Here is a 72089-nt window from a genome sequence, read left to right as displayed (position 1 = left end):
AAAAGTCAGTCAGCAAAGGCGCGATAGATGATGCTTAATACAAAAATTAAAGTAAGATAAATAAGTTCGTTTACAGACAAATGGTTACAAACAAATCAATCGAGTCGTTAATCAAACGATTAAACGCATAAACAAAACAATAAATATGAATTTGTACATTCTGATACATATCTACTTAGAGGTGGCAGTTTTTTTATTTTTTTATTAGCCATGCCGCTGCGCTCGTTGCGGCTGCCCTCACCGCGCCGCTGCGGCTGCACTTGTTGCGCTCGCATGCTCACTGCACCGATCAAATTTTAGTAAAGTACACGGATGGTAAGCCAGAGACAACTGAGGTGATGGCACCAAGCAAGAATGACACAGCGCTAAACACTGCTGTTCCCTATTACCCTGCATATACCAAACAAACTTGCGATTAGTTTATGCACAGCTATTCATAATCATTTTATCATGAAATAAGGATACCTGAACAAATGTCTCGCTCGACCAATAGTTTCCCTTGACGCATTATGCAAGGTTCGCTCGGTCCAACAACTCAAGCAAATGTTTTCTATGTTTTTTAGGGGGAAGATGGGTGCTTCTCTCCACAGGGCATACAAGACACAGGTTATTGGCGGAAGCCCGCCAAATTTAACATATAAAGTTTTTTTATATGTTAAATATGGCGGGTTGCCGCCAATAACCTGTGTTTTGTATGCCCTGGGAGAGAAGCACACATGTTCCCCCTAAAATGCAAAGAAAACATTTGCTTGAGTTGTTGGACCGAGCGAACCTTGCACAGGCTCAGTTTTTGCATCACAGCCTCAAACACTTTCAGTTCAGATAGATTACACAGGCTCAGTTTTTGCATCACAGCCTCAAAACACTTTTACTTCAAACAGATTAAGAACACAAGCTCAGCTTATGCATCATAGACTCAACACTTTTAGTTCAGACAGATTAAGAACACAAGCTCAGCTTTCGCATCACAGCCTCAAACACTTTCAGTTCAGACAGATTAAGAACACAAAATCCGGAGTACACAACAAGAGTAATTTGCCACTAAACTTAAACAACCTTTAAAGCATGATGTACACGTGTTTTAAGCACAAGAAACAAATATGTAACCTGACAGACTCAGCTTATGCATCATAGCCTCAAACACTTTCAGTTCAGACATATTAAGAACACAAGCTCCGTTAGTTCTCGCAAAGTCAACCATCATAAAAAGAAATCAAGTATTAGTAAAGATTTGATATTAGTTATAACCAGTACACTATTAACTTAAAATAAATTTAATATAAATCACATTTTGTCAAGTTGCAAATATAAAAACCTTTATTCTAATGAAGCAGCGTTCAGCGTCACTAAAGCCGATTCCGAGACTCTCCAAGCAGATACACTTTCTCCGGCTGCCAGAAGATCGGAGTGAGCTTGTTCTGTAATAATAGTGATCGTGACAGTCGTTAACCAAAGGTATAACTAATTAAATTCAGTTCAGGAAAAAGCAACACTTTAATTTTGTGTGAAAGACAGCTTGCTTGCTGCAGTCTCTATAATATATCAACACTCTTCCATACACTGTTTGAAAGACACCATGCTTGAAAGACAGCATGCTTGCTTCAGTCTCTATAAATAATTCAGAGATATCTACACTCTACTCACACTTTACAAACTCTCAACTACACTCAACTGAAAGACTCAGACATGTAATTGAGAGATGAACACAACTACGGGTAAAGCCATGGCTGCAACACACGGTTGCAAAGTGAGAACTATGCAACCTGGATATTGCCCCGCCAAGATGCTACTCGGATCTTCTATGTACCCTCAAAATACAATCATCATCACAGTCTATTGTGTTATGTAACCCCGCTTTAAAGCATGATGTACAAGAGTAATTTTCCACTAAACTTAAACAACCTTTAAAGCATGATGTACAAGTGTTTTAAGCACAAGAAACACATATGTAACCTCACAGGCTCAGCTTATGCATCATAGCCTTAACAGTTTCAGTTCAGACATATTAAGAACAAAGCTCAGCTTATGCATCATAGAGTCGACAGGCTCAGCTTATGCATCATAGCCTCACAGGCTCAGCTTATGCATCATAGCCTCACAGGCTCAGCTTATGCATCATAGAACACTTGGGAAATGAAAAAGTATATCAAAACATCCCACAGAACAAACTAAAATCAAAAGTACATAACAATCTATCTTTTCACTATTCCATATCTAAAATTGACCTAACTATCATAATTTTCATTGAACTACAACACTTATCATCCCCAAAAATGACCTAAATATCATAATTATCACAAAACCATGACACTTATCAGTTCCAAAATTAAAGGAAAAGATCAAAATATAACAGAACAAAGTAAAATCAAAACTACAAAAACAATTTATCCTTTCACTATGTCATATCTGAAATTAACCTAACTATCATCACCAAAAATACAAATTCAAATATCACAAAACTTTCAACCTAATTTGAAATAACCGCATCTACTAACAAATCCACATCAAGATTAAAGATAAATCAACATTTAGAACCTAACCTGAGTCGATTCATCACAAAACACATGCGAAAATCCTTCGTAAACCTCAGCTTTCGTCCTTCGAACATCCGTCAAACATATGTGAAGGACAAGATGGTAATTGAACAAGGTGTTGAAAAAACACTTAATGCACAATGTACAACTGTTAAGGCACAAGAAAACACAAACCCTTTTACCCTTTACAAGGGTATACATCTGTCGTCCAAATGTTTTACTTTCTCACACGGATAAATTGAGAGATGAACACAACTACGGGTAAAGCCATGGCTGCAACACACGGTTGCAAAGTGAGAACTATGCAACCTGGATATTGCCCCGCCAAGATGCTACTCGGATCTTCTATGTACCCTCAACATACAATCATCATCACAGTCTATTATGTTATGTAACCCCGCTTTAAAGCATGATGTACAAGAGTAATTTTCCACTAAACTTAAACAACCTTTAAAGCATGATGTACATCATGCTTTAAAGGTTGTTTAACTTTCTCACACGGATCAACATCGGGACCGTCCATTTGACTTCACACGGATCACCATATGCTTTGTCTCTCAATGCTCACACATCTCACAAAACAACATCAGATCTTCTCTATTGATCATCATCACAGTGAGGAAGAGCTTGACGGATGTTCAATTACCATCTTGTCCTGGATCATCATCACAGTCTATTATGCATCATAGCCTCACAGGCTCAGCTTATGCATCATAGAACACTTGGGAAACATCCAAGTGATATATCGTATAGTACTTTATAGAGACTGCAGCAAGCAAGCTGTCTTTCAGACATGTACTTTTAGATCTGTGAATCTGTGATAATACTTTTACAACTGGAAGACTCAGACATGTAATTGAGAGATGAACACAACTACGGGTAAAGCCATGGCTGCAACACACGGTTGCAAAGTGAGAACTATGCAACCTGGATATTGCCCCGCCAAGATGCTACTCGGATCTTCTATGTACCCTCAAAATACAATCATCATCACAGTCTATTGTGTTATGTAACCCCGCTTTAAAGCATGATGTACAAGAGTAATTTTCCACTAAACTTAAACAACCTTTAAAGCATGATGTACAAGTGTTTTAAGCACAAGAAACACATATGTAACCTCACAGGCTCAGCTTATGCATCATAGCCTTAAAGATAAATCAACATTTAGAACCTAACCTGAGTCGATTCATCACAAAACACATGCGAAAATCCTTCGTAAACCTCAGATTTTCACAAAACCATGACACTTATCAGTCCCAAAAATGAAGGAAAAGATCAAAATATAACAGAATAAAGTAAAATCAAAACTACAAAAACAATTTATCCTTTCACTATGTCATATCTGAAATTAACCTAACTATCATCACCAAAAATACAAATTCAAATATCACAAAACTTTCAACCTAATTTGAAATAACCGCATCTACTAACAAATCCACATCAAGATTAAAGATAAATCAACATCTGTCTTTCAGACATGTACTTTTAGATCTGTGAATCTGTGATAATACTTTTACAACTGGAAGACTCAGACATGTAATTGAGAGATGAACACAACTACGGGTAAAGCCATGGCTGCAACACACGGTTGCAAAGTGAGAACTATGCAACCTGGATATTGCCCCGCCAAGATGCTACTCGGATCTTCTATGTACCCTCAAAATACAATCATCATCACAGTCTATTGTGTTATGTAACCCCGCTTTAAAGCATGATGTACAAGAGTAATTTTCCACTAAACTTAAACAACCTTTAAAGCATGATGTACAAGTGTTTTAAGCACAAGAAACACATATGTAACCTCACAGGCTCAGCTTATGCATCATAGCCTTAACAGTTTCAGTTCAGACATATTAAGAACACAAGCTCAGCTTATGCATCATAGAGTCGACAGGCTCAGCTTATGCATCATAGCCTCATAGGCTCAGCTTATGCATCATACCCTCACAGGCTCAGCTTATCCAAGCCATCTAGGTCGTATAACTTAGGACCTTAGTCCGACAACCATCAAACTCTGCCATCTGTCCGGCCCTTAGAAACACCTTTGTCTTACTAATCTGCATGTGACATATAAACAAACAAGTAAACATAAAAAAAAATTAAAAAGGTAAATCCTAACTAAAACATCGGATGTAGGAAATAACCGCATCTACTAACAAATCCACATCAAACGGATCCCTTGTTCAAATCTGTGGATCCCTTGCCAGATAAAGCTCGTGATACATCTCATGAAACCCTAGATCTGCTCATCGAGCATCCCACAGAACAAACTAAAATCAAAAATACATAACAATCTATCTTTTCACTATTCCATATCTAAAATTGACCTAACTATCATAATTATCACACAACCATGACACTTATCAGTCCCAAAAATGAAGGAAAAGATCAAAATATAACAGAATAAAGTAAAATCAAAACTACAAAAACAATTTATCCTTTCACTATGTCATATCTGAAATTAACCTAACTATCATCACCAAAAATACAAATTCAAATATCACAAAACTTTCAACATAATTTGAAATAACCGCATCTATCTACTAACAAATCCACATCAAGATTAAAGATAAATCAACATTTAGAACCTAACCTGAGTCGATTCATCACAAAACACATGCGAAAATCCTTCGTAAACCTCAGATTTTCACAAAACCATGACACATATCAGTCCCAAAAATGAAGGAAAAGATCAAAATATAACAGAACAAAGTAAAATCAAAACTACAAAAACAATTTATCCTTTCACTATGTCATATCTGAAATTAACCTAACTATCATCACCAAAAATACAAATTCAAATATCACAAAACTTTCAACCTAATTTGAAATAACCGCATCTACTAACAAATCCACATCAAGATTAAAGATAAACCTAACCTGAGTCGATTCATCACAAAACACATGCGAAAATCCTTCGTAAACCTCAGATTTCGTCGTTCGAACATCCGTCAACCGCTTCACCAGAAAAGTAAGAATCACAAAAGAACATGGTAAGATATATAACACTCATTGCAACAACATCAGAACATCAAACGGATCCCTTGCCAGATAAAGCTTGTGATAGATCTCATGAAACCCTAGATCTGCTCATGAAACGGATCTGGTGATAGATTCAAACGGATCTGGTGATAGATCTCATGAAACCCTAGATCGCCGAGAAGAGAGAGAGAAGAAGATCTGATGTTGTTTTGTGAGATGTGTGAGCATTGAGAGAGAAAGCATATGGTGATCCGTGTGAAGTCAAATGGACGGTCCCGATGTTGATCCGTGTGAGAAAGTAAAACATTTGGACGGCAGATGTATACCCTTGTAAAGGGTAAAAGGGTTTGTGTTTTCTTGTGCCTTAACAGTTGTACATTGTGCATTAAGTGTTTTTTCAACACCTTGTTCAATTACCATCTTGTCCTTCACATATCCTTATTAAAGTAGTATAGATATATATATATATATATATATGGGACCGCTAAAATGAAAACCACCTCCAGTTGTAAGAACCATGAGAACTATACCGTACGGGGCGAGTTGGACCAAATTTTTTTTCATAAACGTAGATGCGTGTATTATAAACACATTTGTAAAAAAAATTCAAAAAAAAAAGTCGTGTGTGTAGTTTTGAGCACCACAAGTTTGTGTTTACGGGTACCGTAAATTTTAAATAAATTTTACGGTACCCGTAAAAACAAACTTGTGGTGCTCAAAACTACACTCACGACATTTTTTTTAATTTTTTTTTACAAATGTGTTTATAATACACGCATCTACGTTTATGAAAAAAAAAATTTGGTCCAACTCGCCCCAGATCAAAAAGTTCTTATGGTTCTTACAACTGGAGGTGGTTTTCATTTTAGCGGTCCCCTATATATATATATATATATATATATATATATATATATAGAATTGCGCTAAAATAAGAACAACCTCGAGTTGTAAGAACCGCGAGAACCACACCATCCGGGTCGCCGTTTACCATGATTTTTTTACAACTAGATGTGTGTATTATAAACATAGCCGTAAAAAAAAAATTTTAAACGCCGCGGCCGAGGGGATAGTTTTTTACACCACAAGTTTGGTGTAAAAAAAAAGAAAAAAGAAAAAAAAATAAAAACACCAAACTTGTGGTGTAAAAAACTACCCCCTCGGTCGCGGCGTTTAAAATTTTTTTTTTACGGCTATGTTTATAATACACACATCTAGTTGTAAAAAAAAATCATGGTAAACGGCGACCCGGATGGTGTGGTTCTCGCGGTTTTTACAACTCCGGGTGGTTCTCATTCTAGCAGCCCTATATATATATATATATATATATATATATATATATATATATATATAGCGTAAGGTTCATTGGGGAACACTAAAAAAGTGAGAAACAGTGGGGAACCGACTCAAACGAACTCCGATTGGACTCATTCCAGCGGCGTTGGAACCGGCTCGTCAAACCCTAACTAGGATCTTTTAACCCTAAACCCTAAATCATAACCCCTAAACCCTAAATATATTAGGGTTTGGCTTTTAGGGTTTAGCCTTAGGGTTTAGTTTTAGGGTTTAGCTTTAGCGTTTAGCTTTAGGGTTTAAGGTTTAGCTTTTGGCTTTAGAGTTTAGCTTTAGGGTTTAGCTTTAGGTTTAGCCTTTAGGGTTTATAGTTTAGATTTTACGGTTTAGCTTAGGTTTTAGCCTTATTTTTTAGCTTTAGGGTTTAGAGTTTAGGAGTTAGGATTTAGGGTTTAGGGTTAAGAGATCTTAGTTAGGGTTCGACGAGCCGGCTCCAACGCCGCTGGAATGATCCAATCGGAGTTCGTTTGAGTCGGTTCCCTGCTGTTCCCTATTTTAGTGTTCCCCAATGAACCTTCCCCTATATATATATATATATATATATATATATATATATATCGTTGTGCATAAATCTCAAGTTTTACTCAAGCTTCTGCCTTCCCATTCAGGAGCCATTTTCTTATTACCCACTGTAAGAAATTTTTATTACCCCCCTTATTTATTTTTTACTGTTATATTTTTACTTTTTACTGTTCTTTCTTTTAAAATGTTTCTTATATATTTCTGTTATTTCTGTTTATATTTAGTTTTACATATTTCTTAAATTTATGTTTGATAATTGATAAATTTAAAAAATTTAAAAAAAATTAGTATATACCCTCTGATATGGTATCAGAGCAAAGGCTTTCCTAAAATCTAAAAGACTGAGACAAGCTCCATATTTTTACTGGCTATGAATGCCCAAAACTTTTTGTGGGGAACTCTCTCAGGTGAAGATTATGGGAAATGTTTATTGCTCTGGTAACAAATTAGATGAGGTTCTGTAGTTTTGTATAATAGAGTTAGATTCATAATAATCTTAAAAAAAACAGGAATATAAGAATATCTAAGAAGAAACTAAGGGTAGGAATTAAAGCTAAGGAGACGGAATTTATTAAACCATAGAGAACTCTCAATCATCTTCGCCATTCAAAAAATTTGAATTCTTGAATCTAGAGTTTACTGAAAAACCCAGCCTTAAAAACATTAATACAGAAAATTATAGTTTTATTTGTAGAATTAAAGATAATTGTAAACATAGTCTACATACAGATAACCCACATTTAAACGCTTTAACAGATCTAGTAATAAATCTCGGTTATAATCTACAGAAGGATTCCATAATTAATAAACAGTTACTTGAAAAGATTTCGGTATATACAGAAGAATTTAAAAAATATTCTCAAAATTTAGATTATATAAAAGATCAAAATAACCAAATACTTAAAGAACTAAAGAGAAGTTGTTTAGAAAAACAAACAGAAAATATACATAATAATAATATACAAATAGAAGTAGATAAAATCACAGACGCTATAAACAAGCTTAACATTGAAGATATAAAAATTATTAAAAAACCAACACCATATAAACATTGGCAACCTCGAAAATGAACAACCAAATTTCAAGAAGAAGTAGATCTATACAAGAAGCTAGAAATTCAACAAGTAGTATACAAGATATAATTACATCTGAAACATTTTTAAATCGGATACTTAGACGAGGATCAGGGTCTAATAGTAATAAACAGATAATACAAATAGAAGAAGAAATAGATGTAGACAGAAATATGGATTTGTACAATCAACACCAATTAGACATATTAAACCCAAAAATATTATATCAAACAGGTATATTTAATGTAAATACAACGTTAATAAGAAGTACTAGAGAAGAAAGTCTCAGAGTTCTAGATAAAACAGTAACGATAGATTTATTATCACTTGAAACTATACAAAGAATTAAACACTCTGGTAAACACTTTGTACATACAGGGTTAATCGTCATAGGCATTAAAGCTTTAGGACGAAAGAATTTAGGAACTAAACTATTGGCATTAATATTAGATAAAAGTTGGAAAACAGAAATGAAAAAAGCCATAATATCAGGAATGGAAGTTGACTTAAGCCAAAATACAGCCTTATTCTATTGCACACCAGGAATATTAAAAGACATAAGAGATTTGCAAAATATAAAAATAGCTTTACAAACGAAAGGATATGAAAATTACGATGGAAACAATATAGTTATAAGTGTAGGAGTACTAGGAAAGGCTAGTAACAGTTCAGGAATGAAATACAAGGTAAACATAGATGGGATAGTTAAGGCAGTAGCATCAAAATCTATACAAATGATAGAACCGATTAAAATAGATCCCGAACAATTAACAGGTTTAGAATGGAATATAAACGATCTTCAAGAAAATGAAAAAACAGTTTTAATTCCAAAAAGGAGTTTTATATATGAAGGATCAGATGGTAAACAAAGTCTAAGATTTACAGATTTTAAAGAAACTACAAATGAGGAAAATAATGAAAATACTATGGAATATAGTTTTATGAATATAGTTTTATGAATATACAACAACTAGAAGAAGATGAAATAAACCCAATATATGATACAGAAAATGAAGACGAAATAAACACAGATTTTTTAAAATTTAGAGAGGAATATATGGATTACACTCTAATAGATTATGAAGACGAGGAGTTAACAGGTTTTAAAACAGAAGAAACTAACAAAACAATAGAACAAATAATAGATAGAAAATTTACAGAATTAAATATACAAGAAGAAGTAGATAATATGATAATAGAATGTATAACAGACCTAGGCATGACCTATGAAGAAAGCTATAAAAAATTACAAGAATTCTATAATTTACCATTAGTGGAAAGCATTTTACAGGGAAAAACAATGTTAACAGAATTTTATAAACATGAACAAGCCTATATGGCTGTAAAAGAAGAAGTACAAGGAAAAAGACCTAGAATGGAATGGAGTGGAGATTCTAGTAATAGAACTTCACATGAAACCCTAGGAAGAGAACCCTGGACACAACCATCAATAGATTACAGTCAAGAATCAATTAAGAGGAAGAGGAAGCATGTTACCAATAGGACAAACATACAGTGGGAATATGTTGTTATTAGAACGGCAAAAACCCCAACTATGGATAGATGAAGTGTTAACATGGGAACAAACAGTAGTTAGAATGTGGGAAACAAATAAAAAAGATAGTATGGACATGTTTTCCTATCTAGAAACTACACTAGGACCAATAGCCCTAGGAATCTGGCAAAGTAAAAAAGCACAAGATTCGACAGAAATTAACAACTTAAAAGCTTTAGGAGATAATCCCTATAATTTCACATCACAAATCAGAACACTAATATTAGGAGTTGATCCAGCAAAAAATAATAGCCTAATACAAGATACAGCTATTAGAAATCTAGAACAATTAAGTATAGCTGACATGAAATACATAAATGAATTTACACTAGATTTTACAAGATTGTTATCACAAACAGGAAAAGCAATGGATGATGATCTATGTGATAAATATTTTATAAAACTACCAGGAGATTTAGGAAAAAATATACATGAGTCATGGAAGACAATATATGGAGAACATCACAATCTTGGAATAGGACCTAGAATAACTTATACATTTGGAATACTAGAAGATAAATGCAAAGAAGTAGCTTTACAAGAACAATTAAAAAGAAATGCATATGCATTTTGTAAAACAGCAATCTACACACCCCAAGCCTATGGGTTTTATGATAAAAAGAAAAATATAAGAAAAAGCACTACTTATAACAAAAATTACAGAACGAATTATAACAAAAACAAATATGTTAGAAAACCTCAAACAAGAAGATATAAATGTTTTATATGTGGAGAAGAGCAACATTTAGCTAACAAATGTCCTAATAAAAATAAAAACATAGAAAGGGCTAGCTTAGTAGAACAACTACACGATTATGAAATAGAAGCTATTAAAACAGACGAATCAGATAATGAGTCAGTCTATAGTATATACAGTGAAGACGAAAAGCCAATAACTAAGGTCACTTACACATACATGAATATAGAGGAATGTCAACATGACTGGGTACATCAAAGAGGTAATAATTATATAAAATGCTCTAATTGTGGATATTATCCTAGCATAGAGAAAAGGTCACAATGTAATATATGCTTTCAAGAAATATGTTGCATTTGTATAAAGAAATTACACAATATAGATGTATGTACTACATCAAAAACTATAGATACGAGTACCAACATGATTATAGAAAGGATAAATAAGTTAGAATTAGCAACTGAATTATACAGTTTAAAATTAAGAGATATAGACAATAGAATTATAGAACTAGAAAGGAAGATAGGGGCTAACATAGTAGAAGAATTAAGCCAAATGTCGACAGAAGTACCTGAAGAACAAGTGTTTATACAGACTCAAGGATCTATAAATATGATCAATATACAATGCCGTTTATGGCTTGATAATAATAAATTTTTAGACTTAACAGCATTAGTTGATACAGGAGCATCAAAAAGTCTAATATCACATAGTCTAGTACCAGAACAATACCATAAAGAATTAAAATATAAAGTTGAAAGCAGAACAATTGAAAACAGATTAGTTAGAATAACACACTACTTAGAGCCGGTAGGAATACAGTTTTTAGATTTTTCAAACAATTATAGCATAAAGTACGATATACCACAGGTAAATATAAACTCAGCATATATAAAGTCAAAAGACTTTGTTCTAGGATTAAATTTTATATTTGCTTTAAATGGTTCTATTACAGCAAATAGAAACTTTATTACACTCAGTAAACAAATCTATACAGTCCCAACAACAAGGTATATTAATATGTCAAAGATTGCACAGAAACGTGGTGGTCAAGGAAGTTTAGAATTTTTAAGGCAACAAAAAAGAAATAATCCAATAGAAAATGAAACTATAAAACTGTTAACAGACTTTCTAAGTCATGAAGTAGAAAAAGGAAAAGATATTACAAAAAGTATAAATCACCCTATGATTTTACATTTAGAAAAACTTGGTCTTATAGGAGAGGATATTACAAAATCACATATAGAATACATATGCAAATTTAAACTAAAAAATCCAGATATTACTATAAGAACTGCTAATGTAGAATACAGTCCTTTAGACAAAGAAGAATTTAAAAAACAGATCCCTGAAATGATTAGCCAAGGATTAATTAAAAAATCAGAAAGTCCTCATAGATCAGCAGCCTTTATAGTAAGAAACCATAGTGAAATAAAAAGAGGTAAAGCAAGAATAGTATACAATTACAAAAGACTAAACGATAACACAGTAGATGATGGATACAATATTCCTAATAAAGACACTTTATTAAATCTTATACAGAAAAAGAAGGTTTTTTCAAAATTTGATTTAAAATCAGGATATAATCAGTTAAAACTTGAAGAAAGTTTTAAGCCATGGACAGCTTTTACATGCTCAGAAGGACAGTTTGAATGGAATGTCCTTAGCTTTGGGCTAAAGAACGCTCCTTCAATTTTTCAAAGATTTATGGACAGTATTTTCTTAAAATACGACTTTTGTTTAGTATATATTGATGATATACTTGTAGCAAGCCAAACAGTACAGGAACATGAAAAACATTTACAACAGGTGTTTGAAGAAATAAAAAAGAATGGAATAGTAATTTCCAAACGAAAAATGGAACTATTTAAAAGAAAAATATCTTTCTTAGGATTAGAAATAGGAAATGGAAAAATAGAATTACAGTCACATATCTCTACAAAGATACTTGATTTCCCAGAGAAATTTGAAAACTTAAAACAAATACAAGCCTTTCTGGGACTGGTCAATTATGCCAGAAAATTTGTTCCAAATTTATCAAAGTTAGTAGGGCCTTTATACAGTAAAACAACAAAAAATGGCCAAAGGTACTTTAATTCAGAAGACATAAAACTAGTTAAAGAAATTAAAATGGCAATTAAAAATATTAAACCACTAGAATTACCACTTGTTACAGATTACATAATTATTGAGACAGATGGATGCAAAGAAGGATGGGGAGCAGTTCTCCTCTGCAAACCAAGTAAATATAGTCCTAAGCAAGAAGAGAAAATTTGTGCTTATGCAAGCGGTAATTTTCAAAACAAAACAAGTTGGACTAGTATCGATTTTGAAATACAGGCATTGATATATGCATTAGAAAAATTCAAACTATTTCTTCACAAAGAATTTACAGTAAGAACTGATTGTGAAGCTATTGTAAAATTTATAAAAAACGATCAAAGTAAAAAGATAAACAGGACCCGATGGGTTAATTTACAAAACATTATCCAAGGAAGTGGATATCAAATAAATTTTGAACATATTAAAGGGAAAAATAATGGGATAGCCGATATGTTATCTCGTAATATTAACAGATTGTTGCTTTTAGATGGACAGGAAAAAAGATAAAGGAAAGGCAATACTTATACATCCTACAAAGCCTACAAAATCCTCTCCAATGAATACATCATCTGAAGAGGAGAAAACAGAGAAACTCATGAGCCAATCAATACAAGCAGCAAAAACACAGAATTTTAGACAACTGCCTGCAACACTAACAGATCTCAACAATATTACACAGTTTTACAACCCGAGTCAATCAAAGGCTACAAATGTTCGTCCGCCAAAAAACAGGCATTTTACACAAAGGGCAAGCTCTCAATCACAGAATACACAAAATGCGGTTATTACCTTTGGTAATTATGCATTACAAAGATGTGATGATCCTAATACAACGTTTCGTCCAATTATTGGGATGCAGTTAACAGAAAAACAACAGTGTTTACTAGATAACCTGTGGCATATTCAAACTATGCCTCAAGCCTCAACCTTTAAAGTCCAGGTGTTAAATGCATTAAGCATTTATTTTTATGAACAAAGCAGTAAAACACCTGAGAAACCACAGAGGCCTAAGTTTACCCATTATGTCATATTTCGAGGCACAAAAATTGGTATTTTTAATAAATGGGAAACTGTGGCTAAACATATCCAATGCCCCAATCCAATTTACAAAGGCTTTACAGATTTCCAAAAAGCTATAGAAACAGCAAGAGAACATTTTGGGGTAAGTGGCTTTTACATAGAACCTGAAGAGGTTCAAACATTTGCAGACATGGCAAAAATTAAGCCAGAACAAATAATTAAAAATCAAGAAGAGCTGATCACTGAGTTACAAGATCAGCTTGTACAACAAGGAAAAAATACACACTCTATACAGGAAAAGATTGAAAATAGTCTGTTAAAACAAAAAATAAGTTTATTGGAAGCAAAAAATACACAGTTATTACAAAAGCTTGAGAAAAAAGATAAAGACAAAACAGATTTACACAGGACGTTTGAGTGTTTCAGGACCAGGATTCTTGATACACCTTGGCAGCAAAGCCTAAAACCAATTATAGAAAGATTCCCAGAATTTGAGAATCTTGTTTCACAGAAAGTTTGTGCAGAATTTCCTTTAATTTTGTACAATTTGCAACAACAGCTGATAGACATGGCATTCAAATTTGATAGCGAACAGCAAGGGTTCAAAGTGGTAGAAAGAACAGATGAAAAAGGAGATGGAACTGGTCTTCTATTACTTCAAATATATCATCCTACAAAATTGACAAATGAGCTATTATTTTAATTTTATCATCATGGTATGATCGATTATCTGGAAATAAAGTTAGACAGAAAAACAGAAGATCTTCTCAACCAGCTTGGAGAAAAGTTCATTCTAATTGCAGGAAATATGGCAATTAGATCAACGACTTCGATCATTGGTTGCAAAATAATTTCCTCATTCCCTTATACAGATGCATACACATATAGGCCAGCAAGAAAAAGGATTTTCATTGAACATAAAAGTAGAATCGGCCTTCAAAATCATCTACAGACATCAATGACAACAACTAATATAGAGTTTTCAACTCTACCTTGGTTAAGTCATTCAGATGAAAAAAGTCCAAATAATTTTACACAATTTATCAAAAAATATCAGGAAACCCCAGAACTTCCTGATTATTATCCATGGAGAAATTATCACTTGGTAGGTGAAGGACATTATATACAAATCTATACAAAGCCAGTCTGGAGAATGCTTCTACCCTTTGCAGGGGAAGGAGACACCCTGTAGTTACAACACATTATCAATTTAGAAGACGAAGAGGGCAATGACTTGGAAGACTGTTCTAGTCCACAATCCATAGACTCAACACACAGAGATTTCTAAAAAGACATGATGAAAACATTGACCTAAAGAGACAACATTTCTAGACAGATTGTTGCCCAGCACATGCATCTGAAAAAGAATCCATTATTGTAGATAGTGCTTATTGTCTTTTTCTTTCTTTTATTTGTATCCGTTTATTTTTCTGACACTAGAGCAATATGTACAGTATTTTGTTTCTAGGATAGCTTTTCTTTTTGCCTATATAAGGCATAGAATGCAGTTGTAAAAATCATCCCAGAATTCAATAGAAATTTCTTGCATTCTCATTCACCCTTATGGCACACTAAAATCCTCTCCGTCACTCCTTAGCCTAACCTCCTAGCCCCTTAGTTTCGTTCATTGTTCTTCATATTATATTCCAAAAAAAAAAAGAGTCTTTTTTACCTTTTGTTACCCCTTGTTCACTCCGCTGTGCATAAATCTCAAGTTTTACTCAAGCTTCTGCCTTCCCATTCAGGAGCCATTTTCTTATTACCCACTGTAAGAAATTTTTATTACCCCCCTTATTTACTTTTTACTGTTATATTTTTACTTTTTACTGTTCTTTCTTTTAAAATATTTCTTATATATCTCTGTTATTTCTGTTTATATTTAGTTTTACATATTTCTTAAATTTATGTTTGATAATTGATAAATTTAAAAAATTTAAAAAAAATTAGTATATACCCTCTGAATATATATATATATATATCATCTTCCTCATATTGTGCAGTCTTTCATGATTTTTTGCAAATTTTCTTTTAAAACAGTCTATTCTTAGTTTGTTTATCCAATACGATCAAAATCAAAACAAGGAGAAAACAAAACAAAAGGCAAAATCAAAAATAAAAAAGAGAAGAGAAAACGTTTCAGAATAAGAATAATTGTGATTTAGGTGAGACTTGCCCGTCATCATCACCGCTCTTTTGTTTATCTAAGATGATTTTCCATCATCGTCATCGACTTCGCAACCAAAAAAGACCTCAAATGAACCAACGCCATCATCGCCGGCTTGGCAACAGTTATTCGACATGAAAACAATGAAACAACCAAAACAATTAAGGCTAAAGAACAACCACCATCATCGAACAGATTTAAGATCGGCTCGGACAACAGTAATTCAAAGCTATAGCACCGAACCAACCTAAAAAATCAGGCCGAACAACCATCATCATCAAACCAACATAAACCAACGGTCACACGAAGGCTACCGCTTAGGGTTTGCAACCAAGAACATCTGTTGTAGCTCATATGATATGCAACCATGAATAGAGCTTTACACAAAAGATAGAGAGACAGAGGGTCGCACAGGTCCGCTGTAGCTAGAAAGCCGCTAGAAATAGCGGGACAACACCCCTCTCTCTGTTCCCTCTCTAGAAACCCTCATCTGTCTATAAAATAAGACCATAGAGGATACACAAATGGTCGGTAGTCAGCAAAAAGGAACCAATAAATCATTGACCGTCACCAGAAAATAGAAACCATTAGAGAAAGAAATAAGGAAGAAGAGAGGAAGATCAAAAAAATCTCTTAAATTAGCCGTTAAACCACAACACCGAGCCGACGAGTTTACAAAACAAGCTCCATTATGGGGTTTATTTAATGGGCTAATGGAGGAATGAAGATTGGTGGTGGGACCCATGAATGTTCCAACCAATCACATGCCACCTTTCATTTATTATTATTATTATTATTATTATTAAATTTTTTTTTTTTTTTTTTTAGTTATTGGTATTTGATGTTTACTTCATACACAACACATTGTTAACAAATATTTAGTTAATAGTCAAGTTCTTATGGACCAGTGACATGACATGACGGTGATGTAGCAATATATTTAGTTAACCCACACAGCTTTATGCAAACGACAGCCAAAGGTCTTAAAAGTTAATACCCCAAAGAAACACATGTCATATAATACATAGCTTATAACAAAACCAATTGTTTTAAGGTACAAATGTTGAAGCCAAATATACAACCCTAATGCATAACTAATGTTGTTATTAATGCTTATAAGGTTGCAGCCATATCAAACTATATACACACCAATTGATCCAAGAAACGGAATCAAACAAAAATGAAACCAAAGACTGCAGTACATAGAGATCAAGATGACAATTATTTAAAAATATGCTCCCAAAATTGATAATTGTTTCATTAAACTCACAAGAGGCCAGTTTAACCACAAAATGGTTTCAAGACGCCTCCTTTCATCTTGGGTTTCAAAACTCAACTTGCAGATCTTGTGCGATTATTTTCAAAATAAAGAGCGAAAGCCGATCAACTTACTAGTTCCTGTAGCCTCTTCTCAGCCGCTTTGGCAGCCTTGTTCTGGGGTTCTAGTACAAGCGCACGCTTAAAATCTGCACGTGTTAGAAGAAAACCGACACAATCAAACACTAACCATGTCAAAATCAATCAAACGCTGTTCCTAGCTTAAAAAAATGCAAGGCATACCAAGGTATAGGGTCTACGGAGGGCGACACAAGAGGCGCACACATGACATAAGGTATTTATATAATTACATATGAATGAGTATATTTGTAAAGCTGGCAAGTTTTTCCTCCATTCATAGCAAATCAAAAACATAATATATTTTTTTATTAAAATGTGAGATTATCTGTTACAAATGAAGGTTATATTTGTTAAGTAGTTAGCTTTTATCTTCTTTGTTGTAAAATCTGCAATAAGATGAAGGATACGCACCATGAAGAGCCTCCTTATAACGGTGGACTGATTCCCGAGCAGTTCCTCGTCTCAAGTATGCCTTAACATTCTGCATAAAGGAAAAAACTACTTGTGATACGACCCACATCCATTTAAGAAATATATGAGCGGCAATGCTATAACACGAGTAACAAGTTCTTAGGTATTTTTATACGTTTCGCCTAGAGGTGGTGCAACGGGCAGAAAGGGTACAGGTCAAACAGATACAGTTGAAATGGGTCCAAATTTATAAACTACTAATGTGTTGAATATAAATCCCTTTATAAGGTTATACACATTAAGATACACATGAGACAACTTTTCAACCAGTTCAGCCCATATAACCCGTTTCAATTAGGCCAAATATTGGTATTATACCTATATGACCTGATAGGGATAGAACTTAACTGAACCAATTACAAGTAAAGGATCAAAGTTGCCGCCTAAGTCACAATAATATCAAATTCAAGTTGAATAAAACACATCACGATGGTACAATGACAATGGAATAGGCATAATTTGCCTGATTGCTGACCTTTTTATCGAGTGAGATGGCTTTGGTGCAGTCCTCCTCAGCTTCTTGAAAGCTGGGATATAACCATATTAGTGTCAGTATATATCTGATATACACATAGTTTTCAGAACCAAACTGGATTTCAACTTTTTTATTATTTTCCTTCCAAAGTCTCATTACTGATTCATTTACTACTTCATGCTCCATATTTTGTCTATTTAAGGCTTCATACTTTATTAACATTGCAAATCTACATCAAAAATAATATTATTTCCAAAATTTTGTTTTAAAACAGTTATATACATAGTTACATCCACACACCCACACACATATACACACACACACACACTATATTATAATACATTTAAGGACAAAAAGGTAATTTAACATGATTTTAAGCATAGTTATTAAAGGCACTAGGCGCACTCAAGGCGCATAGGCCTCGCCTGGGGCCTAGGCGCAAAGCGCAAAAAAAACGAGGGCCTGAGGAAAAAAAAGCACACAATGAAAAAGATTTAAAAAAAATATTATGTATTAGAAAAGTAATACTATTCTTCAAATAAAATAAACAAAAGCTGTTATATAACATTTAATATCATCTATTTAGTACCAAAAGTTTTAAAATATTAGCGTATTCGTGTAGAAAAGTAGTTTTCCTTAGATAAAAGTAGAAATATAGCTGAAATCTTGCCGGAATTAGAGAATTTGACTAGAAACTCTCCGAAATCTAAGAATCTCGCCGGAATGTGCGCAACCATCACCTGGAGAATTAAAGCGCAATTTACTGGACTTAAAATGCAATTGCCTCGCCTCGCTTGGAAAATGAGCCTAGGCGCAAGAGGCGATGACTTTTAATAACTTTGATTTTAAGACTTTAACAACAAGTATTTTTTTTTAGATTTAAAAGAAAATTAAAATGTTATGCGACCGATGTCTGTGTTGATGCAGCATGAGGGGCACTCCTCTAGTATATGTATATGTGTGTGTGTGAGTGTGTGTGTGTGTGTGTGTTGATTTTGAAGTTATTTATTTTGCCATCTGGTTTTTTCAAACTGGTCACACCAATGACCCGGTAAGGCAGCCTGTTCAATGACCAATCCGGTTATGAAAAAAATAGATATACAAAACCATTTATTGTAAAAAAAAATTGGGGTCTGAAAGCATACGATCCTAATTCCAAATATGCGGCGGCTCTGTTGCAGTAGAAAGTAGCATTGATTTCATCCAACTTAACGGCTTCGGTATAATAGTTTATAGCTTTCTGCCATTGTTTTCCCTTGTATGCAGCATTTCCCTGGAAACAGAACGGACAAACTATAAAATTGATTTTTAAGAACGTGAAATGAACAGAGTTCAAAGTAGCAACAGCTAAAACTAACAAACAGTACATCGCACAGCAACGCAGGAAAGAGAATGACTAAAAGTGGCCTCAGAAATAGAAGTGTGAACAAGCTGAGCTGCTTGTGAGCAAATCAATATCAGCTCACTAGAAGCTCATCAAACCGAGCTCGAGCCTTGCATACTAAGCTTGACTAGGCTCATGAGGCTATATATATATATATATATATATAGGAGGGTTATCTTGAGAACGATAAATATTGTGAGAACCGTGAGAACGAATGAAAAAACCAATCGAAACCACTTTTTTTAATACAAACCTCATTGTAATAAAATTACAACATCAAATAATTCATTTCTTCTCTCGAAATCACTCTTATTAGAATTTTTACACGTGTAAATATAACAAATTTACACATGTATAAATTTTCTTTATATACGAATTCACATAAATTTTAACGTGTAAATTAAATTTCTAACATTGTATTCGAATAATAACGATAAGTGTAAAAAATTGAATTTAAATTGTTTTTGACCAAGTTCTCACGGTTTTTTCATTTGAGAATTCTCACAATATTTAGCGTTTTCATTTGAACTTTCCCATATATAATATGTATATAGAGGCCGGTTGACGTACAATGTTTCTTATCGTGCGGTGCGTACGCAACTATCACAACCGCACATAAGTTCCGAATTACTTGAGTTCCGAATTACCCAAGTTGTCGATTATTCAAGTATTCAGGATATCACCATATAGTTCCGAATTCCGCACATTAGATATATAATCACGCATGTTATGCATAATTTCACATAAGTTCCGAATTACTTGAGTTCCGAATTACCCAAGTTACGGAGTATCAAGTATTCCGGATTTCACCATATAGTTCTGAATTCCGCACATTATATACATAATCAGGCACGTTATTTGCATAATTACGCACGTTATAATACATAATCACACACGTAGCGATAGTTGTTAATAGCGAATAGCGGACGATAGCAACAAGCTGCCTATACGCTACGTAGCGATAGCGATGAAATAGCGGGTGCTATTTTATGTCTAGCTATACTCTAGAAGATAATTTAGAAATATGTTATACATGTATTTTATCAAAACACACCGTTTTCATATATATATATTTAAAAAAAAAAAAGTGTTGTTTTATAGGCATACATGATTGCTATCTATATTAAAACAAAAATAAACTATAATCCCGCTAATTTTATGCTATGGAGGTGCCAAAATCAGACTGCGACCTATAATCGCATCGCCACGCTAAACGCTATAGCAAGCATTATGCTCGCTATTAACAGCACTGCATAAAGCACAGAATGAAAGAGTAGAACCTTCTCCTTCCACAACTTAGAAGCTTCCATGTTTCCATTCGAGTCTAACGATGGTGGCAAACTGGTAACAGCATTAACTTGCACTTGTAGAGATTCGTACATGTCCAAGACAGTATCTAGAAGAAACTTATCAGATCCATAATTTGCAATAAACGAAACACCAATCGGACAATCTTCATGCTTTCCCAAAGGAACGGTAATCTAGACATGATTTGTATGATGATTTTATCAAGTAGGATTACCCAATTAAACAAAAGGTTAATGTAGATATAGAAGTACCTGACAGCAGCCGGACATACTAGCAATGCTTAATAGAGGAAATGCCCGATCGTGAAATTCTGATAACAGAGCTTTGTTTGAGTTAAGTTTTAGTGGAGTATCGGCAACGGTAGGAACAGCTATAACTCCATCGTCCTGCACACCAGGTCGTGTATCAAATGGCATCATGTAAACGCTTGGAAACATAATATATAAAAAAGAAACCTTGCTCATACAATTATATGAAAAGAATACATGATGTGATTTTCAAACAACATATATTCAGTGCATGTGTATTGTGTAATGAGCAAAGCGGTTGGATCGTATCGTAGGTAAAAGTTTGTACTTTCTTATGCAGTTCAAGACGGATCAGATAGGGTTGGGTTGACCAACCAACACTTCTTTAATTTAATTAATAATTAATGTATAAGATATGATTCCAAAACCTATTCAACAACAATCTTTTTTTCAGATTAAACAGTTTAAAAAGATTGTAAGCGTTTGAACACTTTAGGTACCTTTAAGAGACTGCGAAGAGCTGCGCGCATTTCAGTTCTGACCATGTAGTAAGCTTCAATATTTTCATGTGTGGCTGTAATTGCTGCATGAACGCTATCAGACACATCAGATCCTAGCCTGGGCTTGACTGTATTAATCCATTCTTCGTGATTGGTTTTGAACTCATATCTGGAAAATCATAGTGGGATGCCATAAATTGTCATAAAAGAGGGCGTGATGACACATCCATATATTGAAAAAAGTAGGCACATGAGAGTGTCTATGCTATCCCTATCCTATGTAATGAACGGCGGGACTTAAATGAATATTAATTATATATACGATACGTGACATACCTGACACTCATAATACTAACAAAGTAAACCAGTGTAGATGCAGAAAAGGTCAAACCTCTGTAGTGATAACATTGCTGAAGAAAGAGCTTTCAAAGAATTTGCTCCATTTTGTAGGAAATATTTAAGGCTTGGTACGTTTGACAAAATATATTGACCAATGTTCATATGCTTCGGTGAGTGGTCTGCAGAAAGATTGAACAAAAAGGAGTAAAGGACAACATGCAATTAGTATTAATAGTCACCCTCTCTGGGACACAAAAATCCTATGAAAGAACTTACAACCGGATAACTTTTCAGTTACTTTGCTAATAATATATACAGTCTTCTGTTGAGGAACTTTAGATAGCTGAAATAAATCATCTGCCACAATTATGTGTCTTGTCCTTCTAGGTTCCACTTGGTTAAGCTGAAGAAGAACATGTCCAACCCGATTCAATAAGAAAGGATCACGAGCAAATATTCCTGAGGTTTTTCAATTAAAAATAAACTTAGGATAGCTATCAGTTAAAGTGGTAAATAAATATCAGAACCATGATGTAAAAATATTCATTACGGGTCTGTCGATTTCACACAAACTAAGAGCCTCAATACTCCAATAAGTTGTGGTTTATGCCAAACATGTAAGAAATTAAAAGGTTAAACAGAACAATATAGAAGATAACGAAATTACACACCAACAGTGTCTAAACTCTGTGAATTTGGGAGAACCCCAATAGTGGATACAGACCCATGTGAAGGCCGGAAACCGAGGACACCACAAAATGAGGCTGGAATTCTCACTCCCCCAACTGTATCGGTACCTGATTAGTCAAGAAAAAACATATGTCAAATACAATTTATTAAATTAAAAGTCATGAAAGAAATTGCCGCATGGAACAACAGCAATTGTTACTTTTGTACACATCATTAACAGCAAAAGTGAAAGAACAATACCAATAGCAAAGTCAACAAGCTTTGCAGCAACAGCAACGGCTGACCCACTGCACGATCCACCGGGAATGCAAGATGGCATTGCTGGGTTTGTGGGGGTTCCATAATGTAAATTTTCTCCAGTTATACTGTCATAGTTCAGCACTTTCGTTCAAAATCCACAGTGGAATTTTATCATTCAAACTTCAAGAAAATAAACAAGCAATAACAGAAAACAATATAAACGGAATCCCAAAATTTTTATCTTTGGATTAACACAATAGAAAACAGTGTTTAATACTTGAAAAAATCTTGTGTGACTTCTTTTCTTAACAGAAAATTAGAAGTTAGATAATTTTAAACTCTTAATATAGAAAAAAAAAAGATAAAAGGAGAAAAGATACCCAAATGATAACTCATCCATGACAGCATTGCCAACACAAGTAGCCCCATTCTTCAACAAGGTAGTTACGGCGACAGCGGTCCTCCCAGCTTCCTCATGTGTTTGTTTCCAATCTGGATTCCCGAAGCCACTCACATACTCTTTCACATCAAAGCTACACAATAACAGCAGAATTCACACAGTTACTCTTTTTAGTTATAACACGTTGCTTGCTTCATGTGCAAAACTGATATGAATAATGCTGCCAAATTAGACAGAGCAAAAGGTTAAATGTCCCATTTGTATTGCTTGCTTGATGCAGATAACATAAACATAAAATCCATATTTTAAGTAAAATAATACTTCATATCTCCATCCCATAAAAAGGTTGTCAAGCTACAAAAAAATGCATTTCTTACTTCTTTTAGAAACATTTCTATCCAGATTTACTTATCTGAGAACTTGTTACCAGATAACTCATGGGACCAGCCAATACCATGCTAATTAGCATTAAATCGCATATTGCGTTGGGTAAGTGGCCTTCAAGAGGTTATGGTAGGAAACTAGTCCAAGAAAGATTTGAACCTATTGACCTCTGCTAGAGCACGTGCATACCTCCACTTGAAGGTTTTATTAGTCAAGTTAACAATCATTAAACAGCCAAACTTTCTCTATTTTTGTTAGAACACGTCACTTTCTCTGATAATTATATGGATTGTATACATTGCAGAAAGGATTGTCCGGCTACAAAATTGCATTTTTTACTTCTTTTTTGAACTATTTTTACACACAGTTACTTATTCGTCAAGTTAACAGTCATCAAACAGCCAAACCATGGTTGCAATAGCGCTCGTAGCACCTGCTATAACGAATAGCGTAGTGTATAGGTGAAGGGTCGCTACAGACCCTGTAGCTACAAATAGCTGATTTTGTAATTCTTTCTTAATCTTTTTATATTTTAGATGATTAGTGATAGCGCATTTTTAGCACTTTTATACATAATTGGTGTGTCAAATATAGTTATTATTTTTTATAGTAGGCGCTTATTTCGTAGCTATCGCTACATAACATACAGGTAACCTATCGCTATGGTCCGTCCGCCATTCGCTATTGACAACTGAGCCAAACTTTGTACCCTTTACTTCCTCTGAAGACTATATGTGTTGTATACGTTGCAAAAAGATGTTGATTCGAGTGCATAACAGCATCCAGACACATAACAACAACATAGCTATTTCTGTCTTAGATAACTTCCATTAACTAATAACTAAACATCATGAATTCATCATCCAGTGATCAAAAGCACTAATCCATAAACACATACAGATCATTCACATACATAACAAAAGCAACAAACTCACACATCATTAATGGCAAAAGTGAGACCAGAAAGAGGCTGTTTCGCTGCAGGAGGAGGCGGTTGAGGAAACGGAAGCAACTGAAACCGCTCGATAAACGCACCGTAATCTTCTCTCACTATACACCGACCTTTCAACCGACGCCTCCGCGTCTCCGCCGTGAGAATCAATACACCGGCGACGGTTACGCCGATCACGATCCATATTTTTGGATTTGAGACGCTGAGTTTCATATTAGCGTTCAATGACATCGAATGATTGATCGATCCAGAGGTGATTATTGGAATGAATGATTGCCGGAGGCGGAGATTCGACGAATTTGAGCTCCGGTAGGGTTTAATGGCGGAGGAAGGGTTTTAGACAGAGGGAATATTATGTGACGTGATCATGGGGTCACGTAGAAGACGGGAAACGTGGAAAGAATGAGATGAATTATGGGGCTATTGTCTGATGGTTCGAATATTACGAGCCGTGTGTTATGAAAACCTGGTTGTTTGCTCTCCATGTTTAAACGTTTTACTAGTTTAACATTTAGTGGTTTAAACTTTTGTTTTACAAGTGTCTGAATGGTGAATAGTTCAGACATTTGTCTTTAAATGGTTAAATATTATATTAAGTCTGAATGGTTAAGAACTTTAATCGGAATTGGTTAGACATTTGCCTCTGAACGGTTAGGTATTATACTAGCTCTTAATATTTCAGACATCTCACTGGCTTAGCACTTAATGATTCAGATTTCTTACTGATTCAGCATTTTACCATTTAGAACTTGTTAAACAATCACTAAACCGATTCGATTGCGACCGCACAGCCTGATAGCCATGGGTCTGGTTTATAGTTTTTGGAATACTCAGATGGTTCGGTTTTGATTAGACATACAATAACAAATCAATAATATAACAAGGGGTCAAGTTATTCTATAAAGGCTCCTAATTGTAAAAAGTGTAAGAAAGATTTTTAGAGTGACAAGTGTCCAATAACCTAAAACTAGTTGTAACACCCGTGTGAACACACGGGTATGTTTAATAACGATCGAAAACAATTACTAAAAAACAGATTATAATATATGATTTAAATTCTTTGCATTTAGTTACATATCTTTATAAAACAATGTTAATGAAATTATGTGTTAGTGAATATGGTTGATATACAAATAAGCTAAGTACTTGATAATATGTTATCTAAAATGAAAACATGAACTGATTTTATGTTGTCTAATCGCTTATTATATATGACTTTAATTTTTTTTGACACAATATTAGTGTACAATTTAGCAAAGAACCATTGTTAAATAATCAAAAGGGCATACATTTGATCCAATCTGTACTCAAAATGGGTCGCGTGTGTTCAAGCCCATTAGAACACTTCTTTGAAATATAGAACATAGCCCTAAAACCTTGAGTCTCGGATGTTTACAGGTAATCTACAGGTAATCTATATTGCGAGGAAGATAGTTCTAAAACCTTGAGTCTCTAAGTGAAATTGCGAGGAAGAAAAGACCGAATTTCTTCAAGCTCTTTGCGACATCATCTACAGGTAATCTATATGTGTTTCCAACAGTTTCTTCTTCTAGTAACTTATTATACGATTAATGTATGTTTTTGTTGTTTGATCAATCATTCCTCTGTGTTCCGTTCTTGTGTTTTTGTTCCATGTATAATACTTTTGATTTCATATGTAACTTTGTATAGATGATCGATTGAGATTTATACTTTTGCTATTTGTCTAATTATTTTATATCATTTCGTTTAGGGCAAAGTTAAAAACGACAGTTGACCGATTGAAGTTAAAAACAATTATTTATGATACTTTATATAAAGAATTTGTAAGATTATGATGTTTAGTATAGTTTCACTTGGTGTTCTTAACATTGACAAAGATTAGATAGATAATTTTAGTCTTCAACAGATTGAGTTATAATATTTTTGGTGTTTGCTTAGTTATATATGTTGATATTTTGATTAGTTATGTTACAATAATTATTGATCAATTTTGTCTTTCATATTCTTGTTGATAACATTGAGTGTTATTGCAACCGACTTAACAAATTATTATAAATTCGGATGTGAAAGTATTTGTTATAAATATAATTGGTCAGTCAACAGTGGATTGGGTTATATGTTGGAACAATAGATTGAATAATTGGTTAGCAACATGGCATTAGTCAACAGTAGATTAAATGTGGCTTAGCAACAGTTGATTGGGTTAGCAACAGGTGTTTGGGTTGATAATTGAATCAATGAACTCACTGAGCCTTAATACAAGTTGAGCATTTTTAATGAATCTCGATTTCATTCAAATTCAAATCATATCAAGTGTATCGTGGTAGAGATGATATAGAATAACTTTTTAACATTTTATTCTTTTATTTATTAATGATATTCGTTATATTTTATCTAATAGTTGTATGTTAGAAGGATGTATGGGTTTGCTTGTTACATGGATGACAACAAAAGGAAGTGTCTGGTTAGTATTTTAAACTCGGTTTTGGCGAATTTAGTTTTCTTTATAATATCATATTAGACAGTTTCTGATTTTAATTTATTTATACATAGGTTCTGCCCCAAAAATATAAACAATGGATTAAAGACTTTAACTATCCAATGGGCTTTTGTCAAAGTCCGGACAACTAATGGTCAGGTGTTTGAAGTCAAGGTATATCAATTAGGAAACTCCTGTTATTTCTACAATGGGTGGTATTCTGTAGTTGAAACTTTGAAACTACAATCAGGATCATGGCTTGTATTTCAGTATGAAGAGGCCTTACAAAGTTTCCGGATATTTTATTTTTATGACAATATTGCGTTTGCTCCATTTGATTATTTTACTACAGACCCAATGGTGATTTTGATAAGCCTGATGCTATGGTATGTCGTTCACAATCTGGGTTCATTATATTTATTATGGTTTCTTATTTATTGGTTATTAGTATATGAAATTACTAATATTTATTTTTTCATTGTTATAGCATATCAATCGTTTATTCGTACATCACAAGATGGACAATACCATTCCGAACTATCCAGTTGTTATTAGAGGTCCTGGGAAGCATAAAATGTTTGTTCGAATGGATGTGATTGACAATCAGCTTTACATAACAACTGGATGGGATCGGATGAAGAAGAAGTTGTCAATAACTGATGAGCACTTGCTTGTGTTTGAAATGATTGATCTTCATACTTTTGATATGTCTGTTTTCAATTGTTCCAAGTATGCTGATTTAGTTTTGCCGCCAGAATTATATGCTGGTATTAAGGAAGAAGTTGTAGAAGAAGTTATCAGTATTTCCTCTGATGAAGACGTGGATAATGTAACTAAGGGCAATGAAGCTGATATTTTCCCTGTAACCACAAACGAAGAAACTATTCCAGTAGTTTTCCGTGTGGACAATCATTTTGTAAGTTTTTGTAACCATAAACTACTAACAGGACCTTAGGATGTATTAACCATATTATAATGCTATATTTGTTAACATAATTTGTTGTTTGTTACAGCGCATTAAAAGAGCTCTTGCTGAAAAAATTGGTTTGCATAGGAAGAGGAGTTTAAAGATTGTAGATGCTGTTGGTAATGTTTGGAATGTTCAAGTTGGTATCGAGTATTCTGATGGTCGGTCTTACATCAAAGACATGAAACAGTTTGTGAAGGATAAAAAGATGGTTCCTCATGAAGAATTTACCCTTAACTTCGTCATGGGTAAAGGTATTTTCTTGTTTGATGACTGAATGGTTGTACGGCTTCTGCGGATAATGATATGATGTATGGAAACAATATTTTTTGTTTGTGGTTGTTGGTTTGTTGAAAAGTCTTTTGTAATAGTTGATAGTGTGGTTTTAACCCTATGGTAAGACGGATGTATGTACCTATAAGTTTTTGGTTACATATCTTACTGAAACACTACAAACTATGTGTTTTATGTTTATGTCGATCTTATTTTCATTAGTTATTCCTTGTGTTTTATATATATGTCGGTCTTATTTGCCTTTAATTATTTTATAATTGTTAAAGATATTAATCTTGAAACATGTATACTATTTTCTAAAAAAATATACTAAAATAATATCCATCATTATTAGATAAAAGAAACATGTTCATAGAATGTTCAAAAGATCATACCACATTACTTCATACATAAAAAGAGTTTTGTCAAAAATACTATTTCTACGACGACTATAGGTTTTGAAGAACTTCTTTGTAGACCATGTTAGTTGTGGTTTTACACACTTGTTTTTTGCCGTCACATATCAAGATTTTCAAACCATTCCTACTCTTTACTCGAGAAACAGCAACATATAGTTGTCCGTGACTAAAAACCGGACGTGGAAGATATAGGCCAACACGTTCAAGTGATTGTCCCTGGCTCTTGTTGATGGTCATTGCAAAGCATAGAGATAGTGGGAACTGTCTTCGTGCAATTTTCACCGGTAATCTTTTATCGGATGGTGTCATTTTCAATCTTGAAATTAAAGTATGATGACCTGTATTATTTCCGGTAATAATCTTTGCTTCGATTACACGTTTTCCAAGTTTTGTTACTTGAAGTCGTGTACCATTACACAAACCATTTGTTTGATCAATGTTTCTAAGTAACATTACTGGAGCTCCAACTTTTAGAACCAATTTATGGTTAGGTAATCCTGACAAATGCAATTTGTTTAACACATCCGGAGGAAACAATGCCATGTTAAGGTCGGTTTGTTGCTCAAACTCACTTAAACTATCCGAACTGAGATATATCTTCTCTTCACCAGCCATACTATTTAACAATTATGTATTTATTGAATCAACAACTTCATTTGTGGGAGCAAGAATGGCTCTTTGTTGGAAGTAATTTGAATCCCACAAAAACTTTTGCATATCCGGATATGTGAATGAGATCAATGAAGATATAGGATTGACTTGATCGAGTATAAGTAGATCATCTGGAATTTCAATTTCCACCTCTCCATCATTTGGACCACCAAGTAGACCATCACCAAGCTGTAAAATCCATTCAGTAAATTCCTTGATCTCGTGAAGATTACTTGGTTTTTTACCAACTTTTAACCTCATGTTTTCAGTTAGCTTGAGTAATTGACAATCCTGCCATATATAAGAAGAATTCAATGAAGAATTTACAATCATGCTTCTGGTACCTTTTGGAATGACAGGAAGGATTTGTCTAAAATCACCGCCAAAAAGAACTATCTTTCCACCAAAAGGCTTGCTTTGCAAGGATGGATTATTGGAACGTGCTATATCTCTCATTGTTCTATCCAGAGCTTCAAAACAATGCTTATGTGTCATTGGTGCTTCATCCCAAATTATCATCTTAGTTTCTTTTATTAATCCTCCTAGCTCACTGTTCGGTTCTATAGAACATATCGAATCCTCGTTAACGTTTATCGAAATTACAAACCTGGAATGAGCCGTTCTACCGCCATCTAATAGAAGTGATGCAATACCACTGGATGCAACATTTAAGACAACTTCACCTTTGGAACGTAAGGCAGCTACTGCAAATGTTTTCCAGAGAAATGTTTTACCAGTTCCACCGTAACCATATACAAAGAAAACACCTCCATTTCCTTTATCAATTGCATTCATGACGGTTTCATACACTTTAAGCTGTTCATCAGTTAAAGATTTTAAGTAAGATGCAAGTTCCTTTTGTAAGGTAGCCCGATCATACGAAAGTTCTTTCATTATCATTTGGTTGTTCGATGCTGAAATGTAGTTGTCAGGAACATTTGGCATGTCAGAAAAGTTGCCTAACGTACTTCCATAAGCAAGTAACCAATTTTCAATATGTGGTAAGCAAATGTTTTCAATCTCTTCCTCTGGAAGAACCAGACTAAAAAATAAAAGAAATATTTAGTAATTAGATTTCATAAATATTTCATTAGAGTAAGTTGGAATCTGAGTATTTATTCAAGGTTTGAAAATTACCAGGAATACCAGTAATTCTCCGTTGCTGATATAATATGTCTTCACACAATAGAGATTTTGTTTGTGTCCAGAAATGACCGGGCCTAGAAATGGTGTTTGACATCAATAACATTACAAAAAATGTACGCAAGAAACCAGAAGTGGACCATGCGCTTGCTTCCGTGACGGCAACTATATACTCTTTATCATCGTCCAACAGACCGCGAGCGAAACATGCATCTTTAAAGGTATCGTAAATTTTTCCATCAACTGTTCTTATATCATCAAAACTCACTTGTCCTATAACGTGATTCAATAAAATTCTCAAGAAATAACAATCACCAAGGGATGGAGGTACATAATGTATCCTACCAACTGCACCAAAAGGTTGTTTTCTACGCATCCACTTTCGTTCTTTGCGTATCCATACAAAGTATCTGGGAAACTCTATATACTGCAATGTTCTAGCAAATGGATCCATTTTGTTACATTTCATCCATTCTGTGAACATAGTCATTTTCACAGTTGGGTTACTGACCACGTCACACAAGTTTGAATTATCATCATGAACAATAGCCTGACCATCTTCGCAATGAAAAGGCAATATTTCAACAGATGGAACTCGATAGTGTATGTCAAACTTGAAGATTCTCCAAGCAGCTTCACACGCTGAAATATATCTACAATCAAGATATGCTTTAACTTCATCAACTTCTTTTTTGTTTGACAGCTTTTGTTTATTTGTCATTTCCTCATTTTCCTTGTTCACGTTACCAGTTGTGGTAGTTTGGTAAACAGAAGCTGTGACTCTATCCGGACCCTTATTAATGTGTTTGAACAAATATTTGATGGATCCTGTTTGGTTACACCACTCAACATTTATGTGGCACTGATACTTTTTGAGTAGCATAGGATTGTACGGAACTACAAACCTATTGTCAAGCAACACACCATTTTTTTCTACAGTGTTACGTGTTTGACGTCAACGGTAGATAGGATATCCTTCAGAATCAACACAAGTCTCATCTACATACTTTTTCGGAAACTTCTTTGAACATTTGTTCTTAACCATGCATGGACAATAAGGATTGTCTGTACCACAAGGACCGTGGATCATAAACTATTTGACAAGTTCATACAATTTAGCATCCGTCTCTTTGTCAGGTATTTCAGCACTAATAACCAAATCAATTTCTTTAGCAGTTGGAAACTTGCTATCGGCACTTAAGAACAAACATATATGAGCATGAGGTAGACCACGTTTCTGAAATTCGATTGTATAAATAACTGAAATATTAAGTGAAAAAACTGTTAGTAAGGGTATTATTTGACAAATTAATTAAAAAAAATTATAATCACTTACTTGCTTGTATCTCACCAAAGAATTTATGTTTCTTGAAATCTTGAATTAGATGATTGATTTTAATTTTGAATAACCGTGAGATAATATCCAGTCTATCTTGAGGGTTCAGCCGTTTGTCTTTTAAACACCTATAAATCTCAGGCCAAATGGGATTACAAGTGACTGTTATGAAGAGATCTGGATATCCTACAACTTTGCAGATTGCCATAGCATCTAGGTACTTTTGCATCATATATCTAGATCCGCCAGTAAATAATGAAGGCAACAAAATTCGTTTCCCACAATTTGACGCATCGCTTTCTCCACTTTCAACACTTTGATTTAAATTTTTAAAGGTTTAAGTTCTAAGTTTGGGTTGTTGTGACTTTATGTAAGCTAACCATGCAGATTCTATCATTGTATACGCATCAACCAGAAATTGTTGGAATAGCTTTTGGGCATTGAGTAACAACGAAAATTGGTTGGGCCGGTCTTGTATTGTGTAACTAAAAAATTCTCTCATTGTGGTGCTGGTTCTAAGTATATCACAATCAACTGAAACACCTCGATGTTTAATACCAAGTCTAAATCCATCTTCTGCATACGGGAATATAAGAGGATATTGCAATGCAAGATAAGAGGGATGAAGCTCACTAATTCTCTGAAGACCGGCTGATTTGCTTTGAACTATGATATCCCTTTTATCAAATGCTCCATCAAAATCACCAATTATTAATGCAGTAATTTCTTCAGCCGTGGGCAAGTTAAAAATTCTACCATCCTTATCCTTTGTTCCAATGAGTTTGAGTCTTACATCTTGCCAATCATTTTCTTTAAAACAATCTCGTACCATTCTATATGACTTCACAAGTGGATTAATCGAATCCAACATTTTTTAAAGACTGGATATGATGTGAAGATCAAGGTCTTGTTTAGTCGTTTTTTTGGAACCTTCCTCGATACTGTGTAGAAAATTACATTATTATATATAGAAGATATATGTAAAACAGATAATACAACCAGTATTTAGTAAATGCTTAATTTACCTTACAGCCTTTTGACGATTAAATTCCTCGTTTTGGGAATCATAAATATAAAGTTGTGAAAATTTGGGCTCTTCACCTTCGTTTGGTAGTAGACTACCAATGCGATGGTAATTTTGTCCTTGTAATGCGAAAACATAAGGACCTTTGCCTTTTTGAAAACTTTTAGAAACCTTGCCACCAAGGGATGTGAAGGGAAACATCATGTTATATGCTCGTATATTATTCATGAAATTGCGGCTTTCAGGAGTCAGTCTTTTATAAAACATTTCGAGCAACGGAGGAGGAGCAGGTGAGGGAGGCAATTCAATGTCTCTGTTCGAACAACAAAGAGAAAAAGCAGATTTCTTAGAATCCAAATTACCCCTAAGCATTTCATCTTTCCAAAGCATTGCATGACAGTAAGAACATACAAAAGTAGCATCTCCATGATCAACGTATTCTACAAAATTAAGACGGCGCATAAAAAAGATGATTATATAAGAGAAATATTAGGAGAATAAATTGTTATCTGGGAAAATACTTTAATATATTAAAGGAGGGTATGTACCTCTTGCAATTCCGGAAATCTTTTTTAAGATAGAAGATGGTAAACAATTAGAGGAATTGGAATCATCAAAGTTAGACATTTGACCAGGATAGGAGTTTTCTTTTCCTGCAATTTCATTTTAGAAATAACCCTTAACATCAGTTCCAACAGGTAGGAGGATATGCTATACATTACTCGAATGGTTTGATGAATCGGAAACCTATATTTAGTTTTGCATTAAAATTAGACAACATACCATTAATGACTACTTCGGAACAGTTTGGCAACCGTCGAGAAGTTCTAATATCAATATTCGGAGTAGTTGGAATATGACTTCGGCGGGACCTTACTGTAACGCGATCCACTTGTAAGACAAAATTTACAAATGTTATAAAACTTCGAGCAACAAACAATCAATGACTAACAGTAATAACAAAGCTCTATAGAGCATACAGTTTGTAATATTCATTAGAGGTTGGCTCTCAATGTGATGATTCAATGATGCAACCGGTGTGACCATTGAAGATGTCTTCCTTTCATCAGCTACAATAGATAAATCAAATTTACTTATATCCCTTGTTTTGAATCTTTGTTTCCTCTTTTTAGAGTCATGGACACCATAATTAACATTTTCGGATTGTCCTAAAAATTGAAGCAAATTGACAAAGTCAAACCTGATATCATACATTAAAAAAATACGATTTATAAACTTACCAAAACTGGATGAAGTCAGGGGAATCACACTAACATATGTTCGATCTAAGTTGGCGGGCGTGTGACATGCTGTACATGACAAGATTTGGTTAATTCCAGCTACAAACACTTACAAATTTGACATTTTTTACAATCAGTAAGTAAGATTATTTGTAGAGTAGCAGTACAGTTGTTTACCCGTATTTGTAGCAGTACAGTTGTTTACCCGTATTTGTAGGCTCCTAATTGTAAAAAGTGTAAAAAGGATTTTTAGAGTGACAAGTGTCCAATAACCTAAAATTAAACCCACTATATCACCACCCAAAACCTAAACACCCACCCCCACCGCACCACCACCCAAAAACCTAAACCCCCACCCACCCCCCCCCCCCAGCAAAAAAAAAAAAAAAAAAAAAAAAGAAACTATACCTCACCAAAAAAACCCCCAAAAAACCTAACCCCCACCCCCATCCCCCCTCAAAAAAAAAAAAAAAACTAAACACCCACCCCCACCCCCCACCACCAGTCAAAAACCTAAACCCCTACCCCCTCGGCAAAAAAAAAATTAATAATAATAATAATATTTTTTGGGGGGTGGGTGATGGGGGAGAGGGTGGGGGGTTTAGGTTTTTGGATGGTGGTGGATGTTTAAGGGGTTTTTTTTTTTTTTTTGTAGTGTTTTTTTAGAAACCTTTGTATTTGATCGTAATCCATATAACTAAGATTTGTTTTATATATCGATTTGTGGGGGTTCAAGATTAAACCAAACCACTCCGTACCTCTGTATATTGTTAATATCCATTGATGAGTACATAATAAGATTTATGTGATCAAATAATATATCATAAAAATAAAAGAATTAAGAAAATTGCAAGAATTTATCCTTATCGTCAATTTTAGTAAAATTTCCGCTTTAAGTGAATATAATTAAAAAAATAAAGTAAGTTATCTAAATTTAAGAATAGCGAAAGCAAAAACTTCAAAGAAATGAATGGATCAGGATTTTATGATCTTACATAAATCGAATCTAAATTACATACGCAAATTGATAATCAGACAAATTTCCAAAGTCCCTCTACTTCTAGCCTAGTGGTAGAAGGCTTGTGTTTTCCAATGGAGGCTCAAATTCAATTATCATTTGTGTTATATTTTTAATGGATATAGCCATATAGGCAATGAAAGATTTGGATTAGGTCTTGTGTGAGGTTGTCAGTTCGATTCCAAAGCCAAGCCGGGTTTTCGTCCCACTGTGTGTTACGGCAGAGAGTTCTGCTCTTGTGGTAGCACAACGACTGTCAAGTGGCAGTGACAGTATGGTGCCCGGTTAAAACAACATAGCCTGACCAAAGTGGGACAATACGAGACTCTCTAATTTAGAGAGCGTGATAACCTTATACATAAAATTCACTGGTTAAAAAAAAGACAAATTTCCAAACTTATTCCTAAGTAGTTAGGGCCCATTGTTGGTGTGCACTAGTGTAATTAAAACCTTATTAATAACCAACAACTTTATGCATATAGTAGTTGTAAAATTGGTTTTGGGAGTTTTTCAAAAAAGAATTGGATTTTTCATTTCTAACCCTAAAGTTTTAAGCTTTGGCAAGTTAAGTTTAAAGTTTTAATCTTTGTTTCCCTTTTAACCCTAAAGTTTTAATCTTTGACAATTTGAGTTTAAAGTTTTAACCTTTGTTAATTTAACCCCTTTGATTAATTTGATTTATCACTTCTAATTTAAAAGTTTCCATCTTATACAATTTAACCTCTTTCATTAACTTGATTTTTCATTTCTAATTCAAAAGTTTCCATCTTTTGCGATTTAACCACTTTGATTTTTTTACTTATTTGTTGTAATCTTGGCGTTGGGGGGTTTTCCAAAGAAAAAATGGTTATGCATATGGTTGTTGTAACCTTTGCTTTGGGGTTTTACAAAAAAAAAAAACCTTGATTTTTTTACTATTCACCTAAAAGTATTTCATAAATTACTTTTAACCCAAAATTATTTGTTTTTTTACTTTTAACACAACTTTTTATCTTTTACAAATCTACCCTCACAACTTTTTTTACTTTCAACTTTGGTCCTTTATAATTTTCATTTTCTACAAAATTTTCGCTTTATGCTTCGTTCTAAATTTTGTGACTTAACACATCGCAACGTGCGTCTTTGGTTTAACGTTTTTACGTTTCGTTCTAAATTTTGCAAGTTAACACGACGCAACGTGCGTGTGTGTGTGAACGTTTTTTACATCGTCTATTTTTTCCCGTTTGACAGGTTCAACATAACGTGTGCGTCCTAAATCGACTTAGTTATAACTAAAGAATCCCCGCCGCATTGCGGCGGGTCGTAATTCTAGTTAATATTAATATTTAGGAGTATATATAAAAAAATTAATAAAAAATGAATGAACTATAAATGTGTCGGTGGGCAAAAACAGTGCTAATACAACAAAGCATAGGGGCCCTTTTGCATTTCTTCTAAAACTAATAAACAAATAATAAAAACATCTCCAACGGTCAAAAACCAGTAACGTAAACCCCGCCCCTTTTTCTTCTTTCTTCACTGATATCATTTCATTCGTCTCTTTCACTTCACTCAGAAACCCCCCCAAAACCGCCATCAATGGACGTTGCTGTGATCGACTGGAAGGATTCCAAGTTCGAGAAGGACCCGCTTTACGACGATTTCAACGCTCCTCAATGGATTGATTTCTCAAATGCCGATTATTCAGTCGATGATGAAGCTTGGTTTTGCCGACCCGGTCAGTTTTTCTTCTCATTGTTTTCGCTTTTGTTGATTTTTGTTTGCAATGTGGGATAATTGATTTTTATTGTTTGCAGATTGTAATCATCCGAAGACGGTTGAGGATTTTTTCAGAGAAAGGAGTCTGGGTTCATCCAAGGTTTTAAATTAGTGATTTGGTTTTCGTTTGAATGATTTATGGGCTTTTTTTTCTGAAATTGTTTTGTTTGTAGCTTCAGAGATCTGCTGGTGTTTCAGAGATTATTCGATCGGGTGATCGAAATAAGAGGTATGGATAAAGAAACTTGGTTTGAAACGGTTGTGTTCTCAATGACCTGTTTAATAAACATTTCGTCCCCGGTTGACCTGTTAGCTAGTTTTATTAAATAAATGGTTGCCCTGTTTAGCCTGTATCTCTTAATCTGTTTAAAATTAAACAGGAGATAAAAAAAAAATTGATATGATCAACCCGTTTACGACCTGTTTAACAACCCGTCAACCTGTTACAACCGTTTACAAATTCTTTTGACTCCTTTAGATATATGGGATAGTGGGTTAAATAGTAGTATTCACAACTTGATTATAGCCCGTCCGTTACAACCTGTATAGAACTCGTTTGACCTGTTTACATACCCACCAACTGGTTTATGATCCGCTTAACAAGCTCACAACGATAACAACTTGCAAATCATTTACAACTCATTCAGATATATGGGTTAAAACAGGTTGTGTTCACAACTTGATTACAACCAGCAAACTGTATACAAATCGTTTGACTTGTTTAAATTAAAGGGTTAAACGGGCCAAATATTTTTTATAAGGTCAACCCGTCTACGACCCATTATTACCAATTTATGACCCATTTAAAAAGCGTAAATAACAACCAGTCAACCCTTTACAACTCATTTTGACCCGCTTAGACATATGGGTTCACAACTTGATTAAAACCTGCATACCATATTGAAGAACTATTTAGATAAATGGGTTAAATGGGCCATGATTTAATATGTCCGCAATTCAACCCGCCAACGCAACACGATTGCCATTCCTAACTGAAACTATTAAACATTGTTCTATTTCTATTTTCAGAGATCCAGCACTGAAGAAACGAGGTTTCCCATCAAGCAAAGATTCAAAATATGTCCAGGATGATGAAAATCACAACCCTAACTTCTCAACTCCTCCTATGAACAAAGCTAAATCCCTCAAAGAAATGATCAAATCAAGCGCAGAGAAGAACCCCGCTTTTGAAAATGTTCCGTTACAGAACGAAGAAACACCGCGGCCACAAAATCTGTTTGCAGGAAGAGATATATTGAACCAGGTGACTGAGTTCTGCAACGAATTGAAGCGATTGGCGATGAGGACGAAAGCCGATGGGGAGAAAGAGATTGGAAAGAAACAGGAAATGGGAGTTTTGCAGGAAACTCAAAGGATGCCGTTGTTGGAGAAATATGAAGGAAGTGAGAATCACAACAATGTCAGGGAGAAGCTTACAAAGAAAAAGTAAGTATGATCACATAGGGGGTGTTTGATGTGTGTGTGTGTGTGTGGGGGGGGGGGGGGGGTTAAGATCATGAGATCGAATTTCTGATTTTGCCAGTGAAATTATGATCCGAATCTGCTCATGTAATTTATTTTGTCTATGCAGATTAATCAGGGAGTCGGAGAACAGCCCAGTGGCATTAAATATGAAAAACATAAGGAGCAAAGACGAGCAAAGATTGTTGCAGATCCGAATTAATCCTCCGTCACCTCAATGCTTTTCAGCTAATCGTAAAGCAACCCCTCCAACGGCTTTCGGCCTTAGACCTCAGGTATGATTTGATTAAGTAGTGACTGATTTCAGAACTTTTAGGGACTAAAGAAAGTTTAATGTATCAACAGGAGAGAGGGATACTTGGAGAGATAGAAGGAATAAGCAGCAACAAAGAAGTCAAAGTCACCAAAACTACAAGTCAAAGTCAAACTTCTCCACTTTTAAAACAGAATGAAGCAAAGGGCTTAGATGTCTTCTGGATTTTTAAGCCCTGCACCCTTTCTAGATAAATTATTTTCAAAAACAGATTTGATTATTTATTTATTTTTTATTTTTAAATTTATTGATTCTTTTCTTCTTAGTATGTGAAGACAAAGCTTAATAACGCGGTCCGGGACTACTGCTTTTTGTAACCTATCAAAGAACCCGTAATGGGTCAATAAAAATGTCTACTTTACATAGTGTTTCTGGTCTCTATTTTCATTGTGTGTTTATATTCGCATGAGTATTTATCATTGCGCGTTAGAATTCGTACAAGTGGCAACTTTTGTGTATTAAGTGTTCTACTTGAAATGGTAAATTTGAATGGATTCTTCAACAAGCTTAGAAAACAAAATGGTTGAATATTTTTTCACATATTGATTGTCTACCATTTAAATTTGTTGGACCAAACAAAGTGTGACCAAAAGTAGTGAAACATGTGATTGAGGGTCTCTTTCAACTCTTTACCATGTGTTTTTAGAATCTTATCTGCATATCTAATATCTCAAAGAATATTATATTCGCTATTAAGTTCAGTGCATATCATTCATTGTTGTTTGGAGCATTACAGGAGGGGGTTTGTATCGGCTTAGACTCCTGAATGAAGCAACAAAATCTTACATTTAGTTAAATGGTCCAACCAATTTGCCCTCTTGTGCAAATCTGTTTTATTATTATTATTATTATTATTATTATTATTATTATTATTATTATTATTATTATTATTATTATTATTATTATTATTATTATTATTATTATTAAATGGGTAGGATTTAACGAACAAATTGAATGCTCCATAGTGGAAAGAACGAAACCCATAAATTTGAACATGAACGACAATTCTTTTTATTTCCTTAGTTTAAGAACGAAACCTGATATTTTATAGGGAAATTAGAAAATAATAATCCCACCATTGTGAAATTGGCCAATAATAATCCCAAGTCAGGAATTAGCCAATAATAATCCCACCTCGTCCATTTTTAGAAAATAATACTCCAAATGCTGACGTGGCACTTTTGTCGTTTAGTGACTGTGGATTATTATTTTCCAAAAATGGACGAGGTGGGATTATTATTAGCTAATTCCTGACTTGGGATTATTATTGGCCAATTTCACAATGGTGGGATTATTATTTTCCAATTTGCCTATTTTATATATATACTTAAAAGGACGAAAAATGTAACTTACTCAAACGTTAAAGAGTTTGACGTTTAATCTAGTTTAATTTAATTTGCTTGCTCTTTTTTTTTGAACGGCAAATTTGGATCACTGACAGACCACTAGAGTATCATCGTGCTACTAGCAGAACCACCCGATCATATCCATCTCCACTAGGCAATATAATGTCAATACACCAATTCAGGAGGAAACCCAATAAATCTGGGAAAAAACCCCTTTGTGGGAATCGAACCCATGACCTAATGGTCATAAGCCTTATCCCACCACCAAGATACCACTAGGCTATAATGCCATGAGTGCATATCCTTGCTTTTAGCAAGTAATTATATGCTTATTTTTTATACTTAATATTATTGCATAAAGGGATTATGACATTAATATAAACTAGTTGATTTTCCGCCCACGCGTTGCGGCGGGGACCCAATGACTGCAAAACGTGTGTCAGTAACAGCAAGCAGATACCGAATATCAAAATATAAATAAAAATGTCGTGAAAAGGATAGTCACTCCGTCCTAAAAAAACGATTTTAAATCTCTATACATATAAATGAAAATGATTATACATTTGGCTGGATGGATTTCAGCCCATCCCACTAATTTTCTCCTATCCTGTGGCTGCCACCTAGGATTTTTGTACACGTGTCGTATTGTCTTCTTTTTTTTGTCGTATCAATCTTCTTTGTTATTTCCCGTTCTAATTAGAACATTACACAACCCTCCCCACCCTGCCTCCTACCTTATGCCATGAAAACCCTAAATGGCCAAACCACCATTATTTTCATCTGAAACTCGATCCCTTAAATGATAACACCGCCTCCATTCGATTCTCTTCAAATGCATATCTCGAACCCTCTGAAAGAAGATTCGCCGGAGATTCTATGGTCCTATGGCCTTTGTTCTTCAACTCTTGATACTCAATTTAGATTCCGTTTTAGGCGTTCGCTCATCGAAGGTATGTGTTTTAACTTGAGGTTGTAATTTCAACGCTACATGATGAATATTCACCAAGGGTTTGATTCGGTATGAGCTCTTGCTCTCCTCTTTGACCTGAAGTTTTGTCCATTGTCGGATTCAGAAAGATTAACAGGATTATGGTTAATTGGATCATTTAGTAAGGTTAATTGGTTTTGAATCACTTTCGTATTGTTTATTCTATAAATTTGTTAAAATTAGAACTACTTATTGTTATTAGAAACTAGAATATTGTTGAAGTAATTAAAACGAAAAGCACAGGCAAAGCAAAGGTGTAGACTGAAGTGTTGGCATTCATGATTGAAGTGTCGGTACATCATACTTTTTACAAAAATATGAAAAAGTCGGTCGGTTTGTTAAGTTTTTGGCTTCAAGATTCCATTATGCAATACTGAAGGTGCCACATTTCGATAGCTGATGAAACAATGGTTAACCGGGCAGGGTTAACACACTGGTCTCGTCAAGAAGGGTTAATCCCTTCCTCTCGAGGATCGCTGGCTGGATCGTCCGCCGGTTGATCTCCTGCACAAGGAAACAAGCCGTGACTCATAACAAGGAGGATGGGGTGGGGGGTGCTCCTTGTTACCACTCTCCGGCGTGAGAATCAGTACTTTGCTTGGGAAGCAAAGTGTGATAGTAGTAGTAGTGAGAGAGTTGTGAAGAGATACCTCAAACCTGGTTTGGGGTTGGTATTTATAGCCGAGGAGTGAAGGAGGAGCTGAAGGGACGGACTGACGACGTGCTGCCCCTTTGCAGGTGTGTAAGGCTTGTCGGTTGTGGAGGTGAAGCCACGTCCCACTGCAGTGTCAGTCCGTTGCTTACGTATGGCCTGACAGGCGGCTGCCAGTGGTGCCACTTGCTCTGTGTTGTCAGTCCCACTTGCCTAGTGGGCATGATGCGGTGCGGGCTGCATAGCTGCCTGCGGTAACCTTTGATGTCCCCACGCTCTATGCTTTGACAAAGATATGTGCGGGAAGCGGTGCCAAGCCGCATCTCCGTCTGTGGTGACTGTTGTTGTTGCCCAGATCCCTTGTCGTGACGAAAATGACCATATGATGCGGTGCCAGCCACATCACTATGCACGTCCGCTTTCATACGCAAGGTAAGGCTTCTTCTTATCCTTTGACCGATTGGATTCGAAGGATGCGTCCGCGTGGACGCAGTTCTTTGCTGGTGGGGGTTTTTTGATAAGGGTAATGGTCACTCGCGGTCAGGTGGCGCGAGATTTAGGACCATACCCCTTCAAGTCCCCCCAGTCTAGTGTTGCTGCCTCGTGCAAGTTGCATGTGGGAGGAGCACTGGACTATGGTGTCTAGAAGGTAGTTTCCAACCTGGAGAAAATTCTAGGCCATGTAGATGGCATTCGCTTTTCGTAAATCAAGCTGGAGATCTGGTAGAGTCATGTGACGTCTCTTCCATACTGGTGAGAAAGTTTCGTCTGATGCGAAATTCTCAGCCGTTTGGGTAGCGGGCTACCTTTTTCTGATGTCATCAGGTTGGTTGCCACCTGTTGGTGTGTCAAACCAACCTCTGAGATCGTGGCTTCGTCTTCGAACCAACCTTTGAGGTGGTGAATGAAGAAGAGAGGAGGCTTCGAACCAACCTTTGAGACGGTGATCGAAGATACCTATGCCTGCAAGTGCTTTGCTCAAGCTCTATGTTCAGCAATTGGACATGTAATGATGATCCCTTTTTTGTGGGGTGTTCGTGTTCATCAGTTTAGCTCTCAAGTAACCGCACGTCCTTTGCGGTTACCTCGTTGCGTCATTGTTTGGCCATGTTTGGTCGAACAATGTGAATCTGTACTATGGGCCAATAAACATGGTTATGGGCAATGTTGTGCCCACCATTGTTTATTCTATGTGGCGCATAGGTGGGCAAATAAAGTCATAAGCAGACTTGTTACCGCGGTTCGGTCGCTTGTTGTTCAACGAGATCTCTTCAGATGATTGGAAATCTCGTCCGCATTTGTTCTGTAGCCCTTTTCCTTCACGCTCCAATGCCGAGGAGCTTTCCTTGAAGTAGCTTCGTTCATCTGTGTGATGACTTAGTTGTGGCTCTTCCGTAGCAACCATTTGCGGAGCTATAGGTGTGTCCGCAGCGACTCATGAGTGTCTGCGGTTTTGTAACCCAAGACTCGCTTGAAAAGAGTGTGTTTCTCGGATGTGGCTCTTGAAGGATCAGGAGCCAGGGTTGCTGATGTGCGGTCGCGTACATTCCCATCCTTTTTCCCTACGGAGAAACTGTTTGCGCACCCTCTGTGGTTGTGAACCGGACACGAGGGATTTGAAGCTTGAAGAGAATGAAGGCAATGCGGTTTACCTGTTTCTGAGATGCGGTTCAGTCCAAAGAACAACGCTGGTTCTGAGCATCTGACACACCGGTACGGGCTCGTGTGTGTCATTTCCGCATATTCCACGTGTGCTCGTGGGTATGTGCGGATATAATTTATATCCCCTTATATAATGTAGAGATATATATTTTTTGCCTTTTTTGAGGGGTATGTAAAAAAACGACATGCGGTATGGGTTATGGTGCGGTATACCAGGGAAACCGCATGCCGTTTGTGTTTGGATAATGTTGTCGCTTTTTGTTGCATACGTGGCTGAGCACATGTGTGAGTTGGTGGAAGTTGGTGAGATTTCCTGGCATGTGCTGAAATGAAAGGACGTTTGTTCTGCCCGAGGTCATAAATGCACTGTAGCAGGAGTGTAAACGTCTCCTTTGTCAGGCGCGTGTGCGGCCACGCGCGCGTGGTAACCGTCAGCGGAACCGTCGCTGAACACGTGGCGTTGCGTAACTCGTCCTTTTTGAACGTGATGATTTAGTTACCCCTCCGCATTTATTGGGATGAGTATATAAGGGAAAACCGTTTGTGGTTTCCCCTCACTTGTTTCAAAATTTCAAAAATTTCCCGGTGAGAGAAAGAAAGTTCCTTCGTCTTCTCCGATCAAGTGTTTGAAGTTTCCGGTGAGGTTTCCAAGTTCTTCGAGAACTCGTTGTCTACTCTGTTTTCAACAGTGTTATGGCTGAACCGTCGAATCCTCATAATGTGGAGGGTGAAAACCCTGAACGACAGTCGCCGGCGGCGGCTGATAAAGATGAATATGATGGTGGTGTACCTGGTGGTGGCCTACCGGTATTAAAGTGGTCAAAGGGTCACTTTGAGACCCTGATGACCAGTATTCAAATGCCCGGAGAGTTTGGGGTTATATACCCACAGGAGGGTGATACCGGTGCCGATCCTCCGGCGGGATGTCTCACACTGTGGGCCGAGTTCTTCTATGATGGCAACCTCCGACTGCCATTAATGGTTTTTGTTGCCGAAGTGTTGGAGTTTTACCAGATTCACATCTCCCAACTGAGTCCGTTTGGGATGTTTCGGATCAGGAACTTTGAGTGCACCTTCCGTGCTCTTGGTTTAGAGGTTACCGTCGAAAATTTCCGGTGGTTCTACCAGTTGACGGTGAACACTGGGTTCTTCTCCTTCAATCAGTGGTATGGGAGTACCAAGCTGATGACCCCTCCCAAGGGTTTGACAAAGTGGAAGAGGAAGTTTTTCTACGTTAAAGGTGTCGCGGTGGCTTCGAATATGACTTTTCGAAATGTGAACGAGACCATTCTTGCGGAAGATATTGCTCTTCCTACTGCTGATACAGTGAGTTGGTTCCCACGGCTGAGAGCTATTGAGCTCAAGAAGCTGGACAACAATGCGCTTTGGGTGTTGCGGATGATGTTGACTAGGCCGGATAGGAGGGCAAGGCCCGTCTTGCGGTAAAAGAGTGGTGGTAAGCATTTTTACTCTTGTGCGCTTTCCTTGCTTCCTTATATTTTATTGATTTGTATGTGTATCATCAGCGGATGCTGTCGGCCTGTGGAGGATGTTTGATCCAACCTTCGAGGGCAAGGTTGAGTTACTTCCGTGCGGGGAACGTGAAGGCTTTAACCTAGAGATAGTTGGCAACTCCCGCGTTCCTGAACGCGAGGCGTTAAATGCGCCGCTGCCGCAAGGCAAAGGTATATTCTAAGACTTCCTTGTTATGTAAAATTCACCCTTGTGATTTGCTTGCTTGATTGTTTAAACGCAGGTGATCTTGGGGCTTTGGGAAAGTTTGAAGTGAAAACTGTCTCTAAGAAACATGCGCAGAAGAAGCATGTGAAGAAACCCGCGCGGGGTCGCGGTAAGGAAAAACCTGAGGGTTCTGTTGCCCCTCCTTTGGTGTCGCAGGTGGCAGGTATCTCTCGTTCTTGTTACCATAGATATACCAATTACGTGGTAGTATCTGACACCCTTGAGGGTTTGGGTGTTCCAGGTGGTGGTGCGGCTGCAGGTGGGGCCTCCGCGAGTTCCAAACCTGCTGGTGAGAAAAAGAGGAAACCAGACGAGAAGGCTTCTGCTTCTGGTGAGAAAAAACGTCAGAGGATACAGACCAAAAGGTCCACTGGTGCGACGTAAAAGAAACCTGCGGCCACTTCTGGTAAGTGACTTTATAGCTTTATGAGTGTTTGCATTTGCAACTTGTATTTGATGGTTATTGCTTCCTTGTTTGTAGAAACGCGAGGAGAAGATTTCTCCTCTTTGTTTGATGTGCCTTCTTCTCCCCCGCATGACACAGATGCGGATGCGGGGGTTAATAAAGAATTTGCCGGTCCTTTTGTCAAAGTGGTAAGTGAGCCCTCTGTGCAGGTAGAGGGTACTGGGGAGAAGACTGGGACTCAGATTTTTGACACTGTTGATTCCTCTAATAATCTGATCACCCCAAATGATACTGATGATCTGAATTTGAGGTTTTCTGATGCTGGAAAACAGAGGTCTGATGCTAAAAAGCACAAGTCTCCTGTCGCCGAGAAGGTTTCTGGTTCCGCTTCTAGGGGTGCGGGTCATGAAGGGCCTCCGATTCAGCCTGGAGAGACTGAATTGGAGCACTACTACCGCACCTACACGGAGGACCGGGCTGTGAACTATCATCGCCCCCCATGGAGTGTTATGCAGGGGGATGATATTGCCAATAATCCTTCCTTCTGCAAGGAGATTTTGGGTGGCATGGGCACCCCGTTCGAAGTTAACCGAGCCCGCGCTTTGCCGCATGAGATCCGGGTCAACCAACTCTCTTCTATGCTTGTGGGGAGTTCCATAATGGCGAATGCCATTATGGAGGACTACCAGGCATTGGGCCGCAGGGAGGAGGAAGTTGCGCGCTTGCAGGCCGAGGCGGAAAAGTTGGTGAAAGTTGCTCGCGAAGGTGTGGAGCAGCTTGAAAAGGCTAAGGCTGCCTTTGAGAAGCATAAGCAGACCGAGGAGTGGGCTGCAACTGCTGAGCTTAAACAAGTTCGTACTCTTGCCAAGTTGCTTTCTGATGAGCGCAAGAGTTGGAAAGAAAACCTTTCTAATGAGCGCAAGACATGGAAAGAATCTTGGGCCAAACAGAATGACAACCTGTTTCGTGTTCGTCAGGAGTTGGCCAATGTCAAGGCAGCGAATGCTGCTTTGGTTAAAGAGAAGGCCACGGCTGAGGCGGCCGTTGGAAAGGCCAGGGAGGCGGAGGCCCGGGTTGCGAAGGCTCTTGAAGAGGATAAGGATGTGGGGGGCCGTGCTGCCAAGGCCCTTGAAGAAGCAAATGCTGATCGCTCCCTTTTAAACACAACCGTTGGAAGCCTCCAGGTATGAGTTGTCTTTGCTTTTTGAATTTGTAGACTTCTTTTCATAAATGCTTATCTTTGTATGCCTGTGTTCCTTGTTTTCGAAAGGCTGAAGTGCAGAATCACGAGGCCATGCTTGCGGAGGTTACTGCCCGCGCGACTGAAGCTGAAAAGCGGGCTAGCGAGGCTGCTGAGGCTAGAGATAGCCTTACCTCTTCATTCAATCAGCTTGAGGCCGACCGTGAGTGGATGCGATGTCACGGTATTGGTCATGTAAGTATCTGATGCCTTCGCTTTTGTTTGGATTTGCATGTGATAATCTTATTGCTTGTGTGTTGCAGATTGTTAGGGCTATCCTGGATGCGCTTGAGACTGCAACTGGTATAGACCTGATTAAGCAGTGTGCCCAGGATGCTGGCTTTAGAGCTGGTTACAACCGATGCATCAGTCATATGAACATTCTGGCTCAAGGCGAATACACCGATGAACTGTCTGGTTTCCATGGTGTGAATACTGAAGCGCTTCTTAACGCGGCTTCTGCATCATTCTATGACATGTCTATTTCTGCTCTTGAGAAGCTTGACGAAGGCTTGGATGCGGAAGACTATGTAGACCGTTTACAGATGTTATATGCTGATGCTAAAGAATCGGAAGAGGAAGAGGCTGCTGGTGACGGCAAAGATGGCGCGGGTACCAGCGGTACAAAGTAGGATTAGGTTGGCCTGCGTGCCCTTTTTTGTTTTCCTCTGTAAATGTTAGAACTTTATGAAAATCCGTTGTACACCGTATGGGTGTAAGAATTTTTTGAATATAAAGTTCAATTGTTTTTGCTCAATGTGTACAAGTGTTTTTACTTCTTGCATGTTTGAACGTGTGTATGCAGAACTCTACCCGTTGTAAACACGGTTGAGTATACTCTATACCTTTGTCGTATGAGTATTAGTCAATTCATGTGTTTGTCCCATTAGGGTTTAGGAATTGTGTAGGTTTTGTAAAAACCGTATGTGTGTATCCGGCCGGACAGACACTTAATGTTTTGCCTTTGCTGGCCTATTACAATATTTGTGTGTGGTCACCACTTTGTGTGGGTATCGCGAATGAAGATTTTGCCAATCTGTTTTTGCAGATACCGCAAAGTGGAACACGCATTTTTAATAGTAGAAATAAACAATATTTCATTGAATCGCTCATTTATTTATTTGCAAGTGGCCTGCGGCCTGATAAGTTACATGGTAAATGTAAAAACATAGCTTACATATAACAGCGTCGAAGCTGTTGTGCATTCCATGTGCGTGCGATAGGCTCACCTTCTAACGTTTGTAACTTGTACGCGCCTTTACCCAGGACCTCTTGGATGAGGTAAGGTCCTTCCCAATTGGGGGCGAGTTTCCCTGGGCGTTCAGCGTTAGATGCTTCGTTATCGCGGAGGACGTAGTCTCCGGGGTTGAAAGTACAAACGCGGACGCGTGAATTATAGTACTTTTCTAGCTTGGATTTGTACTTAGCCTCATTGATGGCAGCGTTTTCACGCCTTTCTTCCAGGAGGTCCAAGTCAAACCTTCGTGCCTCATTGTTGGCTATCTTGTTGATAGCCAACATCCGGGGTGAGGGAAGACCTACTTCCGCGGGGATCACCGCTTCCGAGCCATAGACCAGGCTGAAGGGTGTCTCACCATTGCTCGTCTTTGGGCTTGTCCTATGGGCCCATAAGATGCTTGGGAGTTCATTGACCCAGCCGCGTCTGGCTGTTCCCAACCTTGCGTTGATGCCTTCGACTAGACTTTTATTGATACTCTCCGCTTGGCCATTTCCTTGCGGGTGTGCCACTGAGGAGAATATGTGTTTAATATGTAGTTCTTCTAGCCATTTTTTAAATTCGTCGGCAGCAAAGTTGGTGCCGTTGTCGGTAACGATGCACATCGGTAGACCGAAACGGCAGATGATATGTTCCCAAATGAATTTCCTCGTTATCATAGCGGTCGTCGAGGCGAGTGGTTTTGCCTCCACCCATTTTGTGAAGTAATCCACGGCCACTATGATAAATTTCACCGCACCTGGTGCATCTGGAAATGGTCCCACCGCGTCGATTGCCCATTTTTGGAATGGCCATGCAGTGGTGACAGGATGTTTTGCCGTACTGGATGACGTTGACTTGGCGCAGGGGTACTGAGGGATTTTGCAGAATCTCAATGCGTATCTCTTTTGCCAAGTGTTGGAAGCTGGTGGATGTGAGTTTTGACAGTGCATCCGCGGGTTTGTTTTCACTTCTATTGATATGGCGGATATTGAAGGAAGTGAAGTTTGACTTCAGTTGCAAGGCTTGTTCGAGGTAGAGGATCATGATATCCCCTTTTGCGGCATAATCACCGCGTACTTGCCCTGCAACTAACAACGAGTCGACGTGTGCTTCCAAATGTTGCACGCCGAGCTTGATTGCGAGACCCTGCCAATAGAGCCTCGTATTCTGCCTCGTTATTCGTGCTTTTGAAGTCGAGGCGAATTGCATAGGTAAGCTCTTGGCCATCGGGGCTGACGAGTCGCAGACCTGCGCCTACAGCATCCTCATTGGACGCACCATCAGTATATACTGCCCAGGTTTCTGAGGAGGATGGTGTTGGTGCAGGGTTTTGTTCTTGTTCGCATTCTTGAATGCAATTTTCCGGTAGTTCGGCAACGAAATCAGCTAGGACCTGGCCCTTGATTGCGGGGCGCAGCTTGTAGTTCAGCGTGAGTGCGCCCAGCTCAATTGCCCATTTCGCTAATCTCCCAGAGATGTCAGGTTTTGATAGGATCGGGCCGATCCTGTAGTTGGTTAACACTGTGATGACGTGGTCTGCAAAGTAACGTCGCAACCGTCGCGATGCGTGCACCAGTGCTAATACCAATTTCTCCATGATGGAGTACCTCGTCTCTGGGCCATTGAGCATTTTGCTGATATAGTAGATGGGTGTTTGAACTCCCTCTCATTCCACTATGAGTACCGCACCTACCGCGTTGTCTGCGGCAGATAGGTATAAGATAAGTGGCTCATCTTTGCGTGGAGCTGTCAGAGTTGGGAGTTGAATCAAACACTCTTTCATCTCCCGAAAGGCGTTTTCTGCCTCTGCGGTCCATTGGAATTGTTCCTTCTTTAAATAGTTTCACAGTGTTTTGATGAAAGGATAGGACTTAGCCGCATGATTGGCTAAGAATCTGTTCAGTGCGGCTAGCCTGCCAGCCAGTCGTTGCATTTCTTTCATTGCGGAAGGTGATGGCATGCGCTCTATCGCCTGAACTTTCTCCGGGTTTACCCCGAATCCATCTTTTGTTACAATGAATCCAAGGAATTTGCCTTCCTCCATTCCAAACGAGCATTTCCCTGGATTGAGCTTCATATTGACGCTTCGCAGAGTTTGGAATGTTCTTTCGATATCGGTGAGCATCGTGTCTTCCTCCATGATCATGACGACCAGGTCGTCCATATAGATTTCGACACTTTTGCTGATCTGGCCGCGAAAAGTGTCGTTCATCAACTTTTGATACGTTGCACCTGCATTGCGCAACCCGAACGGCATTTTTGTATAGCAGTAATTTCCGGTAGGTGTGCGGAATGTCGTTTTGTCTTCGTCCTCGATTGCCATTTGTACCTGGTGGTAGCCTTTGTAACAATCGAGGAAGCACTTCCATCAAAATGGTGCGAGGTTATCGACTTTTTCATCGATCTCCGGAAGTGCGTAACAATCCTTGGGACAAGCTTTGTTGAGATCTTTATAATCGACGCACATGCGCCAGCCCCCGGATAGTTTTTCTACCATGACTGGGTTGGACAACCAAGTCTGGTACTTGACTTCCCGCAGGATGCCTGCGGAGAGCAGTTCTTTGACCTGCTTATGCATCGCCTTGTTTTTTGCAGATCCAAGGTGGCGTTGGCCTTGGATCACTGGCTTGATACCTGGCAAGGTATTCAAGAAGTGTTGCGCAATTTCGCGTGGCACCCCCGTCATGTCTGCGGGTGTCCACGCGAAAATATCCTGGTTCCTGAAGAGGAGCTGCTTCGGGTGCGCTCTGATGTTGGGGGACAAGGCGTGTCCCAACGTAACCGTTTGCTCTGGGTGTCTCGCATTGAGAACCCATTTTTCTGGTTGGTTATTGGGGGTAGGCCTTGCTATTTTGGTCGGACGAAGCTCGTCCGACGCCATGACTTCCCTGCATGCATAGATTATCGCGACCCCTGTTTCGGTTGGGAAACCGACCGCTGAATGGGGTACGGACGTAATCATGTTGAAGTCGCCTTGGGATTCTCTCCCAAGGAGCACGTCATATTTGGAAGTGTGAGGTAAAACCATGAAGTTCACCTCTTCTGTTCGTGTGTGCCTTCCGCTAGTGAGGCGCACAGGAAAAGTAATTTGGCCCTGGGGAAAAACAGTTTCCCCTGCGAACCCGGCCAACGGGTCGTCCACCGCTTGCAACCGATCTTTGTCTTCCTGATCGAACTGGTTGAAGCACTGCTCGTATATGATATCAGAAGTACTGCCCGGGTCGATGAATAATCACTCGGTGCAGTAAAGAGCCAGGTGGCCTGTAATAACGACGGCGCGCCTGTCGCGCGGGCCGCCTCAGACTTTTGGAAAGACGACTTGCTCATCTTTCCAGTCATTGTCCGGTCTTCTCGCCGCCTTGCGCGGCCTTCCCTTGCCTCCGTTGATCATATGGGTTGAGGCCACATACATGGTCCTCTTCCCTGTGGAGGTGCCCTCGCCGTGGGGGGTGATGCGCTTGGTGGGTTTTTGCCCACCCGGCAACAGATGTTGCAGCTTCCCCTCCTTTAGGGCTCGCTCAATCTCCAGCCAGAGACTGATGCAATTGTTTGTCGCGTGGCCCGAATCCTTGTGATAGTCATAATAGAGTGTGAGGTCCTGGTTTTTCTTGGACTTCATCGGCTGGGTCGGTCGCAGGAAATGCGCGTCCGTGTGGAGGACGTTGCTTGGTGACTGAGTAATCTCGGTCCAGTTACGGTCCCGAGACTGTTTTTTGACGCCTGGTTCTCACACCGGACCTTAATGGTTGCCCTTGCGTCGGGCTGGCTGTTGTGCGGGACGTACGGCTTGGGTTCGCTGCCGCGATTCCAAGTGTCTCGGTTGCGCTTATTATTACGCTTAGGCTCTTGGTGGGAGGATTGGCCTTCCACCCGGGCGGTGCCTTACCAACATGCGGTTTGAGGGACCGCTGGGTCTGGGCGTATGTCTTGACTGCAGCCTTGACATCTTCCCATTTCTTTGGCAAGCCGTCCTTGCCGGAGATAGTCATAACCATCTGTTCGTCTCTGACAGCTACGATGAAGTGGTTACGTGCCATTTGGTCTGCCACGTCACCTATCTCCAGACATTATTTGTTGTATCGGACGACGAACGCTTCAAGCGATTCGTCGTCCCTGCGCCAGATGTTCATGACGTCCATGGAATCACGTTCATGGCGTCGCTGCCGGCTAAAATGCGCGAGGAACTTGGCTTCCAAGTCCTCGAATGAGTCTAGTGATCCCACTGGCAAAGAATCGAACCAAGCCCTTGCTAGACCTGTAAGGGTCTGAGGGAAAAAATGACACCAGGTGGGTTCGTCCCAGTTGCCGTTGCACCCTGCGCCGGTGAAGATATTTATGTGGTCGTCCGGATCAGACGAACCATTGTATTTCCCAATATTCAATGGGAATTTGGTGGTGTTGACACCGGCGTGAGCGATTCTTGGGACGAACTTGGAGTTTTCAGCCGCAGATTTTGGCCTGTAGGGTTGGCTCTCGGGGCGCTTTGCGGCACGGAGGTATGTGTTACGGGGGTGAGTGGGAGGAACATAGTGGCGTCCTCCCGGTCTGCTGCTGGTAGCATGAGATTCCCTGCAATATGTATGGTTGTCCGGGTCGGTACGGCCATATCCTTCGTGATGGGACTACGGTCCCAGCCAGCTTTGAATGCCGGAGCCGCGGTGCGCTGTGGATTGCCGCCTGTTATCACCTTGAGGGCCCAGGCGGCTTTGTATTGGGCCTCTGGCACGAGACCCATATGAGGAATCATCCTCATTGATTGTGCGAACCTCACAGTAAGAGGATCCGCGGTCTTCACGCCTGCTTTGGGAGGCTGGGCGTGAGGGAGTCCTGCCGTCGTATTGTAAAATACGACCTGCAAGGGTATGTGGTGCCGGGGTAGGGCCGGCCAGTACCTGCGCAGGCTCTGCTGTATGCCGCGGCCAGCAGAGCTTTTGCTGGTCGTACTAGGCATGAAGGTTCATGTCTGGAGGGATCACAGATGCGTACTGTGACAAGTCGTGTCCAAACGTAAGGGATGAACCCCCTTGCGTTGACGTGTCAATGTGGCCAGGATTTGGGACTGGAGGGGTGGTCCCCGTAGGCCCTGGGTTGGTGGGGTTTAGGTTATCCCCAGCAGTGTTGTTTAGACGATTATACATGATCTTTTGAGAGGGAGAGGGATGGTTAAGAAAGTGCTAAGAGTAGCGGTGGGCGCCAATGATGAAACAATGGTTAACCGGACAGGGTTAACACACTAGTCTCGTCAAGAAGGGTTAATTCCTTCCTCTCGAGGATCGCTGGCTGGATCGTCCGTCGGTTGATCTCCTGCACAAGGAAACAAGCCGTGACTCATAACAAGGAGGATGGGGTGGGGGGTGCTCCTTGTTACCACTCTCCAGCGTGAGAATCAGTAATTTGCTTGGGAAGCAAAGTGTGATAGTAGTAGTAGTGAGAGAGTTGTGAAGAGATACCTCAAACCTGGTTTGGGGTTGGTATTTATAGCCGAGGAGTGAAGGAGGAGCTGAAGGGACGGACTGACGACGTGCTGCCCCTTTGCAGGTGTGTCAGGCTTGTCGACTGTGGAGGTGAAGCCACGTCCTACTGCAGTGTCAGTCTGTTGCTTGCGTATGGCCTGGCAAGCGGCTGCCAGTGGTGCCACTTGCTCTGTGTTGTCAGTCCCACTTGCCTAGTGGGCAGGATGCGGTGCGGGCCGCATCGCTGCCTGCGGTAACCTTTGATGTTCCCGCGCTCTATGCTTTGACAAAGATATGTGCGGGAAGTGGTGCCAAGCCGCATCTCCGTCTGTGGTGACTGTTGCTGTTGCCCAGATCCCTTGTCGTGACGAAAATGACCATATGATGCGGTGCCAGCCGCATCGCTATGCACGTCCGCTTTCATACGCAAGGTAAGGCTTCTTCTTATCCTTTGACCGATTGGATTCGAAGGATGCGTCCGTGTGGACGCAGTTCTTTGCTGGTGGGGGTTTTTTGATAAGGGTAATGGTCACTCGCGGCCAGGTGGCGCGAGATTTAGGACCATACCCCTTCAATAGCCTAAAACATTATATAAATGAACTACCATCTATTAAAAATTCACAACTAATTTTCTCACATATTTTTTAATTTATACATGAATCGTATTCTTATAATCGATAGGATTATGGATGACTATCATTTGGTGGGGTGCAGGTGTACATATATTCAGAGACATTAGAAATGATGCCTAAGATAGACGTACTGATATCTTGTCTAATCGGTACAAATAATATGCATCTTATATCGGTTACTAACTATGATTACAGGTAAGGAGCATGTTCTTTGTATAGCTTTTTTTTGAAACGAGAACTTCATTAAAAAACGACCAGCCCGAGAGAAAAAAAACCCCGGATGGCCAAACCAACAACAAAAACTAAGCAAATTTACACCACCTATCCCAAGACATCTCTATACATTTCGCTCTATATTTAAACCAAAGGTAACCCACTGACTTGGTCGAGCAGAAGACATCCTCGGCCTTCGGCGACTTCCCACAAAAGACCAACTCGTTCCTCGCCTTCCAAATCAACCAACAAGTAATAATAACAATGCCTTGATACATAACCTGCTTCTTCCCTTTTAACCCACAGTGACGATGCGCCTCAAGGATATCTTTGAAGGAGAAAGCCACAAGATATGGGACCTTGCACCAACTACTCACCTTGGACCAAACCTCCGCCGTAAAACTGCAAGCTGTGAACAAATGCACAGCCGTTTCGTCCCCTGAAGCACACAACGGGCAGCTAACGTCGGCAACCGGAATGTTCTGTTAACTAGCTCCATCCTCGTCGGCAACCGCTCCATATTCGCCCTCCAAGCGAACACATTACATTTCAAAGGAACCCAAGAACACCACTCCCAAATGAACCTGTCGCTAGCATTACACTCGGGATCCAACAAACATTTCGCGGACTTGATGCTGAACTCTCCGAATCATCACCATACCAACGCCGTTTGTCATGGTCCCCAGATAAAGAGATGTCATGAAGAAGAGAACAAAGAGCCAACCACTCCGCTAACTCCACATTACTGCAGGGAGGTTTTTTCCAGTTCCACGAAGCCTCCGATTAGAAACGGGTCTAACAATCTATATTTTAGGGTTGTAATTAGGAAATTTCAATTCACACTTTTTGGATATACTTTTATGCATCTAAAGTTCTGAACATGTACTTTTTATATAATATATAATTAGAGTCTACTGTGACAACGATCCAAATGCCTTGGTAGCTCATATGTAACAACTATTGTTGATGGTACTGGTTCCATTAGGGCTGTTTTGGGCCCGCTTTTGACCGGGTTGATTCGACAAAAGGGTGGGATGTGGTTTTTGCTATGCTGATGATTGGTGCTGGTATCGCGGGTTTGCTTTTAAGCCGTTGAGTGTGCGCTGAACTCACTGAGAAAAGCTCTTCTGATAGTCCTCGTGGTATGTATCCCTTTTATCTTTCGGGCATATGTGTATTATCACAATTTCTTACGTACAGGTGGCTTGATAGGTCGGGTGGTAATGGGTTAAAATGACTCGGCTCGGGTTTCCACTTTTTTTAACTTTTTAATATATGATTATGGAAACTATGTTATTGATATACCTTTACTAAAACAAACAATTTAAAATTCTATAAACATTAGAAGACATGTTAGGCGATTGTCGACCCGTTTAACTGGTTCCATCCATAGCAGATTTCTCTTCTTAAACTGTTTTGACTTGTTAGTGAAGAAAATACTATCCAAACTGAGCCGTTTTCATATAAATTCACTTTCATACAAATACAACTTGGAGGTGTGACAACTGTCAAATTTGCATGTATCCGTACAATTAATTAATTTTAATTATGTGCTTAATGACTGTGCTAGATTACAACTGACAATTTAAACTGCTTTCTGATTTTTGTTACATACATACATATGCATCACATTTCATACTGTCACTCCATTTATTACACACAAACCTTAGTGACATACTTGATGCACAAAGTATTGGTGCAGTTGTCTGTCGACTACATCTTCGTTCAAGTCTTAGGTTAGGGCTGTTTGTATCATGCACGGAAATCGAGAAATCATGTTTTAATCATGGTTTCGCTTATGTGTCATAGAGAGGTTTCGCTCATGTGTCAATGTATAGTTTCGCTTATATGTACATTGGAGGTTTCGCTCATAAGGACATGTCCCTTGGAGCGAAACCCCAAGCCTATATATAGGGGACGAATGGGCGAAACCATAGAGTAGTTCGGTGGTAGTCTTCTATGGTACGGCGAAGCCCTGCTGGATTGTCTCCAGCGCTTGTACATTGTTAGCAGATCAATAAAAGAAACGTTAAATAGTGAAATCAAGCTAAACAAAGACTGAATCAATGAATTCCGCCTCTGATTCAGTCTGAGCACTCTTCTGATCGACTCGTTAGGACGTCTAACGATCCTACAAGTGGTATCAGAGCTCAGGAGGAAGAGTTCTTACCGTTTAGCTCGTTTTCGCTCAAAAATTCTGATTTCTACACCTTCTTTCATCATTTCAGATAGTTTTAATGGTCAAAATTGGCTCAAAATTTCACAGACTGTGTGTAATTGGACATAGACAAACCCTGGAAAGTTTCATGCTGAAATTCGGACTAAAAATAGACCAAATTACCTTTGAACTAGGTTTCGCTTATACGGACTTTGTGTAGTTTCGCTTATTTGAACACCTGGTTTCGCTCTTGTGTCACCTAAGTTGAAGAGTTTCGTTCCAAATTGCTTGATAGTTTCGCTCTTACGGACATCCTGTAGTTCCGCTCTTGTGAACAACAGTAGGTTTCGCTCATAAGGTTCACAAGGTTTCGCTCATTTGGACTTAACCTGGTTTCGCTCATTTGGACTTGACCTAGTTTCGCTCATTTGGACTTAACCTGGTTTTGCTCATTTGAACTTGACTTGGTTTCGCTTATAGTGACATTAGGGTTTCGCTTTTCTGTCACTTACATCTTGGAATTTCGCTTTTGTGACATTTTGAGAGAAAACGTGTCGGAGTGTTAGAAAAATGGCAATGGTTTTTGATGAACAAGAAAACAATGATCTTAAAAGGTTAAATGATTGGTATCGAGGATATTTCAGTAGTTCTTATCAGAAATTGCCCAAAGAGGTTTGGAGTAACCGGTTCGAATATTTTCTGTGTAAGAAAGATGAAAAATTGGATGATCTGGAGAAGCGTTTTGATCGTTTGATTGACTATTTGAAGGAAAATCAAATAGCAATAACAGAAGCTGATATGGTATCAAAGTTTGCTAATGGATTACCAGCTGAATGGGATGACTGTTTGAAAAATTTGAGAGAAAATTCTAGTTTTTCAAAATTATCTCTGAATAAATTCATTAGTAAACTTAAAAATCACGATTATGAAACTTATCAAAAGAAGAGAGATGTGATGGATAAAATAAAAATGAATTTAGATGAGTTGAATTTAGATGTGATAAATGAAATAAACAAAAGAATCAATGTTTGTTGGGCAGCAAAAAGAAATTTGAAATATGATATGAAAAGGGGTTGTTATATAGATGATAATGGAAATCCTCTTGATTTCATTACAATCTTTGGTGCAGGTACATATAAGATAGAAAAAGAGCAAGTTCCAAAGAATGAAGAATCTGTGAAGAATGAATTCTCAAGTTCTGAATCAGTATGCCCCAAATGTGACAATTTTAAGACTGACAATGACAAACTCATGAAAGATGCGGAAAGTTTGGCATTGGAGATCAAGAAGTTGGATGATGAGAAACAAGCTGATGATAAGCAGATTCTTATTTTGAAAGGAAATTGTGAGAAGTTGAAAACTGAAAATAACAAACTGTTGGGTAGTTTGAACAGTTTGACATCAGAAAACAAAAAGGAGAAAGAAAAGGCAAAAGTTTTTGAAGAAAAGATTAAAAGTTTTGAAATTGAAAAATCAAGAATTGAAAAAGAATTTCAAAATCAAATAAAAATTCTTGAAGATGGGAGAAATGTTTTTAGTCAAAATAACATTGAAAAGCAAAAAATAATCAATTCCCATCTTCATAAAATTATTAAACTTAAAAAAGAAGGTGAATGTGCTCGAAAGAAAATCAAAGAGTTAGAAGAAAAGGAGTCGAAATCAGAAAATGAATATTTCTGGATAAAGCTTGAGAACAAGAATCTGAAAGCTAATGAGAAAAAATTTCAAAAAACAAATAAAAGTTTTGGAAAATGAAAAGTTTGTTCTTGAAAACATGAAAAATGAGAATGAAAAATCAATCAAGTCTCATCTTGAAAGAATATCTCAGCTTGAAAATGAAGCTGAGAATTCAAGAAACAAGATTGATGAACTTGAAAAGAAATTGATAGGTTTTGTGACTGCATCAGACAGTTTGAATTTTCCCTGTCCAAAACCGATCAATTCAGTTCCAATAAGTGACGATGTCACAAACTTTGACAATGTCAAAGTTGAAGATTGCGATGAGAAATCTGATGATGAAAATGAAAAAATTGAAAAACAAAACTTGTTTTTGAAATTAAAAGAAAAATTTCAGAAAACTGTTCTACAATCGACTGAAAAGGGAGAATGCTCTAAGAAAAAAACCTTTGAAGAAGAACGTGGAACAGAAACAAAAAATTAAAAATGAGAAAAATGTTCAAAAAGAAAATAACAGCTCATCAGATCAATCATCCAATCAAAAACAAAAATTACAAAAATTGAAAAATGATAACTCAAAAATTGTTGGCAATAAGTGGTGCAGGTTGGACCACAGTGCTCAAAAGTCAAATCCAGCAATCAACGGGAGAAAGGAATATCACCAAGCCAAACAATGCTTTGATATGAGTATTTGGGCTGAAAATGGTGATTGGTACGATAACAGAGTGTGTTACCGATGTGGTTATCAAGGACACATTGCTGTTAACTGCCAAAGTTGGAATTATGAGACGAGAAGATGCTTTAACTGCAACATCAGAGGTCATATTGCCAGAGATTGCCCAAGGAGATCGAATGACAGATTGAGGGCTAAGTCTCAAAAATTGGCAAAGATTCCAGTCAATGTCAAGCCCAATGAACAGAAGGTTCTAAAACCTAAAGTTCAAGAACAGACAATTCAAGAAAAGAAAGTTAAACTTTCACAGGGGCAGAAAGACAGACTGAGGAAGAAGAGGAAGAAGGCGAGAGAGTATCTCGAGAAGATCTTGTCCTCGGGTTTATCCATTGGTAAGAATAAAAGTTCTGATGAATCGACTCCCTCGATTACAAAGTCAAGCAAGACGAATTCATCAGATACAAATCTGAGGACGAAAGGAGAGAGAAAGAAGAAGAAGAAAATGGTCGGCGATGAATCTGACTTGTCAAAGTCAGACAAGCCACCTTCTGGCGATGAATCTGACAGATCAAAGTCAGACAAGCCATGTGCAGGCAATGATACTGGTTCATTAAAAACAGAGGAGCCATTGGTTGAGGTAAAAATGGAGAATTCAGGTTTAACAATGGATGATGAAAATTTTCCACCATTGTTGAACAAGAATTCAAAATCACCCAAGGATCGTCAGGCTTGGGTGAATTTGTTCAAATAGAAAAACCTGACTTGCCGGAGTTCCCAGGTTGGTAAGTGTGGAACATGAATCGGCACATTTCTTGAGAAATTTCACTCTGGTGATTTTTCGCTTTACATGTGGTAAATCAGGGACATTAAGTTGTACTTGATTTTCTACAAAGTGATATTTGAGATCTAAAAACTGAAACTGTAAAATCTGTCATGTGGATGAAGAAAACAATGTGATGTAGTGACCTCGAACCTACAAATGATAGGTAAACAAATTAATTTTTCCGGAAAACCATTTTGATTAAAACAAACTTAAGTGTTTTGAAATCATAATGGGAAAATAGTTTGTTGTGAGGGGGAGTTCTGATTGTTTATGTCAGGTGGATGGAGAATTGAAGTGATTCTCATCAAGTTGTTAAGTTTGTACAGTTTGTTTTCAATTTTCCCAGAAAATCAAAATTGAGACATATTTTGATTTTAGGGGGAGTAAAATTTTTTAAAAAATTAGAAAATTTGAAAAATGTCAAAAACATAAAAAAAATAATAAAAATGAGTTTTAGTTGCATAAAAGAGGAAATAATAGTACATCAGTGGACTATCACAACATGCTAAAGAAATGTAAAGTCAAAATGTGATAAACAATCTTACTGTGGATGTAACAGTAGGTTTTTTGCGCATTTAGTAAACTGTGACGAGATATAAACATATAAATTTCAAACTTGCTTGTTCTGTGGGTTAACAACTTCTTGGATATATAGGTAACCCCTGAAATCTTGTTTGAAAGGTCCCTTATTCTGAGATACTAGGTCTTTATGCTCAGTGATATCTGGGGTATTATCCCGGGATTTTTGCTGTATGGAAATACTGACCTAGTCCCCGGATAATGCTTTCTGCAAAAAGCTTTGAAATATAAGCTCGCCCTCAGCAAGCTGATGAAACAATAAAATTGATAGTCGCTGCTGTTGTAATCAAAAGATCCTCTAAAGGGGACACACTTAAAAGTCGAAGCCGTCATCTCTCTGCGTATACGGAAGTATCGACCTGAGCTCTCACGACCCTCGCACATAACCTCTTTACAGATATCATCTGTGGTCTGTAAGACTGAATATTGGGATCTGGATACGGGAGTATATTCAAGTAGTGGGACACACGAATAAGTTTAAGTAATTAATACACTAATTGCGTATCTCAAAACAGTTGAACTTTGTGTGAAAATTTTAAGTGGACAAACATACTGACAATCTAGGTAAATTGTTTAGAACTTAAAATGTAATCAAGCTTAACGGTGTTGGTGATATGTTTCATAAACTGATATGATCCTCTTGCACGAACTCACAAAAATATTGTTTGTACATATTTCATTTCTGCATTTAATTTTAGTTATTGCTTTTATGTTTCATATTTTGAAAAATCCAAAAAGATTTTCGACAACTGATGTTGAAAAGCTGATATTCAAAATCTCAAAGGCTAAACATGATGAACAGATGGGTTGGTTAATTGATTTGAAATGTTTAAGATGATTCATTAATTTGGATCAGATTTTGGAAAGTTTCAAAGTTTTACATGTGAGGATTCTCAAAGGTTTAGTTGATTCATTAAGTTGAATCACAACTTTGTTGGTTTGTAATAGAGTGATTGAGATATGTAGGTTTCTGATCCTGCTGCTATGGAAAGCCAGGAGATACATCAGAACCTGAGAAGAGCTTAAACTGATAAAGCCAGGATTTGATTTCAATGGTGATAACGAATTCCAGACAGCGATCCCAGCTGGATGATAGGGGGAGTCTGACGAGAGTTGGAGCCAGAGAAAGATCCGGGTACATGATTCCAGGAAGAGTTCCTGAAGAAGACCGATCAAGATTGAAGAGTTGTCATGTTTGAAGACTCTCACTGAAGAGTCCGTCAACATTCAAGGGGGAGTCTGTTGGTGCAGTTGTCTGTCGACTACATCTTCGTTCAAGTGTTAGGTTAGGGCTGTTTGTATCATGCACGGAAATCGAGAAATCATGTTTTAATCATGGTTTCGCTTATGTGTCATAGAGAGGTTTCGCTCATGTGTCAATGTATAGTTTCGCTTATATGTACATTGGAGGTTTCGCTCATAAGGACATGTCCCTTGGAGCGAAACCCCAAGCCTATATATAGGGGACGAATGAGCGAAACCATAGACTAGTTCGGTGGTAGTCTTGTATGGTACGGCGAAGCCCTGCCGGATTGTCTCCAGCGCTTGTACATTGTTAGCAGATCAATAAAAGAGACGTTAAATAGTGAAATCAAGCTAAACAAAGACTGAATCAATGAATTCCGCCTCTGATTCAGTCTGAGGACTCTTCTGATCGACTCGTTAGGACGTCTAACGATCCTACACAAAGCACAGTTAGCACACTGAACGGATAATTCAGAAACATGCTGACAATGCCAGCACATGTACAGACTATGTTTTTAGACCCAGTATGGGCCAGGGACAAAGTACTACACTAGTATGGAGTGTGGGGAAGTGAGGACCGTAAAACTGCGTCACTAGGTAATAGTTAAAGTGCCGGGAAGTGCCAAAAACACACTTTAAGTGTAGAATTATGCATTTATTAATAAAATTCAACATTTTAACATGCTAGTAGGGTGCAAAAATATGACAGAATGGTCTTGTATGCTTTCCTAAGTGCCTGGGGATTAATTGTGTTACAAAAATATATATAGAAGACACTTTACGGACTAATTAAACACTTTAACGGAACGGTATCCAACCGAACAACCGGACATTACCCGGAACACTAAATTTTTGCCAAACACATTGTTTATTTATTTCTTGGCTTGCCATGATCCCCGAACACCCTAACACCCACTAAATATCAAATAAATAACATATATAAGCTTACACTTGAAAACTAACTTACCATTACCATTTAGTTACAAAACTTGCAACCAACCCCCCCCCCCCAACCGAATTCGGTCCTAAATGGACCTACCCCAAGATTTACACCATACTCTCATATCTTGTTTAGATTATTTCCCATTTGTAAATTAGATAAGTTGCTTGTAGATCTTGACAAAATATATGAACTATCTTTAAAAAGCATGGCACCAAGATCATTCTCATTACTTCACATTTTCACACCACACCTTCACACCCCACCCATCCTCTCGGCCCTCCCTTAACCGCCCCCATCACCACCACAAGTCCACCACTTTCATCCAAATTTCAAGTTCCATTCAAGCTTGTAAGGTGATTCAAGGAAGTTGCAACTTGTGGAGCTTCAAAGGACTTTGTTTCTTGCCTTTTCATCATCATTTTTCATCATCTTCTTCACTAGAATCATCCCTAGCCTTGTGCTAGTAGTAAGTCCTTGTTACACCTTGTTTTTATGATCAAAAGTTGTAGTATGATGGTTATGTTCAAAACACTAAATAAACAAGAACTAAAAATATGAACATGAAGCTTTACATAAAAGATTACTTGGAGATGAAATATTGCTAGTAAAATGTTGTAGTGAACATGTTGTAAATTTTTTGATGATTCTTGATTGTGTGATGTTAATCACCATATGGATCTTGTTAAATGATATTTAGAAATATGATTTAACAAGATTAGAAAGTGGTTATATGTTACATAAAATAAACACCTTCTAGTTAAACATGAACTTGATAAAGATGATTTTTCATGAAATATAATTTAACTAGTAAGTTGATGATCTTGTAAATTCAAGAGTTACAAAAGATTTTTGTGAAGAAACCAAGTTAGAAAAGCGATTTTAAAAAGATTATGACTTATACGTACACTTACACCATTTTTGGAAATGAAATAAGTGTAGAAACCTTTTATTTACAAGAAGAGTTCAAAAGATTAATTTTTGTAAAAATTGTTTACAAGTTGTAAACATATAATTCTTTCACGAAGATGATTTAAAGAAATAATTACGTTTTGGAAGGTAACTAAGTCCACTAAAAGCTTTACCAAGTTACTACGCGTTTTCGGGATATATCAAGTTCATAATTAATATGTAACGCATATACTTTTTGCTCTTGGTGATGTAAGATTGTTTAAAGATTGATTGTTGATTGATTTTGAAAAGAAAATGATATGCTTAATAGCATGGACATCTCCGTTTTTAGGGGAAACTCTGGCGAAATTTTCTAAAAAGACTTAGAAAATTATTTTCTAACAAGTGTTTACAAAAGTGTTCAACTTTGTTTTTCGGAAGTAAACTTCGCCATAAGTTTCGTTACAAAATTTCAAGGTGTCGAAGGTGGGTCTTCGTAAGTAAAAGCGGACAAATATATATTTAGAATATATACTCTATACTAAAACGCTTGTGTGAATGTTTGATTTGAGAACTAGTTATATTATTTTAGGGCAAAATAATGTAACTTAGCAAAATACCAACACATTTATGACTTCGGAATAACATCAAAATCTCACGGAATAAATATTTAAGTTACACACTTGATATTGTGATATCACACATCAAAACGTAACTTACGAAATATTCCGGAAAATACTTGTACGAATATTTTTGTTTTTGGTAAATACTATTTTGGAAACGAAAGAAGTGAAAATATGGTTTTTGTACATATTACCAAGTATATCTTATTTTCGACAAAGAGAAAATATATTATTTTTGGGTAGTTAAAATATATTTTCTTAGCATATTAGAAGATATACGATTTTGGGAAAATATATATATATATTTTTTTGGAGGATACATTATTTTTGGGACAAAATGAGTTATTATATATTTTCTAGAGTGGGACTTGAAAATATAAGTGTTGGAAATATATATTAGGAATATATTGGTATATTTTTTATTTGGAATACTACACCGGAATACGACGCCAATACATGGCAAGTTTCTCGAACATAAAAGTATGAATACACAAGTATGAGATACTCCCATCCTTGGGAAGGAAATACGAATAACAATACTTGAGAAGTATTATTACAAAAATATTGAAGACACTTTAAAACGTAACTCAAAAACCTTCATATTAAGCAAAGGCACGACCCGTTCGTCTAATAGACGTTAGTACACTGTAGGTAGTCGTGTTTGCTGAGGAGACTTGGGTTACACATACTGAAGACGCAATACTGTGAGTTCATGTCCCCCCTTTCTTTTAACTGTTTTCAGTTTTATACTTCGGGGGTGAAATACATGTTACACTTATACAGACATTTTTATACATGGTATGGTTAGCTTAAGGAGGGCATACTACTTAGATCATGTGAGTGGGTAGGTGGAAACTTAAGGCCATCAATCCTCGTTGTAGGACCGAGGGACATGAGTGATAGATCTATTCGGGTGTAGCGAGCCCCAGCCATGAGTCCGCAGAATGGGCCATGTGGTGACTATGTCTTCCAGCCGGAAGCCCGGTACGAAATATGCTAGGTTTGAGTCTTCCTGCATCACTTCACACATATCAGTGGCCTTGCAAACCATTGGTGATCTCTATTTCCTTAATGCTACATACCAGGGACGTTTACAAAGGCTTATACATACACACAAACGAACACATGAACTCGCTCAACTTTTGTTGATTTTTCAAACTACATGTATTTCAGGGAATAAAACGGATCTGGCAGGTGTATGCATGTCTCTACAAGCTGCGTGTTAAATAAAGGATGTCATCCGTGGTCGTAGAGTTTAAAAGATGTATCCTATTCCTGGACGGGATACATGTTTCTAAACTCAGGATTATTTAAAGTCTTTTGTTGAGTCCATAGGAACTCATTTGAACATGTTATGGTTTGTAACTAATTGGCGTCAATGTTTTCAAGACAATGGTATTGTGGTATTTTCTAAACTTTATTTGTGAATGAAAATCTTTTGGTTTTATCATATAGCATTGTTATGGTTGATTGCTATGGTATTAAGAAGTCACACCAAATAACCACGCTTCCGCAAAAGTCAGGGTGTGACAGGAGGCCTTTGGTTTTGTGTCGGTCCTCTATTTGAACCACTTTTACGCAACAGGAGGCAGGTGGTGCATTCGGTGAACGCTTTTGCTGCCAGTTTTTAGGCACATGGGCACAAGAAATGTATGGTTTTGAAAACAAATTTTATTTGGGTTGTTTATGTTTACAATATATTTTGAACACTTGCTTCATATACTTACTGTTATAGGTGGATGATTTGTGTGTTACTGTACAAATTTTAACAATCATATTTTTCAAGTTTAATTTTTAGAGAACTTTACAAAATTTTAAACATTTGTTTGTGGTACAAACCTGATCGGACGTGCCAATTTTGCCACTTTAACTGCTTTAGGCATTTAGTAGCAATGCCATTTTAATTTTCTTACCTTCAAATTACTAGATAAAACAATTAGAAGGATTTATTATAATTGCGGATGCGCATTGGAAATGATGGCTTTGTTTTTTTGCAAGTATTTTATTTTTCCTAAAACACAAGTTATGTGCCATTAAATAAACTTACATTTTTTATTGTTTTTTTTATTTTTTAGGGAAAGGGGTTGGAGCATTTTTGGTATATAAAACAAAAGTTGGCTAGGCTTCAAAGCCAAAGTCCCGTTTTCTATAATCCTATATTTCTTTTAATCATCAAATCGTTTTTTTATTACTTAAAGTTATTGAAATGGAATTTAAGTGTGTTGTATGTTACAAGGTAATTGAATTGTTTGAGATTGAATTGGATTGTCACTCAGATTGTTTTGTTTGTTTGATTCAAATTGGTGTGTTATTCAAACGGGTCAGTTTATAATACTAGTAAGTTTCTGTTCTAATAAATTTTAATAAAATGAGTTTGGGTACTTCAATTTTTATTTCGATTATCTGTAGTCTTATAACTTTTATAAATTAGATTGTACAGCCCGTGTATTACACGGGTGATAACCTAGTAACCTAATATATAATAATAGGACCCACACGTCCTACAAGTTGGAAATTCGGTTGTTTTCAGTTTAATTATTGCGGTGCTAACACGTTAAAATATGGATGAGCTCGGTACCGGTAACGGCACCGAAAGTACCGATCCAGAAAATCATCGAAATCAGGTACCGACACCGAAACTGCTCGGTACAATACGGTATGGCATTTGAAGGTAAAAATCAATAAATATAGGTAGGGTGCTAGACCGGTGTCGAACCGAAAGTAACGATTCTGAAAACACCAAAAGGTGGGTACCAAATTCAGGCCCGGTGATAAGTAGGGACAGGTAGGGCAATGGACCCAGGCCCAAAGTTCTTGAGGGCCCAGAGTTTTTAAAAAAAAATATCCATATACTATATGTATGTTATTGGGCCTCAATTATTTTAACCTAATTATGATAATCAATCGGCCCTTCATTTGTGATTGATGAGCGGGAATCCAGAATAGCTGAGTACGAAGCGACGACACACAAAGCGATCAGATTTGTTTGAAGTAAGTTTTCACGTCTGCTTGTATTTGCTCGATTTGTTTGAACAACACTTCATTTATGAGTGTTGATTGAAGTATGATATTAGGTTAAGATTTGAAAAAGCAAAAGGTCTTCATGATTCTAGTAAATCTGTACAAAACCAAATGCTTCAAGTCCATTCAAACATATTTAATTGCATATATAAAGTAAAAAAAAGAAAAAAAAACTACAAACTCCAAAACTGTTTTATAAAATGTATTAAACAAAGCATGTTTGAACAAAAAACATTAACAGGGAATGTTTACGACAAATCTGGTTGATCAAACTTAAATCTTTTTTAATATGTTTGTGTATATATATCATCACCGTTCGGTTCATTGTTCAGCAACACAGCGGCCACGAATGTGTGATTCGGGATTTTGGGTCGTAATTTACTAATAGGGTTAGGATCGTTCGGTATTGTTAAATGTTGATTGTTGAAACGCTAGGAGAGCCGCACGATTCGCTTAAGTAGGTAAATTTAGATCATTTTGGTACAATACTTTTATTTTGATGATTGTTTTAACAATTAGTGTCATATTATAGTTTTTTTTTATATATGATTATTGTGTTTAAATTATATGGGCCCGATTTATTTTTAGTGGCTCCAGGCCCAAAACGTTTCGAGATTCCTCGGAGACGGCACTGACCAAATTGGTACCGAAAATGATTTGGTATAGTAAATTTGGTACCGATACGATACCGGTTTGATTACTGTGACAACTGGCACCCAACCGATAATTTCCGTACACTTTAATTATTATTTAATGACTGCAATTATGTGCTTAAATGTCAACATTGTCTGATTACATACTATACAAGTGAATTCATGCACGTTTTATACTACAAAATATTGCTTATTGCATTAATGATAGCGTTGCGTCAGAAATACTAGTAAACTCACCGGTAAGACACATTGTGTCAACAAATCTGCAAAAAGCAGTCAGATAAAAGAATTGGGACCTAGGTGTAGGTCCAACGTCAAGAATACATTAAAACCCAAGAGTACATACAAGGGTTAACATATAGATTTTCCGGAAGCTAAAATACGCACTAAAAAGCACTCGAAACACACTTTAAATACTGAATTTTACATATTTCAGCAAAATTCAGCATTGTAACAAGATTGTACCATGGAAAAATATGACAAATTGATCCAGAATGCTTTCCTAAGTGCTGGGAATTGAAAGTGTCACAAAAGGATACATAAAGGACACTAAACGGTGCAATTTAGCACTTTAACGAACCGGTATCTAACCGAACAACCGGACATTACCCGAAACACCAAAATATTGCAAGAAGCATTGTTTTATTATTTTTGAGCTAGTTATAATCCCCGAACACCATAACACCCCTTAAAACATAATAACTCATCAGGTCCCTAAACTTTACACTTGAAGACTTACTTATTTATGTAATTAGAGAATGAAATTTACACTTTGCCCCCCCCCATGTAGTGGACGGTCATGGGGACCCCACCATAGATCTCCTTGTATCTTGCATGATCTTATTAAATCTCCTAAGATTTGTGAAGATATCTTTAGAGATTATGCATGTACTTTATGAAACACAAAACACAATGGGTAAAGAGTTAGCATGTTATAAGAAGACCCTAAAGCTCTCATTCATCTTCACCACACCACAGCACAACACTCCTCCCTTGCCCCTCCATTCTTGGCCGTGAACCCCCATCACCACAACCCTCACTTTCAATTAAATCCCATCTATTCCAAGCTCCTCACAAGGTGTAAGATACAAGATTAGAAGGTTTGGTGGTCTTGAATCTTGAAGGACCTTCTTCATTTGCTTTTATCCAACCATTTTGTCACCTTCAACTTCTAGTATTCTTCCCTAGCTTTGTTGCTAGTAGTGAGCTCTCATGATCTCTAATTTCTTCATATTTTGATGATTAAAGGATGATAAATAATGTTAATCAAAAGAACACTAAAGAACATGATCATGATACTTTAACATAAGTTTAAAAATATAAGAATACATGATTAATGTGTTGATTTGCTTCTTGCTGATTGGTTATTAGTGTTAGTGATGTTAGATATCATATGGAGCCTACTAGATTGTGATTAAACACATGATCTAGTAAGTTAAGGTGATGATCTTGTGAAAGACCAAGATCATCATACTATATGTCTTCATGAACTTGAATAATGAAAGTGATCTTCATATGTAAAGATGACTTAAACAAAATACAAATCTTGTAAATAAATAATTACAAGAATAATTTTTCTAAGAAACCAAGTTTATTTACAAGATTTACAAAGTCATGATTTCTAAATAAACTAACCATATTTTTAGTGTTTAAACAAGACTAGAAACATGTGAGTAACAAGAAAAATACAAAAGAAATATTTTTAGAAAAATCATCTTACAAGTTGTAAATGACTAAATCTTTTAATAAAGTGATTTACAAACAAATAATCATGTTTTTAAGGGTAACTAAACCTATTAAATAACATGGTAAGCTACTACAAGTTTTACAAAACTTCAAGTTCATGATGTAGTGTAGTTTACTTGATTTTGACAACTCGGAAAGTGTTGAATAAGTTGATGATTGTTGTGATGATTTCAAAAGAAAATAAATACATGTTTTGAAAACATGGGAAGCCTCCATTTTTAGGGGAAACCATGTCAAAATTTTATAAATTTTGACACTTAGAAAAATATAAGTTTGGTGAAACTTATTCCCTAAAAATTTACCTAAAAATATTTACTAAGGTTTCCCTAATTTTTGTGTAAACTCCAAGTTAAGAAATGATAATTTCTTCAAAATACAAATTGATATTAAGTATGTATATTTTTGAGAAAAATATATATATATTTATTGATCACCAAATTTTGTGCTAAGTGTATGTAGTATGTATTATATGTAATAGTGTATTAGGACTTGAAAATACACTAAACACTCCTGAGGAGTGAAAATACAAAAATACACATACAACATACATAGAAAAATACAAGAGAATATATTTATGAAAATATATTACTTGATAGATTATGTAACTTGGACAAGTTATGAACATGAAATGAAGTTTTTTGGACAAAATACATAACTCGGGTGAAAAATACAAGATACTTATATTTATTTTTTGAGAAAATAATATAATTAAGATACATAGTTAAAAATATAAATTATTTTTAACACCTAAAGAACAAATACATAAAAGATGGTGACTTGTACTTGTGCGATACAAGTCTAGTGACTAACGTTAATAAAACACGTATAGGTCACGACGCTAAATAAGCAAATCCAGTGAAGTTTACGACGCAAGAAACACAAAGTTGTGAGTTCATGCTCCCCCTTTTCTTTTAACTGTTTTCAGTTTTATAACTTCGGGGGTGAAGTACATGTTACTAAATGTTTACAGACAAGTGAGTTCGTGTCCCCACTTTTTAATCTTTTACATACTTTTTAAACTTGGGGAAAATACATGTGTTATGGTATGATGGATACAAGAACTAAGGAATGATACTAGAAATCATGTCACGAATAGGGTACCAGAAGCACCATTAATTGTGTACATACTAAGACCGCAGAACAAAAGGTTAGATCTAATGGGTTTTCGGGCAGCCACACTCTTGGTGATAACTAGTACCAAAGTAGTGCTTTTGTGTCTCAGTCGTGAATCGAAAACTAGAAAAATGCCTATGGTTTGGATGCTTCCTATGTCGTGTCACATGTTAATGGCCTTGCAACCCATTAACAACCTCGATACATACAGAAATACTTGATTTATACGAGATACAAACCATGTCTTCATACCAAGTATACAAATGTTCAATACAAAAACTGCATGAATTCACACCAACATTATGTTGACGATTTTCCAAAAACTCACATGTATTTCAGGTAACTAAAGTGGATGTGCGCACGGTCTTACTCTTGCTCTGGGATGTCGTTTATGTTTATCTATGAATAATGTTGTAAACTTTTCAGACAACGTTTTATGATGTGATGTAAACTCCAAACATAACCTATGTTTTCAGTTATGTAATGTTAATGGTATTTGAAGTCATTTTTACGAGCATGTAGTATGTTTACCATTCGTATGCAATGAGAACCTTTCATGATCACACCTCGTGCTTCCGCCTAAGAAAGGGGTGTGACAATTACAAGGTTTGATACGATTTGCTCATGAATAATCTAAATATCCAAGTTAATTTTACATTATATAATTCATTCATTACAGAAAAAGACAAAAAAAATAAAGCAAAACAAGTTGTTGTGTATATAAAAACTCATTCAAACGAAATACAGTTTACTTACTATGTCTACGAAAAGTAATCTAAATTGTGCAACTACTTGCATTGCTATGTTGCTATAGGATTTGATGAGCTCGGTACCAACCGGTACCGAAAATAACGTTAGCGAAATCCCCAAAAGTGGGTACGGGTACCGAATATACCTGGTACGGTACGGCTCGATATGGTCGGTACTGGTATGGCACCGGTATTTGAGGGTAAAAACCGATGAATACCGGTGCCTAACCGGTACCGAAAATACACCCAGTTTGGTCAATTTGATACCGGTACCCGATACTATTCATTCAATTCTATTTTTATTATTGTTCCTTCAATTATGTTTTTAATATATAGGTAAATCCAAGTTAATTTTACATGATACAATTCATTCATTTTAGAAAAAGACAAAAAATAAAGCAAAATAAGTTGTTGTGTATATAAAACCTCATTCAAACGAAATATAGTTTACTTACTGTGTGTATGAAAAGTAATCTAAGCTGTGCAATTACTTGCATTGCTACAGGATTTGATGAGCTCGGTACCAACCGGTACCAAAAATACCGTTACCGAAATCCCCAAAAGTGGGTATCGGTACCGAATATACCTGGTACGGTATGGCTCGATACGGTCGCTACCGGTACGACACCGGTATTTGAGGGTAAAACCCAATGAATACCGGTGACGAACCGGTACCAAAAATACACCCAGTTTGGTAAATTTGATACTGGTACGGGTACCCGATACTATTCATTCAATTCTATTTTTATTACTGTTCATTCAATTCCGTTTT

The 72089-nt window shown here is 37.2% G+C and overlaps 5 protein-coding genes across 5 annotated transcripts; 2 read left to right on the top strand and 3 right to left on the bottom strand.

Moving 5' to 3' along the window:
• Window positions 1-17013: 17013 nt before the first annotated feature.
• LOC110899921 (outer envelope protein 64, mitochondrial) lies at window positions 17014-25220 on the bottom strand. Its single transcript, XM_022146813.2, has 13 exons — window positions 24773-25220; window positions 23434-23586; window positions 23054-23178; window positions 22795-22920; window positions 22400-22582; window positions 22176-22302; window positions 21785-21953; window positions 21288-21422; window positions 21009-21209; window positions 19490-19617; window positions 18345-18396; window positions 17810-17879; window positions 17014-17466 (listed from the first exon to the last, which is right to left on the bottom strand). The coding sequence occupies exons 1-13, from the start codon at window positions 25018-25020 to the stop codon at window positions 17384-17386; spliced, it is 1800 nt and encodes a 599-aa protein (XP_022002505.1). The 5' UTR covers window positions 25021-25220; the 3' UTR covers window positions 17014-17383.
• A 3719-nt stretch (window positions 25221-28939) lies between these two features.
• LOC110902079 (ATP-dependent DNA helicase PIF1-like) lies at window positions 28940-29524 on the bottom strand. The gene has a single exon (XM_022148819.1). It carries the CDS (start codon window positions 29522-29524, stop codon window positions 28940-28942), a length of 585 nt encoding a protein of 194 aa, XP_022004511.1.
• Window positions 29525-29536: 12 nt separating this feature from the next.
• On the bottom strand, window positions 29537-32871 carry LOC110902078. Its single transcript, XM_022148818.1, has 4 exons — window positions 32598-32871; window positions 31816-31963; window positions 30698-31608; window positions 29537-30588 (listed from the first exon to the last, which is right to left on the bottom strand). Exons 1-4 carry the CDS (start codon window positions 32869-32871, stop codon window positions 29537-29539), a joined length of 2385 nt encoding a protein of 794 aa, XP_022004510.1.
• Window positions 32872-36841: 3970 nt separating this feature from the next.
• LOC110899919 lies at window positions 36842-39245 on the top strand. The gene is made up of 6 exons (XM_022146812.2): window positions 36842-37039; window positions 37119-37180; window positions 37254-37309; window positions 38110-38526; window positions 38672-38837; window positions 38908-39245. The coding sequence occupies exons 1-6, from the start codon at window positions 36901-36903 to the stop codon at window positions 39067-39069; spliced, it is 1002 nt and encodes a 333-aa protein (XP_022002504.1). The 5' UTR covers window positions 36842-36900; the 3' UTR covers window positions 39070-39245.
• A 5827-nt stretch (window positions 39246-45072) lies between these two features.
• LOC110902077 lies at window positions 45073-47541 on the top strand. The gene is made up of 7 exons (XM_022148816.1): window positions 45073-45208; window positions 45280-45426; window positions 45505-45636; window positions 45745-46520; window positions 46647-46853; window positions 46940-47104; window positions 47173-47541. The coding sequence occupies exons 1-7, from the start codon at window positions 45073-45075 to the stop codon at window positions 47539-47541; spliced, it is 1932 nt and encodes a 643-aa protein (XP_022004508.1).
• The last annotated feature ends 24548 nt before the right edge of the window (window positions 47542-72089 follow it).

The sequence above is a fragment of the Helianthus annuus genome, chromosome 9 (genome assembly GCF_002127325.2).
Source record: "Helianthus annuus cultivar XRQ/B chromosome 9, HanXRQr2.0-SUNRISE, whole genome shotgun sequence".
Classification (NCBI taxonomy): Eukaryota; Viridiplantae; Streptophyta; class Magnoliopsida; order Asterales; family Asteraceae; genus Helianthus; species Helianthus annuus.
This window is presented reverse-complemented; position numbering and strand designations above follow the sequence as displayed.

Excerpts from the sequence above, each read along its gene's own strand:
- LOC110902079 (XM_022148819.1), bottom strand. The coding sequence starts at position 29,524 with ATGGCTGGTGAAGAGAAGATATATCTCAGTTCGGATAGTTTAAGTGAG.
- LOC110899921 (XM_022146813.2), bottom strand. The coding sequence starts at position 25,020 with ATGTCATTGAACGCTAATATGAAACTCAGCGTCTCAAATCCAAAAATA. Across the intron at positions 23,179-23,433 it reads ATGGATGAGTTATCATTTGG|TATAACTGGAGAAAATTTAC; the intron begins GTATCTTTTCTC and ends GAACTATGACAG. Across the intron at positions 19,618-21,008 it reads CTAAGTTGTGGAAGGAGAAG|GGAAATGCTGCATACAAGGG; the intron begins GTTCTACTCTTT and ends TTCTGTTTCCAG.
- LOC110899919 (XM_022146812.2), top strand. The coding sequence starts at position 36,901 with ATGGACGTTGCTGTGATCGACTGGAAGGATTCCAAGTTCGAGAAGGAC. Across the intron at positions 37,310-38,109 it reads TCGGGTGATCGAAATAAGAG|AGATCCAGCACTGAAGAAAC; the intron begins GTATGGATAAAG and ends TTCTATTTTCAG. Across the intron at positions 38,838-38,907 it reads CTTTCGGCCTTAGACCTCAG|GAGAGAGGGATACTTGGAGA; the intron begins GTATGATTTGAT and ends ATGTATCAACAG.
- LOC110902077 (XM_022148816.1), top strand. The coding sequence starts at position 45,073 with ATGTTTGATCCAACCTTCGAGGGCAAGGTTGAGTTACTTCCGTGCGGG. Across the intron at positions 45,427-45,504 it reads TTTGGTGTCGCAGGTGGCAG|GTGGTGGTGCGGCTGCAGGT; the intron begins GTATCTCTCGTT and ends TGGGTGTTCCAG. Across the intron at positions 47,105-47,172 it reads GATGTCACGGTATTGGTCAT|ATTGTTAGGGCTATCCTGGA; the intron begins GTAAGTATCTGA and ends TGTGTGTTGCAG.
- LOC110902078 (XM_022148818.1), bottom strand. The coding sequence starts at position 32,871 with ATGGTACGAGATTGTTTTAAAGAAAATGATTGGCAAGATGTAAGACTC. Across the intron at positions 31,964-32,597 it reads AGAAGATGGATTTAGACTTG|TTATTTATACAATCGAATTT; the intron begins GTATTAAACATC and ends TTAATATTTCAG. Across the intron at positions 30,589-30,697 it reads GAGAATTACTGGTATTCCTG|AGGAAGAGATTGAAAACATT; the intron begins GTAATTTTCAAA and ends TGGTTCTTCCAG.